At 40.1% G+C, this 72,089-nt stretch overlaps 1 protein-coding gene across 4 annotated transcripts; it reads left to right on the top strand.

Moving 5' to 3' along the window:
- Nucleotides 1–2,559: 2,559 nt before the first annotated feature.
- RFT1 (RFT1 homolog) lies at nucleotides 2,560–35,134 on the top strand. Of its 4 annotated transcripts, XM_042453343.1 has the most exons (13): nucleotides 2,560–2,756; nucleotides 7,431–7,516; nucleotides 8,954–9,070; nucleotides 10,136–10,325; nucleotides 12,080–12,181; nucleotides 13,967–14,101; nucleotides 16,264–16,342; nucleotides 17,987–18,037; nucleotides 25,549–25,679; nucleotides 27,876–28,020; nucleotides 29,343–29,448; nucleotides 31,738–31,987; nucleotides 34,511–35,134. In XM_042453343.1, the coding sequence occupies exons 1-13, from the start codon at nucleotides 2,694–2,696 to the stop codon at nucleotides 34,676–34,678; spliced, it is 1,623 nt and encodes a 540-aa protein (XP_042309277.1). In that variant the 5' UTR covers nucleotides 2,560–2,693; the 3' UTR covers nucleotides 34,679–35,134. The 4 variants fall into 4 exon arrangements, with proteins under 4 accessions (XP_042309277.1, XP_042309278.1, XP_042309280.1 ...); XM_042453344.1 differs by lacking the exon at nucleotides 17,987–18,037; XM_042453346.1 differs by lacking the exon at nucleotides 7,431–7,516 and having other exon boundaries at nucleotides 2,564–2,756.
- Nucleotides 35,135–72,089: the final 36,955 nt, after the last annotated feature.

The following is a 72,089-nucleotide window of genomic DNA, read 5'->3' on the forward strand; positions in this document are numbered from 1 at the left end:
GAGTCACATAATCATAATGTTGGAAGAAGCCTTATGGGACACCAACTCCAGGCCCCTGCTCAATGCAGGCTCTCCAGCTAAAGCATCCCCAGTAGTTAGCTGTCCAGCCTCTTTCTGAAGACATTAAGAGAAGGAGATCCCACCAAGTCTAAAGGCAATCGGTTTCATTGCCAAACCACTCTCATTGTCAAAGACATTCCTTCTAATGCTCATAACCTAGCGACAAAACATTTAAGTAGGTACACTTAGGTAAAACATTTCCAAAGGACCATCCCTGTGTGGAGGTACTGTTTGGAATAATCCAAGGCCTAAATACCCTAAAGACACTAGTGTCTGAATTTAATGAGACACTTGAGACAGAAACTACTGAGGCAGAACAAAGTATGTCTCTCTCTCTTTACGTATTTGTTTTGTGTGCCTTCAAGTCATTTTTGACTTATGGCAACCCCAAGGTGAACCACTCATGGGGTTTTCTTGGCAAGTTTCTTCAGATGGGTTTTTTGCCACTGCAGTCCTCTGAGGCTGAGATAGTACAACTTGTTTGGGTGGAGAATCCTGAACCATGATCTCCAGAGTCATAGTCCAACACTCAAACCAAGTCTACAAAAGCTCATGGTGCCAATTTCTTTCTTTCGGTTAGTCTCAAAAGTGCTACAAGATCTCTCTACATATTTGGCAGGAGTTTGAGTGTTGGACTACGACTCTGCATGGGTGGGTATCGTGGTTTTAATCTTTGTAATTTTATATTGTTTTGATGTGATGTTTTAATTGTTTTATTGCAATACGTTTTTAAAGAGTTTTTTATTTGTAAACCACCTTGGGTACCTTTCTGGGAGAAAGGCAGCATACAAATTAAATGAATAAAAAATAAAATTGTCATGCCAAACACATGCATGACTTTGAGTGTTGGACTACGACTCCAGAGACATCTATCATGCCTGTTAACACACACACTCACACAAGTACACACACACACACACACACACACACACACACATATATATATATAGTAGAGAGATCTTGGCGGGATACACACCGCCATTTAGTATGTATAGGATACGTACTAGGGTTAGGAAGGGGCGGTGCTTCCGCACCCCCCTAACCCTAGTACGTATCCTATACGTACAAGATGGCGGCGCACCTTCTACATGGGCGCCGCCATCTTTACGTACTGGACGCACAGCGTCCAGACGTGTCGCGGCGCCTGACGTCGCGAGTCCGCGCCAGGCTCCTCGCGACGTCATAGAGGCGCCGCAAGAAGAAGCTCCGAAATGGAGCTTCTTTTTTGCTCTGCGTGGGAGTCGCGCGGTTTGGCTGCTGCGGCTCCCGCACGGAGCAAATGGCGGCGGCAGGGGAGCGCCACAAAGCGGCGGTCTGTATCTCGCCCTTGTAACACCTTTGAGCTGCATCTGAGGAAGTAGACTTTAGTTTGTGAAAGCTCATGCTTGACAAGTTCTTACAGTTAGTCTCAAAGGTGCTACAAGATCTATGTACTGATTCCACAGACTAACACAGCTGTATCTTTGAATTCTACGTGTGTGTGTGTGTGTGTGTGTGTGTATCTATATCTATATGTTATGCCTGTTAAAAACACACGAATGACACCAAAAAAGGCATGGGGAAGGTGGACCCTTATTATTTATTTATTTGTATAGGACATTTACATGGTTCTTTACAGAAACCATCAAGTCAAAACGTTAAAAACCTGCCAAAGAAAGGTGTACAATCTAATAAAGATAATAAAATATAAGCATACAGTAATTAGTACAGTTTATTCATGACAACCATATACAGGTTATTACAAAAAATGATTTAAAACCTTTTAACACTTTGACAATTGATGGCTATACGCTGTATATGGTTGTCATGAATAAACTGTAATTATAAACTAATAATAATAACAATAACATTTATTTATAGAGTGCTGTAAAGTTTGCACAGCGCTTTACACAGTAGGGAGGTGGGGGGGGTGAAATGAAATAAATAAATAAATAAATAAAATTATACAGGTAAAAGACACTACTACAAATGTGGCTGACATATAATCAAATATAAAACACTTTGGCAAACAGAAATGCCTTCCTCCCTGACTGAGGGCCACAGCCTCCCCCTTCCAATGCTTCTACGTTTTGTTTTTTTATTTTATTTTCTTTCAGTACGTTTTATCTTATGTATTTATCAGTTTTATTAATTTATATTTATTTATTTTGTTTTGGTACATTTTATTTTATTTTATATTTATATTTATTTTGTTTCAGTATGTTTTATTTTATTTGTATTTATTTATTTGTATTTTTTATTTATTTTGTTTCGGTACATCTTATTTTTAACATTTATTTATTTTCATTTATTTTGTTTTGGTATGTTTTATTTCTATATATTTTTATTTATTTGTATTTATTTTGTTTCGGCACGTTTTATTTTATTTGTATTTATTTATTTATTTATTTATTTATTTCCTGTACGTTTTCTATTCTATTTTATTCTCCCTCCTCCCTCTCTGCCTTTTCTCAGGTGACGAGAACAGGCCGCGACGGCGAAGAGGAGGAGGAGCCGCCATTTTGTCTCCTCCTCTCTCTGTGAGAGGGGCGAGGGGCCTAAGAATGGCCTCCTCCTGCTCCTCGTATGGCTGAGGCTGAGGCAGAGGCTGAGGCCTGGTGGTGGTGGTGGTGGTCCTTTCCTCGGCCCCCGCCATGGGCTCCCAGGAGGCGCTGAGGGAGACGACCCGGCTGGCCTCCTCCAGCGCCCTCTTGCAGGTACCCGCCCGCCCGAGATGGCGGCGGATATTGGGGGCAGCAGAATGGAGAAGGGAGGCCTTGGCTCTCCTTCTCCTCCGCAGCAGCAGCTCAGGGCGAGAGAAGGCGCCCAGGAGGATGCCGCCGTGGGCCCTCCTCCATTCTCCATCCATTCATGCCGGGCTCCTCCTCAGTGGTCCCCAAACTGTGCCCTGCTTTAAGGGATTTTGGACTTCAGCTCCCAGCATTCCAGACCATTGGCCAACGTGGCTGAGGCTTCTAGGAGATGAAGTCCAAAACCTCTTAAAGGGCACAGTTTGGGGACCACAGCTTTAAGGGGTTTTGGGGACATCAGCTCCCAGAATTTCAGATTATTGGCCAATATTGCTGAGGCTTCTGGGAGATGAAGCCCAAAGTCTCTTAATTTGGACTTCAGCTCCAAGGATTCCAGAGTATTGGCCAACGTGGCTGAGGCTTCTGGGAGATGAAGTCCAGAACCTCTTAAAGGACACAGTTTAGGGACCACTGCCTTAAGGGATTTTGCACTCCAGCTCCCAGAATCCCAGACTATTGGCCAACGTGGCTGAGGCTTCTGGGAGACGAAGTCCAAAGGCTCTTAAAGGGCAGAGTTTGGGGCTTTTTACACTGGAGTTAATGCAGTTTGACGCCACTTTAACTGGAGCTCAGGGTGGGCAGACGTCTTCTCCACGAAGGAGGACTAGTTCTCAATGCAAAATGTGAGGCATTCAAGAACAACGGAGGACGTGACCCAATAAAAGCTAAAAAACACTTATGGAAATGTCAACTTGTGCTTCTTTTAGTCATGCTCAAAATGGAGGACTTTTTTTTTTAATGTTCCTCCTGGTTACATGTCCTGGGAAAGGAGGACATTTGGTCACCTTGATGCAGGTGCATCCACATTGTGGAAACAATGCAGTTTGACACCGCTTTAACTGCAGCACAAGGTGGCCAGATGTCCTTGCCATGAAGGAGGACCAATTTTCACTGCAAAATGTGGAGCATTCAAAAACAATGGAGGACGTGACCAAACAAAGAAGCTAAAAACACTCAGAAATGTCAGTTGGTAGTTTGTCGTTGTGGTGCCAGAGCACTCTGACAGAGAAGGCTAAATGTATCACCAAAAACTACCATTCCTTTTAGTCATGCTCAAATCGGAGGACTTTTTTTGGATGTTCCTCCTGGTTGAAATGTAGGGAATGTCCTAGGAAAGGAGGATGTCTGGTCACCCTGATGCAGGTGCATCCACACAGCGCAAATAATCCAGTTTGAGACTGCTTTAATTGCCATGGCTCAGTGCTGTGGAGTTCTGAGAATGATTTTGTGAGACATTAAGCCTTCTCTGTCAGGGAGCTCTGGTGCCATAACACACTACAGTTCCCGAGATTCCATAGCATTGAGCCATAGCAACCAAAGCGGTGTCAAACTGGATTGTTTCTGCAGTGTGGATGCAGCCTGCCGTGGCTCTGTGCTGTGGAATCCATGGAATTGTAATTTGCTTTTGTACCAGAGAAGGCTGAATATCTCACAGAACTACAGAATTACATAGCATTGAGCCATGGCAATTAAAGCGGTGTCAAACTGCATTTGTTCTGCAGTGCAGATGCAGCCCTTGACAACTGCAGATCAGTAGAAAGAGGTCTTGCATTGCAGATTTGAAATTAGGACTTTGCCAGCTTGGACCTGACCTTGCAGGCTGTGTAGGGCCTGCCTGATAGCAAACAACAACAACAACAACAAAATGCCCCATATATTTTCTAAAGAAAGCTGCAGATTTAACAACTGAATCACACACTAATATTTTACATTGTTACAGTCATACAACAGAGTCTTACATCTTGTATGTATCTTTCAGGCTTTCCTTTCTCTTTTTTAACTGATATCTTTTAAATGTGTTGCTTCTTGTTATCTGCCTTCGAGTCAGTTTCACCTTATGGTGACCCTGTGGGTGGGACACCTCCAAGAACCCCTATCTTCTACTTCTCTGCCTAGTTCCTGCAATCTCATGCTCATGTCCCCTTGACTGAGTCCATCCATCTAGCATGTGGTCTTCCTCTTCTTCCAACTTGTGCCTTTCCTAGCATTATTGGTTTTTCCAGTGATCCATGCCTTCTCATTATATGGCCAAAGTACATCAACCTCAATTTAATCATCCTGCCCTCTAAGGAGATCTCTGGCTTGATCCATTTCAAGACCCATCTGTTTGCCTTTGTGAATATCCACAGAATCATCAGCACTCTTCTCCAGCTCCACATCTCAAATGAGTTGATTTTCCTTCTGTCTGCTTCCTTTATTATCCAGCTGTCACATCCGTACGTGGTAATGGGAAATATGATGGCCTGAACAATTCTAACCTTTGTGCTCAGTTGTTTATTTTTACTCTTCAAGCGCTTTTCTAGTTCTTTCATAGCTGACCTTACCATTCCTGATCTTTTTATTTCTTGACTGCAGTCACCATTCCTGCCGATGTTTGATCCTAAGTATGGGAATTCTTTAACTATTTTGATTCTTCATCGTCTAGACTGAATTTATGTATCTCTTCTATGGTCATAATTTTTGTTTTCTTTAAGTTCAGCATTAATCCTGCCTCTGCACTTTCACCTTTGACTTTCCTTAGTAACTGTTCCAAGTCTGTGATGTCTTCCACCATTATTATGGTTTTCGGCATATAAACTGAACAAGTAAGGTAATAGACCCCTTGCCTTTGCCAATTGGGAACCACTCAGTTTTTCCGAATTCAGTTCTGGCAGTGGCCTGTTGTCCTTAGTACTGATTTCTCACCAGGACTATCAAATGTGGTGACACTTCCATGTTTGCTATAGTCTATGAAACACTTGCTGATCTTTTTCTGGAATTCTTTGGTGTTCATGCAGTTGCAAGTGGTTTTCCCATGTTCAGAGTGGGTGTATTCAAGAGGCAAAGTACCTATGGGCCAAAACAGACTGCCGAAATAATCCATCTTGAGACCACTTTAACTGCCCTGGCTCAGTGCTAGGGAATTTTGGGAACTGTAGTTTATTGTGGCACCAGAACTCTAACTGAGAAGGCTCAATGTCTCACAAACCTATAGCTGCCTGAATTCCCTAGCATTGAGCCAAGGCAGTTAAAGTAGCCTCAAAATGGATTATTTCTGCAGTCTGTTTTGGCCCTATGTCTCCCTAAGGCAGCTTCTGTACTCTGCTATACTCTACTGTTCTAACTAAGGGCGTGGGAATTTACTTTATTTTTACACTAGACTCTTGGTATCCACTGGGGTTTGGTTCCAGGATCTCCCATAGATACCTAAATCCATGGATGTTCAAGTCCCTTTATATACAATGGATAGTCAAATCATGTCCCTTATATAAAATGGCAACATCAAGGTTTGCTTATTGGCCTTTATATATATTAAAAAATACTGTCAAGCCCTGGATGGTTGAATCAGTGGATAAAGAATTGGTGGACAGGCAGGGCTGACTGCACTACAAACCTGTGATTCAAAAGTAGAACCTAGTAGAATACATATGCAAATAAGAATTCTGGGAGCAATCTACTAGAAATGACCCAGAGACAGAATAAGAGAATCACAGAGTTGGAAGGAGCCTTATGGGCCCCTTGCTCAGTGCAGGATCTCCAGCTAAAGCATTCCCAGCAGGTAGCTGTCCAGCCTCTTTTTGAGGAAGGAGACCACCACTTGTCTAGGGAATTTGTTCCATTGCTGAACTACTCTTACTGTCAAGAAGTTCCTTCTAATGTTCAAACAAAATCCTATAACTTAAAACTCCTATAACTTCAAACCATTAGACCTTATCATACGCTGGGGCATCAGGGGAGTGCCCCCTGATGTATTTAAAGTGTGATCATGTCATTCTTCAGTCTTCTCTTCCCCAAGCTGAACATGCCTAGTTACTTCAAACTTTCTTCATATGTGTTGTTCTCCTTACCTCTTATCATTCTTGTTGTTCTTCTATGAACCTGCTCCAACTTGTCTATATCCTTCTTGAATCTGCCAGTAGTTGCTGCCCATTGCCTGCTTTCTGCCCATGCAGAGAAATATTTTTTCACTTTGCAGAATAATACAGTAAATTCTAAGTAGCATGAAAAATAATACCTCCCAAAATGACATTCTTTTATACTAGATGCATTATGTAAAGCAGGCATTGCTCTCCATTATTATTGATCTTGGGCGAGTCATTTTTGACTTGATGACCCTAAAGTGAAACTATCATAGGGTTTTCTTGGCAAATTTCTTCAGAGAGTGTTTGCCATTGCCATCCTCTGAGGCTGAGAAATTGTGACTTGCCCAAGGTCAGTAATGATGCTTATGTACCCAGTTGATTTTAAACTGTGAATTGTAGAAGATCAGAAAAGAGAGACTTGCCTGGGCCTTTATAGTCAGGTCTTATGGCCATTCTCTTGTCTTCAGTTTTTCCCTGCCATTGAAGCATGGTTCGTGAATTTGCGAAAGATATTAGATCTTTAGTCAAGGTCTTTAGGGATTTCAGCAGCCTCTCAGGAACTAATAATATAATCCTACATTTGTCTGTTGAGAAGTAGGTCCCATTGAATTGAATATGCCCACTCTCATGTACACCCAAACCTCACTTGGGTATTTACTTTAATTACTTACTCAAGATCTGACTTTGTTTAGGTTTGAACATTTTTTATTTATTTGCTGTTTCACTGTATTTTTTATAGATACTGTTCCGGCTAATTACTTTTGGGTTAAATGCATTTACTTTGCGATATGTATCCAAAGAAATTATTGGCCTTGTGAATGTAAGGTAATAAATTATGATAATTTTCTTTTGAAGTATGAATGATTAATGTTTCCAAATTATGGCAGTTCTGTCTCACTGTGTTCTGTTCTGTCTGATATCTTTGTAAACCAGAGCAATGAAAAAGTAAATTATTCCACTTAACTTTCTGCTTCTTGATATGATGCTAGCAGGTGATGTTTTGAAAGCTTTAGCTGAATTAATATCTGCAGTGTTGTCTAAATGCAAATTTGAGCTTGTGATCTAGTTTCTTGGACAAATGAATTTCCACTCTGGTTTATTTAAATATCTAGTAGGTATTTAGCATGCTGTGTTTACATAGTAGTTTCAGATTCTGATAGGTATTCAGTAAATCTCAGCATTTCCTGAGATGCTGGTTTTAAAGAACACTCATTTTCTGAAATTTTAGAGGTGAATGTTATTAATAAACTAGGCTTATTTATATGCTGTGCCAATATAAATGCCAATATAAAAGTTTATATATCTGTCAACAAGTCTCGTCTCCCTTTTCTATTTTCAAATTAGCAGAACCTCTGAAATTCCAGGCTGTCTAGCACTACCTTTGTTTCCACACTACATCAGTAAAGTTTTACTTTAACTGCCATGGCTCCATCCTGTGCAATCCTGGGATTTGTAGTTTAGCAAGGGGGTATTTACAATTCTCAGCCAGAGATCTCTAGATCCCAGGATTCCATAGGATGCAGCAATGGCGGTTAAACTGAGATCATTGCCTGAAAGCATAGTGTGAAAGAGCAGTACAGCTGTTTTTAGCAGACATCTGTAATTGAACAGATGTAGTGATATGTGTATTTTGGAGTGAACTATAGTTCCCAAAATATACTTTTTCTAGAAGAACAAAAAAGCCACTGTCAAGTATGTGTCTAGGTCCACTGAAAGCAGAGGGACTGTTTCATAGGTTTAAAATTAAGTTGCCTGTTGACTTATGTGATCGCAGATATTGCATAGTGTTTTTAAAGGCAAAAAAGGTGTGTGTGAGTGTGCGTGTGTGTGTCATTGCCTTACTCTGAAAAATAGCTTAGAGTACCTGGTGTTCTTTTGCAGGCCCTTATCTAAGTACTAACCATCTTTCACACTGCTTAGCTTTCAAGATCAGATGGTATCTGGTGTTTTAAGGGCATGTAGGCATCCATTTAGGCTCCTGTCCTTATGCATATATTCAGGTTGACTATCACTTATCCGGAATTCCAAAATCTGAAATGTTCCAAAATTGTCCAAATGGGTGGCTGAGGTAGTGACACCTTTGCTTTCTGGTGGTTCACTGTACACAAACTTTGTTTTGTGCACAAAATTATTAAAACTATGATGTACAAAATTACCTTCATGCTATGTGTATAAGTGGTATATGACACATAAATGAATTTTCTTACTGATATTTACTTTGCACTAAAATTGTTTTATCTTTTCTTTTTTTGGAAAAATTAGGCTGATGCTGCTTTATTCAACAATTGTTTTCTTAGCCAGAGAGGCATTTCGCAGAGCTTGTCTAAGTGGAAGTACACGGAGAAACTGGACCAAAACTTTTAATCTTTTGTGGCTAACGTAAGTTTGAATGATGTACTGGAATGTTTCACTTAAAAAGTCTTTCCCCCCATTTGATTTAAGTAGAGTGATAAAAATGAAATAATTAGTTATTCTTGTTTGGTTTCTGGTGGCCAGGCTAGAAATTATCTTATGCCTTTTTAAAAAAGCTAAAGGTGATGGAGGCACTATAGCTGGTAAGGGTATGATTTCTCTCCTAAGGCTCTTGCTCTTTGCCATTTTTTCTCTCTGAATCTGCTCCACAAAGGTATAGATTTGTTCCATAGCAGGTGTTGGGCTTATAAAATGTAGGAATATGTTGACTGTATTGGCTTATTCTGCTTTGTAGCTTTTAAAGGGCTATTTAGGGTGTCTATACAGAAAGGTGACAATCTTAATTTGAGTTTATGGCACATTTCATGTTCTCAGAAAGACAGCTTCACAGAATTTCAGATGTGTTTAATCTCATGAGTTTTGCTTATATTTTTGAAAGGCTAGAACAGGCAGTTCTTTCAAGTGATGTCTTAAAGGAGCAGGCAGTTTCGTATATAGGTTAGGTATAGGATATGAAACTCAAACACCTCATTTTTTCTTTAAACTGTAAATGAAATATTTGAGCTTATCTGCAGTGTTGCATTTCTAGGGATTTAACTTGGTTTCATGAGAATCTAATGCATATATTAACTACCACATTTCCCTGAAGCACAGCTGGGCATCGCTTTAGTTCCTGTGTTACTGTGCAGAAAGTCATGTGGATGGAGTGTCAGCTTGAAAAGTGTCTATTTTTGAACAACCAAGAATGTATATAGAGATCTTAAGGCTGGCAAATGGCAATACATTTCAGGGAGTAGTGTAGATAAATCATTAGTACCCAGTAAATATGTGTATGTGGGGGGGGGGGGGGAGAAAAACCTGCCAGTTGTTGAATTTTATTTTATTTAAAGTCCTAGTTTTCTGACAGACAGCTAGGAAAGAGGAAAGAAAAGAAGAAATAATTTTGTTTTGTTTTGGTAACCCATTTCTTAAGATTACTGAGGGTTGAAGGGGAGGAAAAAATGAAACCATCTAAAGGCTTTGTCTTTACAGTGTCCCCTTGGGTGTGTGTTGGTCTCTCTTCCTGGGCTGGGTCTGGCTAGATATACTTGAAGTGCCTGATGAAAATGCTGTTCCTCACTATAACTTTGGAGTAGTTGTCTTTGGTCTTTCTGCTGTGATTGAACTCCTTGGTGAACCTTTTTGGGTCTTGGCACAAGTGCATTTATTTGTAAGGCTGAAGGTAAGTACATTGTGCACACAAATAGTTATTCTTGTTCATTTCCTAATTAATGGGAAAAAATAGCAGTAGGATGAAGGAATCAAACCATAAATAATTTATAAAAACAAGCTCATATATGTTTTTAAAATGGGCTATTTTCATTTTAAATGTAGGCCTCTGGTGATCAAGAACAAAAGCATATTTATTCATCGATATAATGTAAAAGGTAGTGTTTTAGAAGTTAACATGAATGTGTTGGATTAGATAGACTATGGGTGCAATCCTGTTGCTGAAACCTGGTTGAGCAGGTCTCCTCCTGAAAGGCTGTGTCAGCCAAATCTTAGTGGTGACAAATGGGGTGTTGTGGTGTGTATGTGGGGGGCACATCTATGTTGTTTCTTCCACAGCTCTAATAGATATGCCCATGATAATAACAAACATCTGTGCTGGGCCAGGACTTGGCATACGTAATGATTACCCTTGGGTACAGCAGAGCTACTAGTGGCCAAGGGTGTAGGATTAGCAACTCATTAGCCATGCCAAGATTGCAACTCCCAGCATTATTCATCATTGGCTATGCAGGTTAGGGCTGCTGGGACTTCTAGTCCAGCAAGATCTGGAGAGCTGCACAGTTCCCACCCCTTTAATGCCATTGAAAGCAGTGAGATTTAAATTAAATATGACTAGGGATTACAGCAATTTTATCCCAGCTGGGGGAGAAAACAAATATTCTTCTGCAGTATTTTCCCAGCATTCAAACATTCTGAAGTATTGTGTAGGGGTGGCTCTATGAAGAAAAACACATGTTTTCTTGTGCAAAATCCTTACATTTTGCACAGAAAACACTGTTTCCTATACTGGAATGGACTGGCAGCCACTGGAGCTGTTGTAACAAGGGTGTTGTGTGCTTCCTGTAGCCAGCTCCAGTAGGAGCACCATCAATTGAAATGTCTTAGATTATCCTGCAGAATCTTGGGATTTGTAGTTTGATGAGGTATTTAGTCTGGTCTGTCAGAGAGCTTTGGTGTCTCACCAAACTACACATCCCAGAATTCTGTAGGACAGAGTCATGGCAGTTAAAGTAGTGTCAAACTGCTTTAATTCTGCGCTATGGCTACAATTACAAACTTTTAAACTTCAACTGACAAGCAGAATTATTTCTGGTTTGTAAACTGAAGGCATTATTCACAGCTTTGTAGTGTTTTAAGCTGTGTAGTGCAGAGTAGTGGTTTAAGTGTTGGGCTGTGACTTTGGAGAACAGTTTGAATCCCCACTTGGTCTTGGAAACCCACTGGGTTACCTTGGGCAAGTCAAACAGTCTCAGGGGAAACCTCCTCTGAACAAATCTTGCCAAGGAAACCCCAGGATAGATTTGCCTTTAGAGTTACCATGTCAGAAGCATCTTGAAGGCACATAACAACAAAAACAACAATAACTAACAGTTAAATGCTGTTAGAAAGATACATAACTTTATACAGTCAGTAGTGCTTTTATAAGATATAATAGAGAGAGGAACTGAGAATGATATAAAAATATAAAATCAACCTTATATAGAATGATGAACTGTTTGGAAGTTTGTAATGAAAGAACTTTCACTGTTATGATTGCAATAGGTATGATTAACTGTATTATATACGGTAATATTTTAAGTTTGTGGTATAAATAAAATTTAAAAAAATGTTGGAAAGATAAGAATTTTGAACTCATCATGTAAGAGTTACTGTTAGAGATATGCAGGATATGTATTTAACATGATTTTTGTTTATTTTTTGCAGGTAATTGCTGAAAGTCTGTCCATCATTTGCAAATGCTTTTTGACGGTTATTCTAGTGGTTCTGTACCCTCACTGGGGGCTTTACATTTTTTCTTTGGCTCAGGTATGACTTCATACGTCTTAAAAATCTGTTTTAACAATTCCAATTGAATAAATTGAGATTGCTGTGCTGCATTTACCAAGATTTGTTCTTTTCTACCTTAAACTGAAGGTGCTAGTTTGTTGTAAAGCATACTGCTCTGCTTTTGTACTAATACTAGCTTTCAGTTTGGGAATTTGGGTGGAAATTATCTGCATATGACAGACAATTATCTGTCATATGTAGATAAATCTGTGTTCAATTAGGCATGCAACATAAATTGTCTGTAACTTAAACTAAATTTACAAGGCACACACATAATTGACTCTTGCTTAAATTCTTTACTGGCAATAAAAGGTACCATGCCAGTTTATTAAATTTTTCTTCCACAATGAAATGTTTTCATGTTTTTATATAGAAAGTTATAAAATAACATATTTGGTTCTTAAGTAGATAGCATTAATGATTGTTATTTCATTTAGGGATGAAAAGGGAATTAAATACGTGAAATAGAAATATCTCTGATTTCTAGACTGTGGCCCCTTATACATGTACTTGGGCATAAAACCTATGAATTCTGTGGGTTTTATTTCAGAGTAATATTAATGAATGCTTTTTCCTAAGAGAGGGAAAACAGGCTTCTTTCTGGTCTAATTAAGGCCTTTACAAAACAGGTCTGAGAGACACTGTGAAGGAATATGTAATAAAAGTCATGAAAGCCCTGTGAATCCTCAAAATTTCTTTTTTAGGAAGCTTTTCATTTTTGAAGACTTTTATAAAGCATGAATTAAGTCAAAGAGATTCATTAATTTGGATTAACCACAAAGATTAAAGTGGAAGGAGGGAACTCAAATAGTAATGCATAAGCTAGTCAGGATCATTATAAATCGTGCATAGACACATCTTTGTGGTGCCAGTAAATAGCATTTCAGCTCCTTAACAGCTACATGTATCTTTGGCCTGAACACACATAGGCCAAATAAAGCGGCTTCGGGCCACGTTGGGGTGTGTGGCATTTAGATGATGCATATCCCGAATGTGGCCTGAAGCTGTTGCAAATTTGGACTGGAGCAAAAAACAGCAGTTTAAAACCATCTTGTGTGACACAAGGCTTGAGACCACAGGCAGCTGCCCACTTTGGAAGAGGGCCATTTGTACGCCATGTTCTTGGGTTGATTGTGGTTGGAGTGGCCTTGACCCACTTCTTTTGGCCCGCTTGTTTCGCCTCTTACTGTCTTGATTTAGGCTTGGTTAAGAGTGTATGACAATTGGTAGAAGTTAGTAACTGTAACAATGATAGTATGTTATTTGTGAGGCAGCTGCTCTATGGCAAGTTCGAACAATTTGGAAAAGCCTTGCACAAATTGCCATTCAGGCACAGAAAAGTGGATCAGGATTGTTTAAAAATGGAAGTGATAAAATGATTGGACTTTGTTCAACCAGGATAGCATGGAGTCCAACCAAAAATGGTTTTTGTGTAGAACAGCTGTGACTTCCAGCCAGTTCAGATGCATAGAACAACTCCTGAGCTAAGAATTCTTCCATTTCATTGCATTAAGCTCTGATTGGTGGATCTTGGGGTTCTGTTTTAAAAGGAAAGAAAAATATAAATCTGTCCAGCACTGATTATGGTGTGGAGTGCTGGTTCTTGCAAACAAAATTGTGCTGCAAGACCCCAAGGTAAGAAGCTGTCATCTGAACTGGCCATGGGTATTTGAATCCAACTTGTAATCTGTTTTGTTATTAAAACAGAGGTTTTACAACAATGCTCTGTATACCTCGTCAGTAATGGGAAATTCTTTTTTGCAGCTTGTCTACACTAGCATTTTGGTTTTATGCTATGTAACATATTTCATGAAGTTTCTGGGTTCTCCTGAAGCAACCAAAAAATCATTTCCTGTTACACGAATGGTATCTATTTTACCTAATTTTGGAGAAGATGAGGTACGTAAAAGAGCTTAATTTATTTATTTCTAAATTTCTTACAACATTTATATTTCCTCTGGTTATCATACAGTCTTAGGGTGATGTACAATAGCATCAGTTTAACCAATTAAAAAATATAAACAAACTAAAAGCACATTAAACAATTTGACAAGCTAAAACAGGACAAATAAAATCAGTTAAAACAGTGTAAAACAATCTGAAAACATTAAGTGTGTGCAGATTTGGATAAAATCAATTAGGCCCCAAGGCCTAATAAAAAGCCATATTTCAGTCATGCACAGTTAAATTGTTCCAACTAGTTCTCAGAGTAAATGTCATAAGTCCTGTTCTGGCATTCAGAATATCTGCTTATGGTGAGAAGAAGAGCATAGCAGCAGATATGTAATTGCATCCAGATGACTATGATAACAGCTCTGTGCCATAATTAATCTGGTAGTGGGCAGCTGCTCCCCCCCCCACCTCCAGAGGCTTCCTCTCCCAAAGGCTGAAAACTGGCTAAAAATGAAATCAGAAGTGATGTGATGTCACTTCTGGTTCAATGAGACAATGATTATGTGGTTGGCTGAGAGATGTGGGGGCGAAATTGGTCACTGCTCCCTGTGGCCCCTTTTAAAGTCACTTTCTTAAATGGTGAACATAAAGAAATTATCAATTTTCTTCAGCTCTGTTTCTCTACTGATTTCTTGCTGCAATTTTGCCATGTAAAGTGTAATTTCTTCTGCCATAGTCCATAATGTTGCATTATTCTGACAAGTTCATGGAAACTTGTTTCTAATTAGCCAATGTTCTAGCTAATTTAAGATTATTTTATGAGACAATTTTTAGTGGCTTGTTTTTTTAAGTCGAAAATATATTCTTATTTACAAAGAAGCTTAACAAGCTTTTATGTTTCTAAGGCCCTTGGTAGATTAGCAGGATAAGCCAAGCCTGTGCTATCCTGCCCCAACTCAGTCCCTAGGCCAACGCAGTGATGAGAGGCTTTTTGCTCGCCATGGACACAGTACCTGCCTCTGCCATCATGGTGCAAAGACCTCCGTTGTGGCCTGAAAGGGTGGAAACCGGGCACCTAGCTACACCCACATGGTCAGGCACCCACATCTGACATCATAGGCCATGATGGGGTCTTCTCAGCAGATGTGACAGTGGAGGCAGCTACAGATGCACAGGGCTGTTAGGTCTGCTGGCTGTTGCTGTGGAGTTTGTGAGAAACAGCCTGTTGTTTTCGACCAGGTTAAGAACCATTTACACCAAGATTGGGGTGGATCCACTGGATCTTCATCCTGTTTGCCTGATCCGGCCCTGTGCTAATGACCTGCATTGTCCAGACAGGATGACATGAGGTTGGGGGGATCATGGGCTTGTTGGCCTGTACATACAGGACCTAAATGATCTTCTGTAAATATACAGATGGATATCTCAAATATTGTTGAAAAGGCAGGACCAAAATAGACGCATGGTATATTTTATAACTGGAATTTTTACTCAAGCATAAATGGAAAATTTCAGTTATAAAAATATACCACATAATTATATTGATTCTGAATTTCTCAAAATATTTGAATTATCCAGTTGCCATGTAAATTTATGACTTAGATGAATAAAAGGTGCTGCCTCCTCTGGTATGTAATACAACCAATACACTATGAAGTAGTGGTAGAGAAATCCATGCATAAAATGAAATGAAGGCCCAGTTTTTCACTCTTGGTGATGTTTAACATATTAAGGCATAACCAATCCTTTTAACGTTAATGAAATGTAACATAGCTTATTTTGCATTAAGTTAATAAAATCACTTTGAAGAAGAAAAGGTTGAGATGGAGTGAACTACTGTACATTAAAGTAATCTTATGGAACAATAATAACAGTTTTTGCCATATATTTGAGTTTTACTTGATAGATTTCTGGTTATAAAGCAAAAACTATTATATACCAAGATAATCATATATTTTAAAAATGTTAGGTAGGGCATTGCCAGTGAAACTAGTTCATTCATTGCTCTCTTAACATGATCCATCTAAAGTGGGTTGAGTAGAATTGTGTCAACACTGTTCACCTGTGAGAATCAGCGTTATAGATCTATTGTATTTATGTCATGCATAAGTTATATTGGAGCTTCAATTCTTTAAATACTTCTGTGTAATTTTCTGTCTAATTTTCAGGAATTTGTTAACTGGAAAGAAGCCAGATTGACTTGGAGTTTTTTTAAGCAGTCATTCCTGAAACAAGTTTTAACAGAAGGTAGGCATGATTCTTTCTTCATATTGTATCTTTTTTGAGCATCTCTCTTTTTCAAACAACATCAGAAAAACATCTTTACTTACCACTTTTGTATTTTCCAGAATGGTTATTAAGGGCTAGGGTAGACAACAGTGAGATGTGTGCTATTCCCTTGTAGTTTTAGTTTTTCAAATGAAAGACACCCACTTTGCTGGTACACTTGGTCCTCAGCTTTTATGGGAGTTAGGGGTGCAGTCACACATATAGGCTGCAAATATAAGCTCACTTATTTTCTTTTCCTGAGAGTACTTTTCTAGGCATCTGTAGGTCTTCTAGCATGACTCAGAGGCAGATGAAAGGTCCTCCCTCCATCTTAACTGCCACCACCCTGACCTTGGAGGGAGAGAAGAAGAGGCAGGCCCAACTCCACCATGCTTAGACCCAGAAGCAAATGGAGAACCCTTCCTCTGTTCCAGCTGTCACCTGGCCTGCCGTGGCCTGGGAGGGAAAGACAAACTGGCTATTATCTGTTAGAATTGATCCCCTTCACCATTGCCATTCCCTTCTTTTGCGTCATGTCATTTTAGAATGTAAGCCTGAGGGAAGGGAGTGGTCAAATTAAAAAAAATGTAAGACACTGTGAGAGCCTCTGTGGCAGAAGAACAGGGTATAAATACTCTAAATAAATAAATGAATAAACAAAGAAACATACTTTTGGAAGACGCTGACCATAGAATCATGCTGGAGGACCTACAGATCCCTAGAGAGAACACTTTTTTTGGGTAGCTGAGGCAAAAACAAAATTCTGTGAATAATCAAATCTGTGAATGCTTAATCTAAAATCTATGAGGGAGCGACTATATATGTATTTGAATGTGAACATTTTTAAATTGGGCATTCTATGAATGGACAGGTTCCTCTTGTTCATGGAAAGCACTAAGATCCACTGGAGGTGCCCTCTTGAAGGAGGTTGATAGAAAATCATCTTTGTTTATTCTTCCTTGCCCCTCCAGCTCACTATATTACCTTTCATGGTTTTCTATCAGGTCTCCCAGCCATCCAGAGTAGCTTTTCATGAGAACAAGGAACTGCTGAGGAAAATAAACTTTGGGAAGATTGCCTCCGAAGTTCTGTTATGGATCAAATGCAAGATGTTTAGACAGAGGTGTCCCTCCTTTTCGAAAGCAGTTATTTATTATTTAGTTCTAAAATGCAGCCTCATTATCAATTTTGGTTTCACTTTTATGTCCTGAATTATCAACTAAATGTACAGAGTGCATGTGTGGAGTGGATCACCATAGGATAATAGTGAAATGATTATGTAATATGTTTTATTGGTATGGGCACAAATTTGTAAGTTTGCATCTTTCTGTCAAATGAAACACAGGAAAATTGCATGTACACATGTTTATTGCAGGACTGTGAAAAGTACAACCTATGGGCTATGTGTGGCCCTGAGGGCCATTTTTTAAATTTTAATTGTTTTGATTTTTTTTTTTAAAAAAAAATGAGTTTACAAATTTAGACATTAGTGGGTGGATTTGTCATTTCAACAACAACTTCAACATTTCAATGTCCTTTCCAATAACAACAATTTGAGGTTCCTTATGCAGTCACCTGCAAGTATAATGGAAAAGGAAATCAATGCCAATATTAATTTTATAGGTGAGAGATACGTGATGACTTTCCTGAATGTGTTAAATTTTGGAGACCAGGGTAAGTAAGACAATATTACAGTGATTACATAGCCATTGTTGTTTTTCAGATTGGAAGAACTTTGCATAGTTAAACCATTTTAAAGATCTAAACACAGCCAAAAAACAAAACAAAAAAAGCTAAACTTTGATATGAATCTTGAGTGCAGCTGAGAAAGATACAAATTCTAAGACTATCATAAGGAAAATGAATGAGAAAAAAGAAAAAAGGAAATCTAAATTACTGTTTTTTAAATTACAGTTTCAGTTATACCATAATTTCTATTTGTAGAGTGTAATATTGTTGTTCATTGCTTTGTAAATGAAATAAGTACAGGAGCTGTTTGAGTTCTGTTTCCTGGGTGATTTAGGTTAAAAATAGTGAACATCTTTCCTTTCCCATAGAAGTCTTTCCATTGATGCAGGAAACCAATCTACCAATTGCGGTTGTGCAATAATAATAATAATAATAATAATAATAATAATAATAATAATAATATCCCGCCTTTCCAATTGCATGATCAAGGCGGCTTACAAGACAAGAAACAATAAAATACAGATAAAGCATCACAATATAAAAAGTTTAAAAACATCATTACTAGGGGTAGGAACGGGAATCTATACAAATCACAATTCACTAGGGGCAAGAAAAAGACAATATATTGCACTAATCCGGGGTCGAAAAACAAGAACAAGGAGCAGAGAAAGAACACTATTACCTAGAGTGAAAAAGCCAGCTGGAATAGATGCGTTTTTAATTGTTTCTTAAAAGAAACTAAAGATGCAGAGGAACGGAGCTCTATAGGGAGCTTATTCCACAATGAGGGGGCGGCGATAGTAAAAGCCCTCTGTGAGGTCCTCACCAAATGGGATTTAGGGACCTCTAACAAATTGGTCCCAGATGTTCTGAGTGTGCGGGACGGATTGTATGGGGAGAGACGGTCCTCCAAGTACCCTGGGCCCAAGCCATTTAGGGCTTTATAGGTCAAAACCAACACCTTGTATTGAGCTCGGAAGCGAATGGGTAGCCAGTGGAGATATTTTAAAATAGGTGTTATGTGGTCTGTCCTGGAACTACCAGCGACCAGTCTGGCTGCCATATTCTGCACCAATTGAAGCTTCCGGGTTTGGTACAAGGGTTGCCCCATGTAGAGCGCATTGCAGAAGTCCAATCGAGAGGTTACCAAAGCATGTACAACAGTTTCAAGGTCCCGACGGCCCAGGTAGGGGCGCAGCTGGCGTATCAGCCGAAGCTGATAACAAGCACTCCTGACCGTCGCGTCCACCTGGGATGTCAGATGAAGCGACGAATCAAGGAGTACTCCCAAGCTGCGCACCGAGTCCCTCAAGGGGAGCGTGACCCCATTCAGGACAGGCTGACAAATCTCACCACCTGGAACCGAGGGACCTATCACCAGTACTTCCGTTTTCCCTGGATTCACACTGAGTTTGTTCTCCCTCATCCAGCCCATTACCGACGCCAAGCAGGCATCTAGAGGAGAGATGCCATCCTTAGTTACTGCATCAGTCGGAGACACAGAGAAAATTATTTGGGTGTCATCAGCATACTGATAACACCGCGCCCCGTGTCTCCGGATGATCTCTCCCAGCGGTTTCATGTAGATGTTAAAAAGCATAGGGGATAAAATCGCTCCCTGAGGGACATCAGATGTAAGTGCCCTCTTATCGGAGCGACAATCCCCCAGCTCCACCATCTGGAATCTACCTGAGAGGTAGGACCGGAACCACTGCAAAGCAGTGCCCCCGATACCCAACTCCCCCAGGCGTTCCAGAAGGATACCATGGTCGATGGTATCGAAAGCCGCCGAGATGTCCAAGAGCACTAACAGGGACACGCTTCCCCTGTCCATGCTCAGACAGAGGTCATCAACTAAGGCGACCATGGCAGTCTCAACTCCATAGCCCGCCCGGAAGCCAGTTTGAAATGGGTCCAGAAAATCGGTGTCATCCAAGATCGATTGAAGCTGGAAGGCGACTGCTCTCTCGATCACCTTCGCCAAAAAAGGTAGCAGCGAGATGGGCCGATAGTTGTTATGAATCAGGGGGTCTAAGGAGGGTTTCTTAAGCAAGGGTTTAACCACTGCCACTTTCAATTTAGATGGAAACTGACCCTCTCTTAGAGAAGTATTAATGATGCGGTGCAACATAGTCAGCACCACATCTCCCTCCTGAGCTGCCAACCATGAGGGACAGGGATCAAGAGAGCACGTCGTCTTCCTAACGCTTCGAAGGATCTTGTCCACTTCATCGGTACTAACAAACTCAAAGCGATCCAGTATAACTGGGGCCACGGATGCTTCGGACGCCTCTCTTACAGGACCTGCATAAATACTGGCGTCAAGATCAGCCCTGATCTGAGAGATTTTATCCGCAAAGAAGTTATTAAAATCATCACAGCAGGCTTTAGATGGTACCAGAATAGGGCTCAGGGAGGGAGGGAGCTGAGTCAGCTCCCTCACAACCCTGAACAGCTCTGCTGGACGCGACTCGGCGGACGCAATATGTGCAGCATAGAACGAATTCTTAGCTGCACCTATTGCCACTCCATAGACCTTCAAATGAGAGCGAAGGAGTGTCCTGTCAGATAAACGCTGATGTCTTCGCCAGTTACGCTCTAGTCGTTGCACAGCCCGCTTCCTTACTCTAAGATCTTCCGTATACCATGGTTGTTTATTAGGAGCAGGCCGGTAAGGACGCTTGGGAGCGACACTGTGTATAGCCCTGGACAGGTTGGTATCCCAGATATTAGCCAGGGCATCAACAGAATCGCCGTCAGAACCAGTCGCATATCCCTCTAGGGCTTCTTGGAACCTTTTGGGTTCCATCAGCCTTCGAGGGTGGACCATCCTAATGGGTCCGCCACCCCCGGGGGAGCTTAAGGTAGAAGCCTTGATTCGAGCCTCAACCAAGAAATGATCCGTCCATGACAAGGGAGAGATGTTTGAGATCTCTACCCACGGAACCTCCATGTCCGTACTAAAGATCACATCAAGGGTATTACCAGCGCAATGCGTAGGCCCTGAGACTAGTTGAGACAGGCCCATGGCTGTCATGGTAGTCATGAACTCCCGAGCAGCACCTGTTGGAACTTCACTGGCCTCGAAAGGGATGTTGAGGTCTCCCAAGACAAGAAGTCTTGGGGACTCCAACACCAGTTCCGAGACCAGCTGTGTGAGCTCGGCCAGGGAGTCTGTTAGCACACGGGGTGGCCTGTAGACCAACAGAATCCCCAGACTGTCTCTAGCCCTCAGGGACAGGTAAATACACTCGATGTGATCTGTTTTCCGGACTGGGATCCTGGTTAAGGAGAAGGTGTTTTTATGGACCAAGGCAACACCGCCCCCCCCGTCCACCTAACCTGATCCGGTCCTTAACTGAGAACCCGGCTGGGAGGGCCTGGGCCCACACTGCCTCACCCTCAGGCCCAAGCCAGGTCTCAGTAATGCACGCCAGGTCGCAGTTTTTGTCCTGCAAAAGATCATAAATGATGTGGGTCTTGTTCTTTATGGACCTGGCGTTGCATAGGAGCAGAGACAGGGTTTGTGGTACGAATGGGCTGAACCCCAGGCCTTTTTGGTTAGGAAAGTGGAAGGAAGGGGAGATAGATATTATGCATCGATCTCTCCTTCCATTTTGACATAAACCCACTTTCCTACCGCCATACCTCCCCTTGCCCTGCACAACCTCAATAGGGGCTCCAATTACACATGCATCCTCCATAGCAGCTGGTATCTCACATCCCACATCCACCCCCATACCTATTACTAACCACAAGACAAAAAGAAAGCAAAAACGTCATCCCTAACAATAGAGCAACAAAATTACAAAAGCCCCTACACACAACCAACAAGATTTTATCAAAACTGAAGATTCCCAATCTTCCCTCCCAAAAGGATCCGGGCGATGTCCACGAAGCAGGGGGCGGACACCACGTCTTCATCAAAAAAAAAAAAAAAAATGCAAGTCCTCCCCACAGCTGGAAGCTCTCCTGCCCAGGTGTCAGGGGGTATACGTCGGCGTCCTTCGGGGCCCGGCAAGCAGGGATTTTATGGAGGAGAAGCTGCTCTCACCAGCTCCTCCCTCCCTCAGAGGCGCCGTTTGGGGGCAAGGCAAAGTCCTCCCCACAGCTGGAAGCTCTCCTGCCCAGGTGTCAGGGGGCATACGTCGGCGTCCTTCGGGGCCCGGCAAGCAGGGATTTTATGGAGGAGAAGCTGCTCTCACCAGCTCCTCCCTCCCTCAGAGGCGCCGTTTGGGGGGCAAGGCAAAGTCCTCCCCACAGCTGGAAGCTCTCCTGCCCAGGTGTCAGGGAGCATACGTCGGCGTCCTTCAGGGCCCGGCAAGCAGGGATTTTATGGAGGAGAAGCTGGATTGATTCTTGCTTTGCTATTTGGCAAGACAACTTGTGGCTGAGGCTTCTATGTCAGTGGTATGGTGAATCTGCTTCAGGGTTTAGTATAGTCTTTAAGTAAGCAATTCAGCACATTGAATAGACTCAGGACCTTAGATAATTGTTCTAAAGTTTGTACTGAAGCTCACAGCAGGTTGTCTACCTGGCTGATATGGTAGCAGACTCATGGTTAATATAGCTCTTGGCTTACCATATGGCCAGAATATTCATATGACTGCATCTTTCTACATGCTTAGACTTGCCACATGGTGTAGTTTTAGCAACAAAAACATGGACAGTGGTGATCTGAGGTTTTGGCCCGAAACAAATGGGCCAAAAGAAGTGGCTTCTGGCTGCTTTGGGGGCATGGCTAGATGATGCAAGCTCCCAAAGTGGCTAGAACCCACTTTGATGCTTCAAAAAGGAGCACAAAGCTGCTGAAAAAAGGAGTTGCTTTAACCTGACTCCTGGTCAGCGCAGCTTGGAATCTGTGGCAGTGGCACACTTTGGGAGTGGGCCATGCCGTCTTCACAGTTTCGGCCTGGTCATGGCCAGAGTGGCCAGAGGCCACTGGTTCCTGGCCATCTGCTTTGCTCCTTTGATAAGAAAATGGTACATATTGCCACTTTGGCTGCATCTGCACTGCATAATTAATTCAGTTTGACACTACTTTAACTGCAATGGTTCAGTATTATGGAATTCTGGGAACTATAGTTTGTTGTGGCACCAGAGCTCTTTGACAGAGAAGGCTAAATGTCTCATATAACTACACATCCTTGAATACCATAGCATTGAGGCAAGACAGTTAAAGTGGTGCCAAACTGGATTATTTCTGCAATGTGGATTTAGCTTTAGTTAGAAAATTTAGGGGCCGAACAGACTGGCTGTAAAAGCCAGCTTCTGGGAGGCTTGGGGGCATGGTATTTTGATGCTGCAAACCCCAAAGTCACACAACCGTTCCCCAGCTGCTCTGGGGATGTGGTGTTTTGACACTGCATGCCCCCGAGCAGTTTGAAGCCGCCCTGGGGTTGCGGTGGGGCGACCTAAGGCAGCTTTTTTACTGGTCCAAATAGAAGTGGATCTTTTCTGCTCCTATTTGGTCCGGCTCCGGACTGGGCCTGTGGCACGTGGTTGCTGTGGTGCTGTGGCGAACGGTGCCAGGGTAGACTCAGTCTGCCCTTTTTGTGCAGTCTGTTTCACCCCTCTATTAGGAAAATAGCACATACTACAATCCACCCTTCCCTTACGCAGGGGATCCATTCCCTTCTCCCCTGCATAAGGGAAAAAATGCGTATGCTCAAGCCCCATTAGAAGCTTCTTCTGACACTGCGCCCGCGTATAATGCGGGTGCAGTATATCATTGGTTATCATATATGCTCATCTCTAAGTCAAAAAATTTATGCCAAAAAACTGACCCCAGGGTCGACTTATATACTAGTCAATACGGTAATATTGCTCTGAAAGGTCCTAAAAGAAGTGCTGCCCAGTACCCCATTCTCCTTACTTTAATAGCTGCTGCTCAGCCAAGAAGAGAGGGTGTGAGTGTCCCCCTGCTTTGCAAGAGAGATTCATAAGACCCACTTCCTTTGCAAGAAGGGTGCATGTGTGTGTGGGTGTATGTGTGTATGTGTTCCTCCTTTGCCAGAGTAATGCAAAAGACCCATTCCCTTTGCAAGGAGGTGTGCACAGGAGTGTGTGTGTGGTGACTGGCACTTCACTGATGCCTTTGCTTTGTTCTTTATGTCCTTCTGGCAGGCCTTCCCGGAATAAAATACTTGGCCACGAAAAAGACTTCCCCATTTATCGAACTCTGCCCATGGTCATTGTTTGGATTTTAAAATGTTAGTTTTAGTCTTATACTGTTTCATCCTGTTTTAAGGTGGGGGGGGATACTATGTATATATGGATATATTTTAGCCTGTTGTATGCCACTTTCATTGCTTGGGAAAAAGCAGGATAAAAATATTTTTTTTATTTTTATTTTATTTGTTACTTGCCTCTAAGTTTTAGAGGTGACTAAAGGAGGGCAACTAAAATGGTGAAGGGTCTGGAAACCATGCCCTATGAGGAATGACTTAGGGAGCTGGGGATATTTAGCCTGGAGAAGAGAAGGTTAAGAGGTGATATGATCATAGAATCATAGAATCATAGAGTTGGAAGAGACCACTAGGGCCATCCAGTCCAACCCCCTGCCATGCAGGAAATCCAAATCAAAGCATCCCTGACAGATGGCCATCCAGCCTCTGTTTAAAGACCTCCAAGGAAGGAGACTCTATCACCCTCCGAGGGAGTGCATTCCATGATAGCCCTATTTAAATACTTGAAGGGATGTCATATTGAGGAGGGAGCTAGCTTGTTTTCTGCTGCTGCAGAGACTAGGACCCAGATCAATGGATGCAAGGATACAAGAAAAGAGAAATCACCTCAACATTAGGAGGAACTTTCTGACAGTAAGGGCTGTTCGACAGCATCCATCTGTCGTGGATGCTTTGATTGAGATTTCCTGCATGGCAGGGGGTTGGACTGGATGGCCCTTGTGGTCTCTTCCAACTCTATGATTCTATGATTTATTCTCAACTTATCCACAGGTCATATCAAAATCCAAAATTTTGGCCCCAAAACTTTCCCTCAACTTATACATGAGGTTGACTTGTACATGAGTATTTACAGCATTTGATAGATGGATAGCTATAAATATAAAAAAGCAGTCTTATTTTGTATCAAATTTGCACAGCGATATTTTATTATATTTGGAATTTTTAAAAAATGGTTCACCATTTTCTGTTGTTTTTTGTTTTGTTTATTGGTGTAAAAGATGTGCTGATCATTGCCTACTCATTGTAAAACACAGCTTTTTAATTAATATTTTTAGTCACCGAATCTTTGATTAATCATGAACACTGTAGAGTTTATACATTTATAGACCTTATAACTGTGTTATGACATTTGCAGTTTTTATTGATATTGTTGATAAAATTGTAACATTGAAAAAGTGTTTTTGAGAAGAGGTAGTATAATTTACTGAATTGTAAGATACACACTATTCTTACTACTGTCAGTAATGAGCATACTTTAATTTGAAAAGCAGTAATGAGAATACTTTATTTTTCTTTTTATTTATAAAGGTGTATATGATATAGTGAATAACCTCGGTTCTCTGACAGCACGATTTATATTTTTGCCAATTGAGGAGAGTTTTTATATTTACTTTGCTAAGGTTCTGGAACGAGGGAAAGATATCAAGCTACAGAAACAGGTAAATATAGTCTTATTAGGCAGTAGACTGAAAATTTACATTTAAAATAAAAATAAAAAACATCTATTTATTTCAGCTATTTATGAGTGACCTTGCATTGGTATTACAATTAAAATTATAGGAATATAACAAGTTGGAAAATATAATTAAGGGGAAAAGTACAGCCTCGTTGTATAGCTATTTTTGTCTGTGAAAAGAAGAAAACTGTATTATGGCTGTTTTATTTTTGATATATTTTTGTAAGAGGTCATGAGTAGAGTTTATGTTACAAAAGGCATACATAAGAAATTTATAAAACTCTGATAACTTTTGTTGTGGTTTCTGATTTCAAGGTGGGTTTTGTTTGCAGTGTTTAGAGCAGGGGTAGGCAACTGAGGAAGGCTAGGTGGGCTTCATTACCCCCCATGGGAACCTTGTTAGGTCACACCTACTCCACTCCAGAATGGTTCTCTAATGCCTCCTGAAGTATGAAATAATTTTCATACCCCCAGTGAACAGTTTGGAGCATTTCAGGGCAATTTTTTAAAATTATTGAAAAAAAATGTTATTGACCCCTAAGAGGTAAATAACCCAGGGAGCCTCCAGGCATTGTGGAAATGTCCCCCAGATGCCCTGAGTGCATTTGGGGAGGCATACTGGAGCAAAAATATTTTTGATTCCTTGAGAACCATAAAAACAGCCCTGGGGGGTAGCATGTGACCCATGGGCTGCACTTTGGGCACCCCTACCTTAGAATATATACTTAACAGTAAATTTCATTGAAATCAATGGGACTTGCTTTTGAGAATATGTTTGAAGGAACAGGAACAGACCACCCCAAAGGGTTGGCTTGAAGCTGCCCCTGAGAAAGCCGGATTGGGACCGCAGCAACCACACGCTATGGCGCCAATCCGCCTTTTTGCCAGCCCAGAAAGAAGCGGCAAATTGCTGCTCATTTTTGTACTGGCAAAAAGCCAATTTTCCCCACTCCGCTGCAGCTTTACAGTGTGCAGAATGTAAATGCCATGCTGCCAGAGTGTTCAGAAGCTGGCCCATGTCTTAGGGGCATGTGGCATCTAAACACCACGCCCCCCAAGCCACTGGCAAGCTGGCATTTAGAGCTGGTCTGTTTTGCTCCATAACATCCAAACAATGATATCCTTATTAGGCCAACCAAAATGCACAATTACATGTTGCAAGCTTTTGAAGTCACACTGGCTTCTTCATCAGGCAAACAGGAGAAAAAAAATTGAAGATGTTAGTCATAGGCCTGCATTTTCTGTTTTTGGTCTTAGTTCAGATGGTAAAGAGGGCTATCTGCAGGCTGGCACCTCTGCCTTTTGCCATGCGGTCACTGGTAGATTTTCAAAGTCAAGGAAATTAAATATCCATTTCATTTGCAATTCAAAGAAGATGTTTCCTTGAAATCCAGCATATCTCCTTCCTTTGTGAAGCCACAGGCTCCTATGTAGGTAGAGAACACTGAATTTCTCAAGAAGTCTTCATGTTTTGCATCAGGAAAACTTTAGGTGGTGTAGAGGTAAAGCATGCAAATCAGTTCCAATTTTAGAAAGAATTGCTTTACTTTTGTTGGAGGCAGAAGCCTCAGATGGCAAGATCCCAGTGCACTGGCTCTCATAGTTAGCTTCTGCACAGGCATTGTGTATATTTTTTTGTGTAGCAGCTAAAGCTGCTTTTCATGACATATCTTTCATGGAGGTAAATAAAATACTAGGTTCAATGTAGAATGAATATAGGGTGACTTTAACTTTTCTCATTAAATATAGCTTTATTCTTTGGATTGTCCTTGTATATTATGTTATGCATTATGATCTTGTACTTCAAGAGCTGTTGGTTTGCTTCAGGCATCAAAAGGAATATAATATTATGCTGTTTTTCTTGATACCCAGTGTTATTGCTTTCCTCTGATGCTGTCGAGGCTAATTCTGTCAACATGGTTAGCAGATTTTCATGGATTTCCTGATGTTTTGGTTCATGAAGGGATTTGTACAAATTAATTGCTTATGTCTAGAAATTTCAGCACAAGCTATAAATGTAGGTGCTGTTTAATTATTATAATTTGCCTGTAACTAGCAAGTTAAAAATAGTGGATTGTAAAATCGAATTAATAACTTTATAAATTTGTTGCTATAATTTAAGGGATACAGTATTGTTTGGTTGCATCTCTAAAATTAATTCACTTCTTTTTTTTTTAAGGATGATATCTCCATGGCAGCAGCTGTATTAGAGTCACTATTAAAACTAGTGCTTCTGATTGGCCTAACCATTACAGTTTTTGGCTATGCATATTCTCAGTTGGCACTGGATTTTTATGGAGGTTCAATGCTCAGTGTAGGATCAGGTAATGATTGATATTGTTCTGAAACTAGATTCATAAATAGAGAATTATTTTCCGAAAGCCTCCTCTGCTTTTCATTGTCTGAAAATACTATCTACACAGAAAAACTGTCACAGAATACTTGACACATTCAAACTGGATGTCCCATCATTTGAGTAGAGTAAAAATGCATTTTTCTTTTGTTCATTGAAAATGTAATGCATTTTGGGTGTTACAGAGTAATAGTGAAAATTGGTTGACTAAATTGTATGAATACATTGCTTTGAGCTACTATAGGGAGAAGTAGTGATTCTCTTTATAATAGTGTTAGTTATTTTTTCTTGGTATTAAATCCTTTTTAAGATAATAATTATTACGGTACTATAATCCTTCAAAGGTCTTTTACAAGAGATAACATTGTTTTTGTGGAGTATGTTTTATTTTGGAATAATAGAGAAACATCCTTGTGTAATGTTAATTTTCTTGTTAATTTCTTAGACTTTCTAGTGTGTAGATTGTTTTGTGGTCTTAAAAATTATCAGTAAAATAGTGCTAATTGGAAATAGATACGCAGCAACTACATCCATTTTATTAAGGTTACGTTCCTATTCTACCCAGTGTGAGGGGGTACTTCTAAGTAAATGTGCATAAGATTGAATTGCATCAGCAAACTTGCAATAATGTTTTTTTAAAAAGAAGTTTTTTTGAATGGTAAAACTGTGTAACAATACAAACTAGTAAGGACTGGTATTGCCCATCTTATTTCTGTGCCATGAACAAGATGTCTTACTGATCTTGTTGACTGAGGTAATATTGGATATATTACATACTTATGAAGGTTGTTTTTAAAGGGCTGACTCAATATTTTCATTTGAAATTAATTTTGGAATAAGTACAATGTGTCAGTCAACTGTACTTTGGCATCTGTCATGTTCATAGAAATGATGTATAAATTTGGTTAATGATATGTAGATTAGTGGCAGCCATCTGCCTCATCGTAGGCGTCTGATGGTCTTCAGTGTTGCACAGTTTTTCTGTTTCTACCATGAAACATTCTCTGGCAATTGCAGAAGCTAAGAAAGTGGCATTACCAATAACTGTGAAATGTAAGGTGTATGTGTGTGTTTGTGTGCCTTGAAGTATAGAAGTGAGTAAACTGTGTGTATCTTATTGTTCACTTAGCAAAGGGAATATTTTTCTCCCCTAATACCATATACTGCAAGTGACAGTGTGCAATAGTGTTATAATTTATTAACATCATTCTTATTTGTATGAGTGATATTACTCAAAGTTCAGTAATGAGAGTTTTCAGTTTTATTAACCTATTTGTCAAAATATTTTTGCAGGTCCAAGCCTCCTGCGTTGTTATAGTTTATATGTCTTGCTGATTGCTGTAAATGGTGTAACAGAATGTTTTACTTTTGCTTCAATGTGCAAAGAAGAAGTAGATAGGTAGGTTAATACAATCAAAGTAAGTGATAATGTAGCTTTCCTCTTATTCTCTTCACATTATTTGCTTTGCATAAGATAGAGTTATTAATACTCATCTGGTTTCTTCACAGTAGTGATACTTTTCTACCCATGAATGGATTAGGCCATTCTCATTATTCTGAAGGTATCATACCAAGTTGGCAAATGCTAAAATGCAAAGTCCTGATGGAATATCAGCAGAATGGATTAAGTCTGTAATGACAGTTTATAAAATAATGCAGAAAATGTATAAAAAGTGATGAAGAACATAGCCACTATTATTTACCCATGGGGGAGAATGTCCCAGAAGGAGCAAAATCTAACCACTATCCTTGATACCCTTTGTGGCTTGACTAGTAAGGATTCCAAAGAGACACACACTGCAGAGGCCTCTCTGGTATACATTATCTTTGTAGAGTATAATGCTAGGTAAAACACAACAGTTTGAGTATGGGGATTAACCTTGAAAAATGTGGTGTCTGCCTTAATGTCCTAAGATCAGCAACCTGTCAGTGGATCAGTATGCACAGCATGACTGGTGTCTTTCTCCCATGTCTATGATCTAACCCCAGTCCTGCAGGTGACACAGTAGTAATTGCCACTGATGCCATCCCATGGTAATTATGCTCTAACACAATTATGTATCATGCAGTGATGGTAACTAGAGAACAGTCAAAAAGCTATAAGCCTTTCAAGTGAGCCCTTGACCCGTTTCTTCAGTGCACCTGTTTTGCATTTTTGCTGTTGAGCAGCTGTAAATGCCAAGTACACTCTAGTTGTCATGGATGTACCCTGAACAAGATCCACTGTTGAGCTTAGGATGTCTTTGTACTACAGTAGCTGAAGCAGATGCAGGTGGCCACACCACTCATCACAATCAAAGTTTATGGAACTCTTTCACTGCTAAAAACAAATGTTAAACTCCGTGCTGCTTTGAGTTAAATATTTGGGATAATACAGTGTGCTGTGCCAGCTGTTGTCACTGTGCCATTGAGAAAGATGCTTAGTTACTACTTTATTTCAGCTATGTTTTTTGCCAAGTATATGATCCCTTTAAGGTGGATTTGTAAGATGTGATTAATTTGAAACCCCAGCATCAGTAAAGATATCCTCTGGTGAAAGACAGCATCCTTGAAGATGCTCATTACAGCCTTCTGCTCTAAGATCAGTATAGTGTTGAATTAATTCTCCTTTTCATGAATTAGTTATTAGCTCACATTTTCTGTATGCATATGCCTCTCTGAACTGAAGACACAGTATGTTGATGATACAAATTCTTTTGAAAGAAAACTTAGGATAATATGTTAAGTTTTTATTTACCATGGTAAACATTTCTGTAAATTAAAGGTATGTAAGGAGGGAGAGTCCATATTTTAATATTTTAAAATATTTTTATTCTTGAAACATAAACAGATATTATTGTAAGCTGATATTCATGAAATGGAAAAATAAATATTGACAATTATTTAAGACTCCAGTTCTGTTTACATACTCCATTATGTTTTAAGACCAGGTGCTCTAATTGGCATATATAATCTCACTGATAAATGATGATCTCAAAAATGTAGCAGCTATTCATCTGAGAACTAGAACTTAGCTATTCCAGACTCCCCTTGCATAAGGCGAAAAATACGTATGCTCAAACCCCATTCAATATAATGGGTCTCGTGCTCGCAGCGTGGTAATGCGTGCACTGCAGGCACATGCACCATTCATTTTTTGTCACGCGGCTTCAGAGTAAGCTGAAAGCAGCATATAATGCACCCGTTTATGACGGTGCACTGTAGTATCATAAGTATGATCCATCTAAATAACTTAAAGGCACCAGATTCCATCTGATCTTAGAAGCTAAGCAGGATCACTTCTGATTATTACTTGGATGGGAGACCACCTATGAATACTAGGCACTGTAGGTTATATTTCAGAGGATCAAACTGGCAAAATCACCTGTGCGTATTCCTTGTCTAAGAAAATCCTAAGAAATTCATCATCCTAAGTTACTAGATGCCTCAAAGACATCCACACAGACACATTCCTCTTAGGTATGGCCATCCATTGAGTTGATGGCTGAGAAGAGATTTTGATTGCTGGATAATAATTAATCTGATAATCACTGACCACAAGGAATTACACATACATAACCAGACTTAGGTTTGCTGTTAATACTGTTGCAAAAGACTTTGCCTTCCTCCCACCACCAATTTAGAAATTTGATTGTAATTTTGATTGTAATATTGAAATAGTTTTCTTGGATTTCTCTTTGCTTTTTAGGTACAACGTTGTCATGCTAGCTTTGTCCTTTATATTTTTGTGCATGTCCTATTTCTTGACCCATTGGCAAGGCAGCATAGGTTTTATTTTTGCAAACTGCTTCAACATGGGGATTCGAATAGCACACAGCATCCATTACATCTACAGATATTTTGAAGAAAGTCCTTACAGACCTCTAAAAGGCCTTCTTATTTCGCCATTACTTACTGTGGTTTATGTCATTAGTGGAATCACCACAGGTGTGTCAGAGGTGAGTGATGCTGCCATTCTTCAAATTTTGCTTTCACTCTATTGGAATAGATTGCTAAAATATTCTTTTCACCAGGAACTTCTTGGGGCAGTCTGCTAGTGTAAGAACAGTTGCATAAGTAGTTATACTTTCTGTGAAATCACACAAAAATGTAAATACAGTTGTGCATATGGTATTATGTTTGTGGCAACTTTTCCTGGTGTAAATGTCATCCCTGCACAACCCAACTTTCTGAATGCACAGACGGCCCTGCTGGTTTATAGTGGTAAGTATGTATTTCAAATAAAAGTTAAATTGTTATTGTTTCATCATTACAAATAGTAACATAATAGTAGGAGCATGCTGTAATGAGAACTATCTTAATAACATTAGTATTGATAATAGGAACAATAATACTACTAATAACAATAAGAAGTCAGAAAGCTGGTGTAGACAGTGCTAGTCCACAAAGCAATAAAATAAAGTCCAAATCCTTTTGTCCCAGCTGTAATGTCAGCTGTGTCCAATGTCACTCCTTTTGACAACATAAAGGTCTGGTTCTCTGTAGCCTCTCTGATACCATGGCCCTGGTAATGACATCTGTGACTTTAGGAACATGTTACACAGTCACTTGGGGTTAATTCAAGTGACTTCATGTCTTCACTTCACTGCATTTCTACCTTGATTTCTAATGTACATCTACTGTTCAGCTTTCCTTTTCTTTAAATGCTTCTTCCTGTTCTATGATCTGTCCCTTTCATTTCCCTCTTCGTTCTTTTACAGACCTTCAGTCCTGCATATAATTACTTGTCTTGGAAGTTATTTTTCATGTATTTATGGGCCTTGCTGTTGTTGTACTTTAGCTTCTTTTCCATTTTCTTTTTCCTTTCCTGTGCTGTTTGTTTGTTTGTTTCACTGTAACTTTTCAAACAGTGCTTTCCTTTCCCCTCTCCCTCCTTCCTTTTTCCCTCTACATGTTCTCCTTTTGACTGGAAAGAGTATTGTGGTGCAATAGCTGAATGCAGGAAAACAATGTCCATTTCAAAGTAAGGTAGTACAAGTAACACAACAGTCTGATTTAGTGTAACTCTGCTGGTGTGTATTTACGTCTCATTATATCTGTATAGGAGAGCCATAGTGGTTTGAGTCTTTGACTAAGACACTGGGAGACCAGGGTTCAAATCCCTGCTTGTCCATGGAAAGCCACTGGGTGACTTTGGGCAAATCACACTCTCTCAGGGTCAGAGGAAGGCAAGGGCAAACACCCTCTGAACAAATTCTGCCAAGAAAACCACATGATAGGGTCACAATAAGTCAGAAATGACTTGGAAGCACAGAACAACAATTAACTGTACAAGTTTCAGACTGCTGTTGCATTAGATTTATCAGGTTTATACAGGGAAAAGCCAAATGTCTTTAGTTCTTATGATTAAATAAAACATTAAGTAGTTTTAATTAGCAAACCTGAAAAATGTAATTTTTGGCGACAACATGTATTCAGATTGTTTACAAATAACTATATAAGATATGCATGTAGCTATAAAATAGTCGTGTGGAAAATTAACTTTGTATATTAACTCTGTAACTTTATTTCCTTATTTGCATAATACATTTTTAAAGAAATAGTAAGAATAACAGAAAACATCCCCAACAATATACAGATTGCTTACATTTAAAACTATCTGAAATGCTCCAAACAAAACTTTTTCCCTACTTTCCTTAAGTGTGAAATTCCTCAGTCTCCAATTTGTTTTCTTCAACTCTTTTAACACTGAAGATATGTAGGACAGTAGGCTGACCAAATTTCACCTCCCAAATGGGAACTGATACTAAAAACACTTTCCATACTAACGTTAGCTTGTATATGAAGCTATGTTCTATGGCAGTATGGCTGCAGGGACATAGTTAAGAACAGGATTAGTGAAAAAAGTTGAGTATTACTGTGGAGAGAAACATCAGGTCCCTTTTATTTATGAAAAATCACCACCTCCCCTTGCAACCTGCCTAGAATTTCAAAACCTACTGTGTGCCCCACTACCCTGACAGGCTAGCAACTCTTCCACACAAAGCAGGATTCCTGAGGAATCCTGAGATTAGTAATTTGGTGAGATGTTCAGCCTGGTCTGTCACAGAGGGCTGGTGCCTTCCCAAACCACAAATCCCAGGATTATGTAGATAGAGTAATGTCAGTTAAAGTGGTGACAAGCTGTAATTTATTTCTGCAATATGGATATGCTCTAAGTTGGTGAGTAGGCAAAGCAAGGCTTTCTTTGTGGCAGCACCTCAGTTGTGACACTCTCTCCCAAGGGCGAGTCAGGCTCCATTCCTAATGAGCTTCTTGAAGCCAATAATTTATTGTTCCAAATATATATTGTTCCCCATATATTTGGGTCTTTGTTCCTTAGAACCAGGTTGGGAACTATTATAACTGTGGGGCTTTGGAATTTTTTAAAAATCTGTGCACCACTTTAGTAATCATGGAAGGTTGAGAGTAATACATAAATACTAGAAATAAATAATAACAGAAGTTTGCTTTATTTGCAGGTGTTCCTGTGCTGTGATAATGGGTGGATAGCAAGGTTAATTCACGTTGGTGTGGGAGCTGTCTGCTTTATAGCCACACTTGCTGCTGTATTTTTTACAGAAACCAAGCTGATCTATTTTGTCAGAACGCACGTTTTATCAAGATATTCCAAAGAAGGACTGAAATAATCATGTGCCCATGGATGTATATGTTTGCTACAGACTATTTATACTTAACATGGAAAATCAGTGTACAGATTAAAGATGTAAGAATGCTAATGTAACTCCTAATGCAGTTAATGAATATATATAGTGATAATGTAGTGAGGTTCTCAGATCAAATAATTTAAACCAACAAGTTCACTTCAAACTCCCTATCTATGCCAGCAAGGGTTATTTTGTACACATGTAAGTAAGGTCTACAGGACTGCTGATTATGCATAACATTTACATTAATGAAGTAACCATAATTTACTTGTGGCAGGGGCTAGTGAATATTAATATGAGACTGAAGGTTCCCATCAACTAATTTTTGAAACTGACACCTATTAAATTGTTTGCTCCCAATTTTATTTCCAGTCAGACAGAACTAGACAGGCAGTTTCTCCAAAAAAGTATTTTATTAAAACAAAATTGTTTGTTGGATTATGGCTTATTTTGGAATCACTGCAGTTTGTAATGTTTCAGCCTTTAGGGGGTTTTCTTCATAGAGGCAGCTTTGAAGTAAAGTAGATAATCTGTCTCCATATATATTATCAGTATTGGACAACATCCAGTATTGTGTGAATAGACATCTTCTTGGGCCTTTCCCCTCATCTCCCGCTGTACCCCGAGTCTTTTCTACAGAATCTCCCTCCAATTTGTAACAGATTTTGACAGCATACTGTAACTATGTTTGTGGGGGAGTGGCAGGAGGGGGCTGAAGAAGGGAATGAAAATTGCCTCTTCACTGTCTAGCTGAGGGAATCTCTTAATTGGGTATCATCCACTGCCTATAATAATTAATAAAACAGCTAGAACAGAATATTTCACAAGACAGGATCAGAATTCAAAATGACTTTAACAGATTGGGAAACTGGGCCAAAACTAACAAAATGAATTATAACAGGAAGAAATGTTGGGTACTACACTTGGGCAGTAAAAATGAAATGCAGAGATATAGGATGGGCAACACTTTGCTTGACAACAGGTCATTCAAAACATATCTAGGAGTTTTATTATTAACCTTTATTTATAAAGCGCTGTAAGTTTACACAGCGCTGTACATAAATGTTTTAGTCAGACGGTTCCCTGCCCTCAGGCTTACAATCTAAGAAGACACGACACAAAAGGAGAGGGGAGTGGTGGTGGGGAATAGGATCAGGTCCAGCAGATCTTCTCCACCTCCGAGGCCTGGACCAAGGCAGATGGACTGGAGGAAGGGCATGGCTTCTTGATGGATAGTTAGAAGGAGGCTTCCTGGGTCAGAGAGGGGCTCACCTCTGGGAATGCTTCTCTAAACAATATAGTCTTTAATTCAGTTTTGAAACTGGGTAGAGAAGTGATGAGGTGTGCATGTGGGGGAAGAAGGTTCCAGGAGTAAGGGGCAGCAAGCGAGAAGGGACGAATTCGGGAGGGGGCAGTGGTAGTCCTACACTGTGACAGGAGACCCTGACTACCAGAGCGGAGGGTGCGAGTAGGAATGTAAGGAGAAAGAAGGTCAGATAAGTAAGGAGGGGCCAAACCATGGAGGGCTTTGAAAGTCAGTAACAAAAGCTTGTACCGGATGCGGAAGGGGAAGGGGAGCCAATGAAGGGAGGATAAAAGAGGAGAAACATGGTCAAAGCGGCGAGCGGATGTGACAATACGGGCAGCTGAATACTGGACAGATATTAAAGGATGGAGGTGTGAAAGAGGAAGCCCTGTTAGAAGGAGGTTACAATAATCTAGTCGCGAAACCACAAGGGCATGGACCAGAGTCTTGGCAGTAGAGATTGAGAGGAATGGACGGATCTTGGCAATGTTGTGGAGAAAGAATCTACAGGTCTTGCGGTGGCCTGGATCTGGGGAATAAATGAGAGAGAAGAGTCAAAAATGAAGCCAAGACTGCGGGCTTGATGAACCGGTTGAATAGAAGTGTCGTCGACAGAAACAGAAAAGGAATAATGAAGGGTGGGTTTAGGTGGAAAGACGAGAAGCTCAGTCTTAGACATGTTGAGCTTCAAGCGCCGAAGCCGCATCCATTGAGAGATGGCAGTCAGACACGAAGAAACTTGCTGTTCAAGCCTCGTCGAAAGGTCAGGAGTGGAGAGATACAGCTGAGTGTCGTCGGCGTACAGATGATAGGAGAAACCAAAAGAACTGATGAGTTTACCTAGAGACAGTGTGTATAGAGAGAACAGAAGGGGACCCAAGACAGAGCCCTGGGGAACTCCAACAGATAGCGGAACAGAGGATGAAGTCTGACCACCCGTGACCACTGCAAAAGATCTATCTGACAAGTAAGATTTAAACCAGTCGAGAGCAGAGTCGGCGAACCCAAGGTCAGAAAGTAAATCAACCAGGAGACAGTGATCAACAGTGTCAAAGGCTGCAGACAAATCGAGAAGAATGAGAATAGAGTAGAGGCCGTTTGCCTTGGCCCGCAAGAGATCATTTGAGATCTTGGTGAGGGCTGTCTCTGTAGAGTGCCGTGGGCGGAAGCCAGATTGGAAGGGGTCTAGGATGGAGTTGGCTTCAAGAAACTTAATACAGCGAGAATAAACGACCCGTTCTAGGACCTTAGAAAGAAAAGGAAGAAGAGAAATTGGACGATAACTAGACAAAGAAGAGGGGTCGAGAGAGGGTTTCTTCAGAATTGGGGAAACGAGAGCATGTTTGAAGTCAGAAGGGAAGGAACCCAAAGAGAGAGAGAGATTAAAGATATAGAGGAGCGAGGGCAGAAGAGAAGGGGCTATAGAGATTAGGAGACCACAAGCTAAACATAAGTGAATAATATGGTGTGGCAACTAAATAAGCCACTGCAATTCTAAACTGCATCAATAGGAATATAGTGTCTTGATCAAGGAAAGTAATAGTGCCACTTTATTCTGCTTTGGTCAGACTTCACCTTGAATACTGTGTCCAGTTCTGGTCACCACAATTAAAGAAGGATGTTGACAAGCTGTATCACGTCCAGAGGAGGGCAACCAACTTGGCGAAAGTTTTGGAAACCATGCCTTAAAATAAAGAGAATCTTAGGGAGCTGGATATGATTAGCCTGGAGAAGAGGCAGCTAAGAGGTGACATGACAGCCATGTTTAAATTTGTCATATGGAAGAAGGAGCAAGCTTGTTTTCTGCTGGTCCAGAAACTAGGACGTGGAGCAGTGGATTCAAACTAAAAGAAAAGAGATTCCACCTAACAATTAGTAAGCATTTCCTGATGGTAAGAGCTGTTTGGCAGTGGAATACATTGCCTTGAAGTGTGGTGGATTCATCTTCATTTAAGGTTTTTAAATGGATGGCCATCTGTTGGGGGTGCTTTGAATGTGTCTTCCTGCATGGCAAGGGGTTGATTGCATGGCCCTTGGGGTCTCTTCCAATTCTGTGATACTATGATTCTATTAATAAACTCCAAACTATGATTCTATGAAGTAAGCAAGCACAGGGAAGTTTTCCTTGTTTAAAATTTACATTTTGGTATGTGGCTGCAATGAGGGATATTACTTTAAAATGTATATTATATTTTAAGCGCTAAAATGGAGACATATCTGCACATAGCAATTTTCAAATTAAAAAAGCCAAGCATTCTCTGAAGATGCCAGCTACAGATGCTGGTGAAATGTCAGGAAGAAACTCTTCTCGAACATGGCCACATAGCCCGAAAAACCCACAAAAAACTATGAATGCCAGCCATGAAAGCCTTGACTTCACATTAAAAAAAAAAAAAGCTTTTTGGATTACAGTGTAGTAATAAACTAACGGAGAGAATATCTGGAGAACTGGAACAAACAAAAGCCAAAACATTTTTATCAGAATAAACAGACAAACCTGAAACATGAGATGCATTACAAATAGAATTATTTAACATAAATATAGGCATACCTCAGTTAGCAATGCATTTGATAGAGAAACCCTTTTTCTCCACTTTTTGCAGCCCTAGCCCCCCCTTCCTCATCCTCTGTGTAGTTGGAAGGTTTTTTTTAGTGACTTGGCATTGGGAGGATGGTGAAGGAGGGATAGAGAAATACATCTTGACATCAGTTTGCAGCAGCATATTTGCAGTAAACAATAAAGCTTGAGTTGGGAAAGAATAGGATTCTGCTGTATCAGATCCTCCTACAGCTATCTATGCTTGTCTACAACAGGCAGATATATTCAAGTCTCCAATAGAACATGCATACAGAGAGAAAAGAGGAAATCAGATAAACTTGCCTCAGTAGCCCTCCCCTTCTATAAATTAAACTGTAATTTTTTTAAAAAAAATAAGGAAAGCAGAAACTGGTGAAAGAAAAAGTTATCCCTGGATGCATTTTGGAAGCATCCTTCAAATGGTTTCTAGAAGGTCCAAAATATTTTTGTTTACTTGTGCAAGACTTAACAGACATGGTTGTTTCATTTTACAAATTGATACTGTTAGTTTTGAATAAAACAGTCAATGAAATATGTTGAACTGCTCTTCTTTTTCATGATGTAGGAACCTATCTCTGTTCTTTCTTTAACTTAACCACAGTTTCAGTTAAAGAAGTAAAACACATTGATTGATTGATTGAAATTTTATTTATATACCGCCGTTCCTATGATCACGGCAGTTTACAAAACAAAATGAAAATCCGATTACAGATATAATACAATACAGATCACAGATTAAAAATCAAAATCCCACCTTCCCTTACGATACAACTCCACTCTCCTACCGCTATATCTCCCCTTGCCCTACACTACTCCAATGGGAGCCCCTCTTAACACAGCCGCACCTCCCTCTCCCTCACCAAGCCAATTACAAACCATGTCCAACAAACTCCTGACAATACTAGCTACACCCCTCTCCTCAATCTCCCTCCCTCCAGAAAGTCCACAACGGTGGCACCAGGCAATTGTCCTTGGCACTCCTCCCTGATGGTATAGGGGCGTGAGCGGAGAGCTCTGCAGGGGAGCCGGTGAGCCGGCTTAAAGAGGCCGCTCCCACAGACCCTCCCCCTTGAGCAACGCCGCTCCAGCGGCAAAACAGAGTCCTCTGGGCCGCTCCTGCCCAGGTGGAAAACGGGCAGGCGGTGTCCTCTTCAGGGGAGCCGGCGAGAACACATTGACAGCATTGACTGAGCTGTACCTGTACCTATGCAATTAATTGAGTATGTGTGCTTCTATATAATGTTTTTATGTAGAAAAATGTGTGCCACCCCCAAATTGGAAGCATTATATATGTGTCAGCAAACATTAGGGAAATGCTGCTTTGTGAAAGTCATTAAGAGATATGCCATTAATTTTAGTGTATGGGAAAAGATCTTAATAACTCTGAAACTAGCTATGGAAACTCTAGCCTTGTTTTGTTGGGTAACAGTTGAGAAGAAGTTTTAAAAGCTGTTTGAATAGCTGACCCTGTCTCCCCGCATTATGATATATTGTCCCCACCCTCAATATCAGAAATAATTTTTCCTGTGTATCCTTCCCCATACTGTTCCAGAGCTTCTACCAGCCCTCTGAAAAAGATTTTCAGGAGTCCAAAGGCTTCATCAGGAAGTATCATGAAAACTGCTTCCTTACCAAATCTGATGGCAGTGTCTCTTAAATTGAACTCTGCGGAGGGAATAATCCTGCTAACAGAGTGTTAGTTAGGATCCACTGCTATGAGCTTGATATTTAAAACCTTAATCCTGGCGATCTGAACTCATAACTGATGCATACCTTTAATTAACTAAAACCTAGCCTTTTCTAACACGCATACATAAAAAGTTGTGTGTGAACCTATTTCCTATAATTTGTAGGTGGAGAGAACCCACAATTGCCTGGTGTTCTCTTCCACACTTGCAGCACTTTCACTGGTTTGAAGACAACAGCAGCAACAACAACAACAACAAAGATTTATTTCAAGCCCGCCCAATCACGAAGAATCCGGGCGGGTTACAACAATAAAATACATCAAATTGCAATAGAGTTTTTTAAAAAAATTAAACCCTAGACCTACCCCCACCCATTCCCAGTACTAAAACAGAATTAAACAGTACAGTAATAGTATAAAAACATTAAAGACATTAAACACACACACACACACAAATAGGCAGAAAGATAGGCGGGGAAGAATAGACAGATGAGGGGACAAATATCTCTATACCTGGGGAGGGTATCTAAGTTGGAAAGGCCTGCTGGAAGAGATCCATCTTGAGTGCTTTCTTAAAAGCTGTCAGAGTGGGAATGTGACAGATCTCCGGCAGGTCTTTCCATAGTTTTGGAGCAGTAATAGAAAAGGCCCTCTGGGAGAATGATGTTAGCCTAGATTTTTTTGGCTGTAGTAGATTTCTTCCAGAGGACCTTCATGTGCGGGACAGACAATAGGGAAGAAGGCGTTCCCTCAAGTACTCTGGGCCCAAGCCATGTAGGGCTTTAAAGGTAATCACCAACACCTTGTACTTTGCCCAGAAACTAATAGGCAGCCAGTGCAGGGACTTCAAGACCGGTGTTATAGACAATCAGTTCAAAAGATGTGTGTAGAGCATTAACAAATGGGTACTGAATTCATGGCCGTTCTGTAGAATTTGGAACTATAGACTTGTGTGGTCATATTATCCATTAAAAGATACAGAAAATTAAGAGTGATAGTCTAGGATCCAAAACATTCCTCCAGTTCTTCTTTCTGTGAAAGATGAATGATGCTGGCTCAGTTCTGTTGGTTAAAACACCCTGTGGATTTTATTAGCTTAATTAACTAGTTTAATTAACTAACTCCAAACAGCCAAAGGCCACTAGATCCCATCTGATTCTGGAAGCAAAGTAGTCAACCCTGATTAGTACTTGGATGGGAGACAACCAATGAATATCAAGTGCTGTAGGCTATGTTTCAGAGGAAGAAACTGGCAAAACCACCTCTTGAGTATTCCTAGACTATGAAAACCGTATGAAATTCATAGAGTTGCCATAAATTGATTGGCGACTTGAAGGCACATACTCTCTCATTCTATACTGCATATCCTTTTCTAAACATTCACTAGAGAGTAAGCGCCACTGAACACAGTAGGTGTTATTTCTGAAAACAACATGATGAGATTGCTGTCCAGGCAAATATTTTAATTTTACATTCAAAAGAGCAAGCTGTTTCTTAAAACGGTAATATATTAAACCCATTTTAAACTGGAACTTTCTTGGTGATGAGTAAACATACTGGTTTAGATTGTTAACACTAGTGTGTGTAGGTTTTGATGTGCTACTGAAATGTCCTGAGCAAATGTCTTGTGAACCAGTTGTCAAGTATCTAGTTAGCTGACTGGCAGCAGGGTCAAGGGGCATCCCTTCAAAAGGCTAGTCACTGAGCAGAGAGGGTTGAAGAATTGAACCCAGGACAGAGATGAAAAGCAGCAGAAATCTTAAGGAGCACCAAAGCAGATAGCCACTTTGAAGGAGGAGCGGCTGCAATGACAGTGCTTCCCCTAGATTCTTGAATGTTGGTCCTCCAAGTGTTTTGGACTTCACCTCCCAGAATTCATGACTTTTGGCCAAGCTAGCCGGGTCTTTTGGAAGTCCAACTCACCTGGAGGACCAAAGTTTGGGAATCCGTGCCCTAGACAAACACTCTTTAAACTTTTCCTGCCACCAGATTGAGTGCACTTTCCAACCTCTGAACTGAGCTGAAAGAGGGAGTCCCCTTGTTGCCTTGCCTGGAGTCTCCTTGGTGTATTGAGAAGCAGACTCTGGAGAGAAAAAGACTCTGAAGAGGGGCATGACATGCTGGGAAAGCTCAAAGATCTTCATTCAAACATGAATATGGAAGACTTAAGTGCTGGGTTAAGATTTGATTTCCAGTCCAGAGCAGAACAGAAAACAACAGAACAGAGCAGAAGAGAAGATGAGTCAACTATCTGGCTCATATCTCAGAATCAACTACAGCCCCCATCCCTTTGACTTCATCTGATCCAGAGGCTACTCGTGACTTCTACCATACAGATTCTGTAACTACTCACTGGTGCTAAGATCATGCTCTCTTGGCTCCTTGGAAGTGATAAGATCTTGCTCCTGGGACTATTAACCAGTGACAAAATCCTAATCTGGGAGCTACCCACAATAAACAGAATCCCTTGGGTCCTGACTTCTCAGATACTACAAGTTTATTCATATGTATACCCTAGTAAAGAGCAAAATCACGAATCACTTGTTGCAGTGGGACTGGATGAGTCAGACGCTGTCAATTTGGGTTAAAATAGGCCACAACTTGTTTTTTTTGTCTCTGTGATGACCATTCAAGCTGGGGATTTTTGTCGTATAGCTCCTCATAGAGGTTGTCCCCCCTCAGGTACTCCTATCTTTGATCCATCTGCTCATATGCACCTGCATGCTTTAGAGAGGGTAGACTCATTGTGTTAATTGCTCAGAATAGAGATTTAAATATGTTTGACAATAAATTGCACTTCTGGTGTTTCTCACAAAAATGCATACCATAATATTGTTATAGGGCTTCTAACTTTTGCTGGAGGAGATTCCTGTATTTAAGCATTTCTCCATTTTACAAATCTGAATACGGAAGCTTTACCGTTAAAGAAGTTGGAAAATTCTATGTTCTTAAATCTGTTAATCTGTTACTACTTGTCTGAATTTTATTATAATGAATAAAACAAATCTGGGGTTTTGAGCCCATTTCCCCCCTGTACTGCTGCTGTGAAAATGTTCAACTATTTATTTATTTAATTTATATACTGCTTTTCTCCCATATGGGACTAGCCCATAAAACAAGGAATCACAGTGCTTTTGTTTCTTAAATAGGTTTTGATGTAAGTGTGAGGTGGTCAAGTCTTGAATTGTATGTGTGAAATGGGCCAAGTCACATAGAGGTTTATGAGTCATAACCAATACTATGAATTCTGCCTGAAAAACAAAGAAAAAAACAGTGAAGCAGTTGTGCAAAGGAAGTATGCATTCCCTGTAACTTGGGGCACACTCAAACTACACAATATTCTACTTTAACTGGCATGGCAACATCTAAAAGAATGTTGGGATTTGCAGTTCATTAATGAGTATTTCTAATTCTCAGCCAGAGAATTCCATTACTTCACCAAACTACAAACTCCAGGATCCCATCGGATGCAGTTAAAGCAGAATATAGCACTTTGATTATGTTGTGTGAATGGGACCCAGTTTTTGCTATAATAACCCCTTTGTTACTGTAGCTGTCGTAACACAACTCAGAGGAATCTGGAGTGCTGAGAAAAAATGATCTGATGCCTTCCATATGTTTTCAACTGCAGTTCCCATTAGTCCCAAGCAGCACGCCCAATTGTAAGGGAGTTGTCCCAAAAATCCAGCAGGCCCAGGTTTGTCTTTTCCAGGGTGTATTTTGTGGGCTTTGTGGATTTCTGGAGCTGGAAGGAACTTGGAGATACAAAAGGCTTTGTGTTGTTTGTGGGCTGTTCAGAGAGGAATGTTGTGCAGGTCAAAAGGCTCAGGAGACTTGGGTTGCATCCACACTGCAGAAATAATCTAGTTTTTGCCACAACAAACTACGGTTTCCAGAATTCTATAGCATTGAACCATGGCAGTTAAAGTGGTGTCAAACCAGATTATTTCTGCAATGTGGAGTACCTCATCCAGACAGAGATGGGAAGGCTTTGGGATAATTGCACTGAGCTGGTATGGGGGCCTTAGGGACTGCAGAGCTGCAGGCCAAAGAGAGATGAGTGAGGGGCACTGGATATTTTTATGTAACCAGCAACATATTTTAGTTCCGAGTTGTGAAATGGATGACTTGTCAAACTTATGTTTCTGCCTTATGTACCCAAAGAAAATTGGGCTTAATAATAATAAATGTGGGCATTGCTAATAGAATATGAAGGATAGAAGGAAATAAGATGTTTTTGTAAAATCAAGAAGGGAGAGAGTTCCTAATATTAATTTGTATCCTCTGTCACTGTTTAGTTACTTAATGGTAATCCGTTCCACTATTTTGTTTTAGTTTTCACTTGAAAAGCTATAGAATATCTGGGGAATGCAGCAATAATGGACCAAATGAATTAATTAATGAAGCACTAATTTAATAGCCATATTTAAAAAAAACCTACATTAAAGCCCTTAATAATCTTCAAAATGAAGGAAACTGGCTCAAATGCTGCCTGTTGTTTATAGTCTTTCTTTACATGGATAATTCATAAAGATGTTTGCATTCTGTTGACTTTTGCCCTTGGCAAATGTAGCTCCTGGAGTAGTGAGCTGATCTGCAAATAGAAACCATCTGGCTATGCTTGCATGGCTGAATGGGTGCTAAGGAACAACCTTCCACACACCCTGCCAGTTTTTAAAAGGACTTTCAGATTCTAGTAACTGCCATTTTAAAAAACATACTTGCATTCCAAAGCAAGCAAATGGTTACAGAACTGCCTGAACTGTGTAGTGGTGCTAAACAGATTTCAGAGTACGTTTTTTTGGCTGGATGTTGGTTTTGTGGTTAGCCCTGTGCCATTCCAGTTGAGTGCAATAGAGGAGATTATCACATTGCTTTTAAAGTGCCATATTCCTTACCAGATAAAGGCACATTTAATTTTAACACTGGGTGTTATCACACTCTCTGGTGGCTGGATGAATACAACCCATATGCAGCTCAGATCCCAGCTCAGCTTATTCAGTGGTTTTTCAAAAACAGCAAAATCTCATTTTTGAAAAACTGTTGGGTAAGTATGGTTTGGCTGGGACCTGGGCTGCATACAGGTTGCACTCAACTGACCACGGGTGAGTACGATAACAGTTGATTTTAAAAGTAAATGTACCCTTATCCTGTTGGGGATAAGGTGCTTTAAAAGCAATGCAATAATCTCCAGAGTCAGTGTCAGGTGTACCAACAAAAGGAGGAAGTACTGATCAGACTTGGTCCTTCCTACAGGTAGTTTTGATAAGTGCAAGCATCACTATTATGCAGCTGACCACAATGTGATGTTTTCGGAGTTAGAAGTCACGAGAGCCTGGCACAGCTCAGTAGATTTTATTATGGTCTACAAATGTCAGACCCAGAGAAGTTTAAAGGCAAATACTATAGGCAAGAGTAAGTACAGGCCAAGGCTAAAAACATCACCTAGAATCTAAAGAGCTAAAGAGAGGCAAGATGGTAGAAGAGGAGTTACTGCCAGGTTCTATCGTGTCTGGTGCATCCATTAGGTAGAGCCCAAAAGCTACCCCAGATAGTACCCTCTGATCCCTCTTCTCTGGGAAAACATGTTCCTGGACAGACACCAAATGTTTTAAGGGTCCTCAGAGCCAGGCATTGTTGTTAAGGTGCCCTAGGTGGTTGTCTGTGCTACTGTAACCTCTATGAATGACTGGCTTGACTTATCAGTAGGCAAAGGAATCTTTTAGCATCCTTGAGACTAACTGATTGAAAGATGTTCTAGCATAAGCTTTTGTCTTTTGTTCAGTTAGTCTCAAATGTGCCACAAGATTCCTTTGCATGCTGATATTCCATTATTATTATTATTGTTATTATTATTATTATTAATCTTTATTTATAATCCGCTGTAAATTTACACAGTGCTGTACATACAATCTTTTTAATTGGACGGTTCCCTGCCCTCAGGCTTACAATCTAAAAAGACACGACACAAAGGGAGTGGTGGTGGGGAAGGGGCCTCTCTAGTAGGATAATACATATAAAATACATAGCAATACAGGAAATGATTCAATAAAACAGGCAACAAAAGAACATCAAATAGCAAGTGACAATTATGCAATGCCTGGGAACGCTGCCCTGAACAGGATGGTCTTCAACTCCGTTTTGAAGCTGGTTAAAGAAGTGATGGCTCTTGCTCGCGGGGGAAGAAGGTTCCAGGAGTGAGGGGCAGCGAGTGAAAAGACTAAGGACGGCTATGTCTCTGGGTTGGTGGTGGTAAAACCCTAAGAAAAGGGATGTATTTGCAAGTTGAATACATCAAGACATGGATTGCTGGAGCTGGAGAAGAGCTACAGTTGCCAGGGCTTAGACCCTTTCCACCTTAAATAAGGTATTGCCATTTTCAGTTATTTATTTAGGAGGGAACAAAGGGGTAAATGTCTGTAGTGTAATTTCTATATTTCATTTTCAATTATACTGTATTTTTTCATTTAGGGCTTTCGAATTGTATCCAAATGTTGCAATACTACTGAGCAGCATAGGCAGAAGAGTCCACAATTAAGTCCTTCACTGGCACCTCATTAGATGCATGGAACTTTTCTGGCAGTGCATAAATGTTAAATTTAATGCATAATTTGTTGTACTGCTGTTGAAATAATATATACTGGGGGTTAAATTGTAATTGTGTTTCCAGTATTCAATAATAGTTGGCTCCACAGAACCCAGAAAGAGTTACACTACTAACATGGATTACCTCCAAGAGAAGTTCACTCTCACTGCCAGGTTCTGATGATTCCTTAGAGCTAGACATTTAAGAACATAGCCAGCTCTGAGAGCCGAAGCAGGCAGGCAAGGCAAGAAGGGAGGGAAGAGAAAGGGGGAGGTGAATTAGGACATTACCACACATCGGTTTAAAAAGAAAAAGGAAACATACTGATTTCAAAGCAGCCATTATTGCATGTCTTGTCATTTGTGCAACGAGCTGCTGCCACCACTGTGCTCTTTTCTTGACTCCTCTTTAATACCACCTCCCTGCCCTATGCCCTATTCAATTTCATTTTTAAAATTATAAACACACACACACACTGGAGCTTCACTACTGTGATTTAAAAACAAAACAATAAGAATAAAAGAAATAGAAATAAATAAAGGAAATCAGCCTGCTTGGGAATAGTAAGGGGGAGGAGGGATAGGGACAGAGGAGGAGACCATGACTGCCAATATTGAAGCTGCCCTGGCAGTGACATTTCACACCTGTGAACTAGCATGATTGTGAGCTCATTAATGGGTTTCCCCTGTTAATGAAAAGGGTTGCCCTAACTGTGCTTGGGGAACACAGCAGCTGTGGGTTGGGGACAGCAGCTTGCAGTAAGTATTGCCAGTGCCATTTTTCTCTGGGTCTAATCACAGTTTAAAAGGTGTGTGTAGTAATCATTTTAATGAGGCAGATAGGGAACAGGAGGGAAGTGACCATGTGGAAGATATGTGTGGCCCAAGGAGGCAAGAGTGGAGGGCCAGTGATGCAGGAGGCAATGGCATGTTTCCCACCAAGGGTGGTGAGAAAATCAGCCATTACTGGATTCCAGGGTAGGCAGGCAAAGATGAGAGGGGCCAGACTTCAGTAAAATTGATTTTCATGCCTGTGTTTTTTCTGCAACCTTGAGAGCTGAAAATAAAGAGCAATTAAGCTTTGTTTCCCAGGGTTGAGCTCAGGTATTTCATTTCCATGAATAATAACTTGGGTTATGGTCTTGCTACTTTTCCAGTCCTTCTGTGAGACTTAAATTTAATAACCTGAATCTTAGTTCAGGCCACACAAAAATATCTTGCAATCAACTGTAAAGGACATCAAGCCCATTAGAAATGTCCTTTACAAATGTTCCCTGAATATTTTCCTGTGCAAATTTTGGCAGACTATGGAAAGCAAAGAAAGATAAATGTATCTCAGGATTTTAATCAACTTTGTGCCGACAGTTCATGTGTACTGAGTTTTGATGCCAATTCTGAAATATCTCTATATTCAAAATCTCTTTAATTATTCTCTTGTATGTGGTGAATTCACAAATCCTTCAGCGTACTAAAACTGTTCACTAGGCGAACATTCGTTACGAATGCAGCCTTTTGTTCTCTCAAACTGTCAAGCTGAGTAGGGCTAGAAACAGAACATGTGCTTGAGAGCTAATTACTAATGAGCAGAATGAGAAGCATTTATATAGAAACAATAATGAACTGTGTGCTACCTGGAAGTGTTAACATGAGTAACAATGAAGTAATTAGTTACAAGGTGAGTGCATTTGGCTTAATTTGTGGGCAATGAGGTCTCTTCCAATGCCACTTTTTTAATTACTAGGTGGAGATACACAGTGTGCTAAATTGCTGGAGAATATATGCAATGCTTGAATTTTAAGAGTATTTTTTTCTGGGTGCTCTCACAACATGGCTGTTAATGAAGAGGGAATGCCTAGTCACAAAACAGCTGCCATGGTAGATGTTGCCTGCCCAAAAGTACAAATTTCCCATAAGACAAACATGTTTATGGAGAAATTACTTCTCTTTGAGCCTTACCAAAGTACATGGCAGAAGTAAGGTCTGAAATCTAATGAATCCACTACATTCTCCTTCAATAAGCAGTTATCTGAAGGCAAACTGATGGTTGTTGTTCTGTGCCTTTATTTCCAATCTGAGAAAATGGGATGAGAGAAGATTAATCATGGTTATCCTAGCCAAACTGGATCAGTTGTGGGGTATAGTGAGTCTCCCTGTGTATGGGATCACAAAGTGAAACTTCAGTGAGAACAGAACTGTATACTGATCCAGCTTGCAGTAATAATTTCTGTTATTTATTCATTTTCAGGTTTAAACCCTGCATTTCTACTGTTGCAGCAGTTGACCAACTGACCATTGTGTTTTAATTAGTAGTAAGTAGTCCTTGCTTCAGGGTGCTGCTTTTCCACATTTGCTTGTTCTGAAGATAGAAATAAAATCTAAACAAGGCACACCTGCTTTCTGTAAATGTTTATCTAATTCTAATGTGAATTTGATGGCGTGATTTTTACTTGACATGGTAAAGTTTATGTAATGACTGAAATGTAGGCTTAGAAAATGATGTACTGGGAAGTCACAGGATGTTAAGCAAACATACTGTTCCAGTAACAAATTGTTTCAGTAACCAGCATTGGAAGTGAAATGCTTGGGAATGTTTGCCTAATCATTTTCATCAATTTCCTAAATTGCTTTAGCAGGTTTGTTTAGGTTCTCCTGCAGCTGTGAATTAGGTATGTGGGTGTGTGGATGGGGAGGGGGATCAGCATGTAATGTTGCTTTGTCATTAAAGTACTTCCTGCTGCCAATGAATTCAACATGGAAAAAAAAGTGGGGGGGGGGGGGGGGGGGGCTGTGACACCACATCTGTTTTGAGGAAACTATAGCTGTTATCCCATGTAATAAAGGAATATGAGCATGGAAAAATGGCTCCCAGCCTGAGTTGTTGATAATGGTATGTTTTTAAAGGCATAGCTCCATTGATTGTATTGGGTTTGCTTTGCTATAGGCCATGGGGGAGGAGGAGGGCATCTCACTGTTTCGAGGAATGCTTGCAAACTGTGGGTTACGCACAGAGCTTAGAAAAGCTTGTTTTCTGGATAGTGATTTCCAGAACTCCCTGCTGTAGTTTCCTCTGTGTGAACTATAGTGTATATGAAAATAAATTTTAATAAATTATTCCTAAATTTGTTTCCCCCCCCCCAAGCAATTAGCATTTGTTTTTTAGGATGCAGCGCAACTACTGGTAGAACAATGCATGCTATTTTAAAGAATGGGAGTCTCCCATTCTTTTAACAGAAAGGTCTTTCTCTTATTTTCACCTGCCATGCTTGTGTTCACCGCTGTTAAGATGAACAGTTCTTCTCCATCTCCAATTCTGTTTTTGGCAGCAGTGTAAATATGTATTGATTAAAGTCATGGCTTTCTCTTTAAAGTCAATAACCTTTGAATAACATTAGCTGGAAACTTTAACAACTGTGTCTGATGATGATGGATTGGATATTGAAGTGAAGTATTTCTCTGGTGGTAGAAGTACCTTTTATTAAAAAAAACCTTTGTGTGTGATTTTGAATAGCTTTATAGTTAGGGCTTCCAGGGCTATTGAGACAAGAGCCCACAGAGCCTTTCCACCCCACTGGGGTAGTGTGTCCTTTCACTGGACTACATGCGTCAGCCGGCTGGTGGCCTGATAAGAGCAAAGAGAGAAAGGCTTCATCCATGTTACTTCTGTACCCATGTGGCTGGATTTACTTGTGCAATAGTTGTTTTGGTTTTCCACAGTGCAATGCACATTACATTAAAAGAAAAAATAATCCCACCCATTGCATTGTGGGCTTGTGGCACACCCTCCAACATTTCAGAGATGAAAATCAGAGCTTCTATGGTGAAGCAACATCCAACTTTGGTCAAGATAGCAAAAGTTATTAATGACGAAGAACACCCAAGCTAGAAAAGGCTGCAACAGTTTGCTTTAGTCTGAAGTAACTGGCAAGGGTAAGACTTCCTTTCCTCTCCTTCCCTGTTATGTTACTTGAGTGCAAATTACTTTTGCACTTTGAACTTAGTTTGTAGCAATGGAAGTAAGGTGAAGACAAATGGGGAAAGTGGGAGGAGGAGAGAGAAACAGGGACATAGTAAAAGCAGCTGAAAAACTGAGGGGTTTATTACACAAGGCCCGTTCTTCCTGTGATTGTGTTAGTAAATGGAACTGGACACATAAAGGTTAGGGATCATTTCATATTACACATTTTCAGAATAGTGTGACTGGTCCCTTGCACTTTCTTCTACACTCCTTAAACTGTTTTCCTGCCCTATGCCCTACCTAGCATGCCTTTTGGGTTTTTTAGTTTAGTTTTTTAATTTTTAATGTAATTTTGGAGGTATACTAATATGATTTTTTAATAATTTTTTTAAAAAGGGAAAACACCCAGCCTGGTCTGAAAGAGGGAGGGGGAACACACACACAACATGACTGCCCTGTACTGGAACTGACATGGGAAGAGCTTATCACACCTGAGGAGTAGTGCTACAGCAGTGCATTCAGGAGCTTATTAATGAGTTCTCTCCATCAATGACAAGATGCACTCTAATGCTTTAAGTGCAAGACAGCAACAAGACTGAGACAGTGTCATGTGATAAGTATTACCAAAGGTGCTATTTTTCAACTTCAATAGCAGTTTAGAAGTCACATGTGATAAAGTCTTGATACAACAGATTTTTAATTGGCATTGTCTGTGCCAAACTGGGGCAGTTGGAGGGTCTGTTATGGGGAAATTTAAAAAGCATGCAGGCCAATGAATCTAGTTGCATAGGCTCAGTGTTTCTTCAGTATTGCTGACAGGCAGGTTCTCTGGAGGGCAGCACCCTGCCAGCAATAGCAGCATAACAGTGGCCTTCTGGACCTCCTGACACAAGCACTGGCGACTTGTGTCCATACGCATTGGCTCATCCATCCTTACATACCTTAATGCACCATGTGGTATTTCTGGAGAGTTATTTAAACAAACAATTAAATTCAGTGGATTGACACTGTTGCTTAGTCCCAACTAGAGTAGACCCATTCAATCAGTTGTTGAATGGTGAGTTAACGTGTAGTTAAATTCAATGGATTCACTATGTCTACTGTAGTAGACCTAAATCCTGTACTATAATAGGATTTAGGCAGTCTCCTACCACCCAACTATTTGTGGTACTGTGTAACTTCCATGAATGTCAATGGATGGTTTGGTTTCCCATGTTGTGAAGACATTTCCTTAACATGATGCTAATGCAGGGCTTTATATGATTTTGCAGACGTAAAAAATATTTTGAATTTTCATTTTAGCCTTCCATTCCCTTTGAAGTTTACGGTTTGATACAAATATCTTGGTCTGTCTGAATCTTGCTGAGAGCTGGCTGGGTAGAGTAAAAACTGGAGACAACTCCCATACCATTAATGATTGTGTAGAAGAGGGAATTTCAGCAGTTGTTGCTTCTTACCTGGTTGCTTGACAAGCAATGCCTGCTAAAATTTCCTCTTCCACACAAACATTAAAGACATAGGAGCCACCTCTGGTTTTCAGTATGGCAGATACCAAATATCCTTTTGCTTCCCGCAGAATTCTTCAGCTTTCACTGAAAAGATAGCAACAAATCTGCCTTGAATTTGATTGTAGGCTAAATGTGTTTCTGGTTTGCTGGCATAGTAGACTATTTGGAATATTGTATTTAAACTGAGAAGACTTGGCTTCAGATCCATGCTTAGTGATATTGTTTACATGATGACTTGGACCAGTCACAGTCTAACATACCTTACATGGATGAATGCTCTGGCTGCTTTCTTGAAGTTCTTGACAAAAAAATCCAGTTTTGTGTCTTGTGAACCACTTTAAACAATCACTTCATCCTCCCTTGTAAGTTTCATTGTGTTTCTCAGTTCTTCTGGATCATATACACAGGGCTGAAAGTCTGTCTGACAAAAAAATGGAGCATTCATCATATTCCTCCTGTTCCAGCTCCATCCTTTATTAGTCAGTCAAAGATCATTTATTCCATTAGTTTACTCCATAAAGCAACTATGTAAGTTACCACAATAGAAGTGGAATAAAGTATATTTACTGAAAATAACTATGCAATTAATTTTCAAATGATTTGCCTGCAGAATTCTCCTACATATAATAGAATTATTCAAATGCCTGCAAACATTTTACACGCAGTAGTGGAGTGAATTAGATCAATCAAAAATTAATTGCTTCCAAGGCATCAGCACAGTCTTCTGGGATTCTCTGAATTCCAATAAGTCACAATAAAGTCATAATAATTGATGTAGCATGGAATTCTACAATTGCCATTTGCTCATAATGGAAGTTTTATTAGGCAAGCACACTGGATAGAAAAATGAAATAAAAAGGAAAACAAAAATAAGTAGAAACACAAGGTAGCAGCCATTAATATTAATTTGCTTGTGTGGTAACATAGTTTATCATTTTGATGTTATGCTTATTGGTAAGATAGCCTGCCCTCAAGGCTATTTCAGACAGGTCCCTGTGAATGAATTGCCTCATGGACAGAAGCCTCCTGGTGACTGTAGAATTTATTGCTTTTGACAACAATCTGTGGAGACCTCTCTAAGCTTTCCCAGCACACCTGGTGCTAGTTCTTTCCTGGAGGATGCCTGCCCTTCCTCACTAACATGTAGACAGGGAAAACTTGTTGGGCTTGGCCACTGCAGGGATGTAGGGCACCTTTTTCATCCCTATAGGAGACCTGGTTGCAAAGGTCACACATAATGCTTCAGCTTCTTCCCATGATAGCATATGGAAAGGTCTTTGCTGCTCCTCACAAAAAGGCCATGCTACTGAGTAATGCTTTGCATTTTTGGGTCCTCAACATAAGCATAACCCATAGCCAAGAGGTGTTTAGTTCTGTGGATGTCCTAAATCTGTCAGGAAATAGCTGCAAGTCTGTGCCCATCTGTCATTTGGATACTCCATGAAGCTCAGTGGCTGCCTGTTACATGGGGTGGTGTTATGTATTTTGGGACTTGATATTACAATGCTCATTTGGGAATTTTTAAAAACGATAGCAGAGAAATTACATGTATGTCTGCGCATTTCCATATTATTTTTGTGACATATATAGGCTGTTCGCCACCATATGACTCTTGATATTACAACAGTGCTGATGCTTGGCCCCCAAAACAAGGAAAAATACAGAAGAAGAGAACAGTGGCTGGTTGCACTGCAGACACACCCTCCCTCCGGATTAGAAGCTACTGAGGGATCAGTTTAGCTCTACTGAGAGATTTCCTTGTAATTCTTGATTAAGAAAGAGAGTACTAGTAGGGCAGTTGAGACCAATCAATCTGTCCAAGAGGACTTCTTTCCTTGCCCAAAGCAAGCTATCCTGGAGAAGAAGCTTATGACAGTCTTCCTGTGGTGTTGTCATTGTGTGCCTTCAAATTGTTTTTGACTCATGGTGATCTTAAGGTGACCCTATCACAGGGGTTTCTTGGCAAGTTTCTTCAAAGGGGGTTTCCCATTGCCATCCTCTGAGGCTGAGAAACTGTGACTTGCCCAAGGTCACTCCATGGGTTTTTCTGGCCCATGGTAAAATCTGCTCTTTGAAATAGTAAACCAGGGCTATCATGGTATTTAAGCTATTTGCTGCTAATAAAGCCATAAAAAGCTTTCAGAATCCATAATCTAGTATATACATTTGTTGATACCTAAATGCCCTTAAATACTTGTCATTTGATTTTACTTCCAAAGCATGTAACCATGTGCTTTTGTTCTTAATTAGACTTGTGGTGATACTTTGGGGGTGGCAGGTCACACTACTAAAAATATGTATCCAGCAGCTTCTCTCTAGAACCAGACACATCCATTGATGGGGCATGTCTTGTTTTCCTTCTAAGTTAAAGTTTATAAAAAAGGGTAACAACTCTTCCCTTCTTTGCTTCCTTTCCCCTTTCTTTATTTCTATAAAACAGTTATATGGTGCCTCATCCAATGTTACTGAAAACGTTTCAGTCATTCTTAAAATCCTGAGCCCTATGGTGATGAAGACATGGCAATTTATTGTTGATGTTCTTGTTGTGTGGCTTCAAGTCATTTTGGTCTTATGGCGACCCTAAGGTGGACTTATCACGGGGTTTGCTTGGCAAGATTTGCTTTTGCATCCCTCTGAGACTGAAAGAGTGTGACATGTCTAAGGTCATCCAGTGGGTTTCTGTGGTGGAATGGGCATTTGAACCCTAGTCACCAGAGTCATAGGAGATTATCAGATGGGGGAAAATTGGAGAAGAAAAAGGCATACTCTTGGCAAAGTTGCATGGCCCCCCTGAAGATTTTTAGACAATGTCGCATTTATCCAGGACTTAATCCATGAAAATCCAAGAATGCTCCAGCAACAAACCATTCCTGGGACTTTCCCTGAATGGTTTGTTGCTGAAGCATTCCTGGATCTTCATGGGTTAAGTCCTGGATAAGTGTGATGTGTCTAAAAATCTTCAGTGCACTCGCTCAACTTTGCTGGGAGTATGCCTTTACTCCTGGTTCCCCCCCCCATCTGATAATCTTCATATTCAAACCATTACACTCAAACCATTATACCATGCTGGCTCTCATGTTGGTGACAGTTACCAACAAAGAAAACATTTCAAAGAACATCGATTGAACAATAAGTTTCAGCTGCTAAATCTCTTTGTACAGCAAGTTAGGTGGTGAAAAGAAGAGAATCCCTAGACAGAATCCAGTACCCAGAATCAAGAATACATAGTTGAAAATAAGAGTTGGTTGTACTGCATACTTTCTATAAGGAAAAAAAAAAGAGGATTAAAGGAAGGATATGGTCATTACACTTGCCATCTTCTTCCAAGCCTTGTTATATTCGGAATATCTTGTGAGAGTCAACTGGACCAAACTAGGGCAATTACTTTCTCTAGCTAAGTTTCAGTTATATATGGATTGGCAGTATGTATGAGGTGGCATCAGTCTTCCAACCCCAAACTGCATGTACAGTTGGTCCTTGTATCCATGAATTCTGCATCCATAGATTCAACCAAAATATATTATATTAAATCATTTATCAACACTAATGCAGACGAATTAATAAATCAGTGGCACTCATTTGAAAGCTCTGGTAGTCTTTGGTATCTGCTGGGGATTTGTTCCAGGATCTCCCATTGATACCAAAATCTCTTGATTCTCAAATCCCATTAAATACAATGGTCTAGTAAAATGACATCCCTTATATAAAATGGTGACCAACTCAAAGATTTGCTTTTTAGATTTTGTTTTGTTTTGTATACACACTCACACACACACACACAAAAAAAAACACCCCATTTTATATAAGGAATGTCATTTTACTAGACCATTGTATTTAATGGGATTTGAGAATCAAGAGATTTTGGTATCCATGGGAGATCCTGGAACAAAACCCCAGCAGATACCAAAGACTACCAGAGCTTTCAAATGAGTGTCACTGATTTATTAGTTTGTCTGCATTAGTGTTGATAAATGATTTAATATAATATATTTTGGTCTTTTAAAATCATTATTAATATTAATTGTTTTAAACTGATTTTATTCTAAGCCACCCTGGGATCTTTGCATACAGAGCATTATTATTATTATTATTATTATTATTATTATTATTATTATTAAACTTTATTTCTAAAGCGCTGTAATTATACACAGCGTTGTACAAAGTCGGTAAAATTAAAGAGTATATAAAAGCCTGCTCAAGGCGTACACTCTAAGATAGTGTACGGCAGAATATTTTAAATAAATAAATAAATACTAATGGCTCCTTGATTTTCTAGCAGACTGAAGGGCACACCGGTGTATCATGTTAATGATATTCCTTTCACAGGTCATCATCATGCTTTTTAAGTGTTTTAAATAATGCTTGAAGACATTGGTTTTCTTCTAAAATGCTGGTATCAAAAGACCTCAGGCTTTTCATACTGGTTCCTTGTTCTATACTACAAGAGTGAATTTTCTGTATTTGAAATGATAACATGAATATAATGGTACAGCTTGCAGTAGTCTTAAATATTGTTTATTTGCTTTTTAAATAGCATGCACACTTGGCATTTAATCATTTGTAAGCCATACTGGGTCTCATTACTGAGGAAAAGGTGAGATATACTGTAGATGAATAAAATAAAATGAATAAAATGAAAGCACCACCAATGAAATGGTGTCAGGCCTCAGCAGTTGTTAACAGATTTGTAGACAAAGAGCAACAAATTTATAATTGCTGTTTAGGACAATGGAATATATTCCAGAAATGCCCTGTTGAGGCAGAACAGTAGAACTGGATTTTCCTCCAAGAAATGACCAGAAAGGTTGCCAGAGTGAAAACTGAACAGGGCTCCTGCATCTTTAGTAGTTGTGCAGTAGAGGAAATTTCAGGACATGTGCTTGTCACACGACCAGGTAAAATGCAACACTTGATGAAATTCCCTCTCCTACACCACCACTAAAGCAACAGGAGCCATATCTAGTTTTTACTCTGGCAATCTTAAGCAGAACTGTCTCTCATCTTCCAGCTCCCTGGTCATACCCAAGATGAAATGGTGGGAAAAAAATACATCAGGAGAATCATTGTTCCTTGTTCCCTGTGCAGACATTCTGACAAAACTGAACACCATCTTTCTTTCAGTATCTCTTGGTATCTGCTGAGGTTTGGTTCCAGGACCCCCCCCCCCCATGGATAGCAAAATCCATGGATGCTCAAGTCCTGTTATACAGTGACATAGTAAAACAGGGTCCCTTATATAAAATGGGCACAATTAAGGTTTGTGTTTTGGAATTTATTTATTTTTGGAATGTTTTCAAGCCATGGATAACTGAGTCCATTGATATGGAAGAATGGCTGTATTCATATTATAAATAAAGAAACTGTCAAAAATTTATTTAGGAGATTATCAGATGGGGGATGGAAGCAAAACCTGTTCTCATCCCGTCTGTGACAGAGATTACGCAAAGGACATTCATACATCCATGCTGATCCTGTCATTAAACTGCCAGTGAAGTGGAATTGCATTAACATGTTCTTCTGTTAATACAAAATGAAAGGCAAGGTTGGGACAAAAAAAAAAGGTGAATTTAAAGCATAGCTGGTGAAGCTATAGACCAGGGGTAGGCAACCTGCAGCCCGCGGGCCGGATGCGGCCCGGCAAGGCCTTGGGACCGGCCCCAGCCCGGTCCTGCCGCCGATTGCCGCCAGGGCCTTTGGTGTCTCACGCGAGGGGCATGGTGGGGCAATTGTCTATAGAAGCCTCAGAAACATGCATTTATCTTAACATTTTTTAAAAAATCAGCAAATTCTTTCACGTGTCCGCCATTTTTTATTTTAAAAGTGCCCTCCATTTGAAAATTTTGTCCTACATTTGTCCTGGTTTATTTATTGATTTGATTTTTAAAAAAATTATTTAATTATTTATTTTTTGGCTTCGGCCCCCCAGTTGTCTGAGGGACAGCAACCCGGCCCCCGGCTCAAAAGGGTTGCCTACCCCTGCTATAGACAGACAAGGGTTGTGAAAGTCTTGTGAGGAACACTCCTCACCACTGGCCCTGGTTACTACTGAGTAGTTCACCCCTCCAAATGGAAGTAACCTGGTACCCACTGTACAGGGGGCAAAAGCTATACCCACCCCAAACCATCTCACCACTGAAACGTAAGATTATTCCAGCATGTTTCATTTGAACCTGCTCTGATGCAAAACTGTCCATGATCCGATTATGTGTGTGTGTATGCACACTCATCTATGTATGTATGTGTAATTTTGGAAACAAGAACTAGATAACAGTAGGAGACAGGTGGAAGAAGCATGATGCCATCATTCAGCAATATTGTAGTTCAAGTGAATTGTATGAAAAAAAAAGCCACTCATTATTATACAGTTGGTCAGTAAATGTGTGAGAGTGAATGAAGTAAAATGATCAATGCCACAATTCTTCTCACAGAACCAGATATGCCTCAGATTTGTTTATTTATTTTCCTTTATTTGAAGCATTTGTGTATCATTTCCCAGCTCGCCAGGGCTCCCGAGGCAATAAACAAATAAAAACAGATTAGATCAATTAAAATAAAAAAGTTTTAAAAATACATTAAAATATCCTCTAAAAACTTCTAAAAGCAGTTTGGAAACAATCCTAGAATCCAGTTTTGGAACAGTTGAACAGCAATTCCAAACATTAAATAACATGCAGAATAGCACTGTTTTGGCTGCTTGCTGGAAGTTTAAAAGAGATGAGGCCAGCCAAACTTCCTTGGGTAGGGAATTCCACAGTTAGATTTGAATTAATTTGGACATGAAAAGCTTTAGTTCAAATGTACACTTCAGTTTTGCTCCAGTTTCCCTATTCTACCTTCTAAGGTGCATACTTGGGATGTTACTTTTTAAAGTCTAATGTTAGTGTTAGGAAGTGACAAGTTAATTCTTATTCATTATGCATTCCTTTCTGAGTTATGTGTTACTAACAGATATTAATGTGTAACATTAATGTATAACATATTAATATTTACCCAGCCTTAAAAAGGAACAGATGAACTGAACATGGCCCCCTAAAACAACATAGTGAGTTATTTGTTGTACCAAAAAATATGACGTTACCAGTTGCTTTTTGTATTCCATTAAAAAGGACATTGTAATGCCTTCATTACAGTGTACAGGCAATGGTATATGTTTCAAATTTTGGGCTACAAATGTTACAAATGATAGTAGAGAATTTAATAAGCCTTTATGTATACTCAGAAAAGACACTGTATTCAGCAGCTTAAATTTTGCTGTAATGAATATTTTGTTGTTGTAGTATGCCTTCAAGTTGTTTCTCACTAATGACAACCCTAAGGCAAACCTATCTCAGATTTTTTTGGCAATATTTTTCAAAGGGGGTTTGCCATTTTCATCCTCTGAAGCTGAGAGGATGTGACTTGCCCAAGGTCACCCATGGGTTTACATTGCTAAGCCAGGATTCAAACCCTGGTCTCCATAGTCACAGTCCAACACTCAAACTACCACACCATGCTGGCTCACAATGAATATATTAAGGACATATTAGAACAGTGGTTCCCAACCTATTTTTGGCTGCCATCCTCTTTGTCTTTGGCAATGACTCCAGCGTCCCTCTCCATGTATATTTCTTGATATTAGTTCTAGTGGTCTGTTGCAAATTCAGCTGCTATGCATGAAGCGCAAGAATTTGTTACTGAAATCTGCAAAGTTGATCAGGACTATCAATTGTAATTTGGAGCTATTTATACAGCCACAATTACAGAATTGAGAGATATTGGGGTAATGGTGAAATTGTATCCAAACATGACTCCTGTTCTACTTCACAATTCACAACTGGGTCAGAGAAAGATTAAGCATCCTAGCGCTCTTGGATTAGAGGTTGGCCAAGAAATCCAGGTGAAATATTTTGGATGTGATCCAACTGATGGCAGAATGAGGCTCTCACGGAAAGTACTTCAGTCTCCAGCGTCATCTGTTGTTGAAACATTAAGTGACAAAAACAATGTAGTAATGGAGGTGCTGTTCCAGAGTCTGCTACTTCATCATCCTAGCAGCTTTCAAAAGCATAGGAGTACTACTGGATTTAGTCAAAACTGTGGACTTCTGAAAGAGACTGAGTAATTGTTGCAAAACCCATGTAAATTATCATGTAGGTTCTTATCATGCAGAGTTGTATATACACACACATTTCAAATTTTGTATAAACATATTTGGATGCAAAAAAGAAGGAGCCCTGGTGGCGCAGTGATTAAATGCCTGTACTGAAGCCACTCACTCAAAACCACAAGGTTGCGAGTTCAAGACCAGCAAAAGGGCTCAAGCTTGACTCAGGCTTGCATCCTTCTGAGGAGGTCGCTAAAATGAGTACCCAGATTGTTGGGGGCAAATTAGCTTACAGTTGTAAACTGCTTAGACGGTATGAAGCAATATATAAATGAAGCTTGTTTGTTTGTTTTTGCTGCACAGCCAATTGCTCAGTTGTTGCTACCAAGGTGGCCAGGTGCAAAGGGAGATGTTTCTCCCTGGCAAGGAAGGGCTCTCAATCCTTTGTTGAGGGGGGGGGGGCTACATTTGGTGTGTGGGAAAGGGTTTAACAGAGGCCACATGCCCTGAACTGGAGACTCACACAGACAGGGAAACTACAGGAGCTGCTCCAAGGTGAAGAATTCTTTCCACGAATCAAACCCAGATACTCCTTGTCCTTCACCAGAGACATGTCTTCTCCACAAAGCTTCATGTGTCCCCGCTCCCACATACACACAAACATTACTACTTCTGTTACCTTCCTTCAGCCTGTCTGATGAAAGAAAACAGGAGCAGCAGAGTAGCCCCAGCCTGCCAGCTAATAATAATATAATAATAATAATAATTTATTTATAGCCCGCCCAATCACAAGGAATCCAGGCGGGTTACAACAGTAAAAATAAAGATAATAAAATAAAATACAATAAATAAATAAAATACAATAAAATTAAAGAGAGCGAAGTGAGTACATTCACAGTTAGGCCTGATGGAAGTTGGGCCTCTCTTTTTCACTCCCTCCCAGGTCTGATGATGATGTCATGGAGGGAGAGCTCTTCTTCTTGAGGCAAGGATTTTATTTTAATTAATTTTAATTTAATTCTTCTCATTAAATTTAAGAGAAGAATTGGTGGACAGAGTGACATAAGTCACAGTAAATGGGGAGTAGAACTAGGTAGGGAAGGCCTGCCGGAAGAGATCCGTTTTAAGAGCCTTCTTAAAGGCTGTAAGAGTAGAAATGTCACGCATCTCCTTCGGCAGGTCATTCCATAGCTTCGGAGCTGTGATGGAAAAGGCCCTCTGGGTGACTGAACTTAGCCTAGATTTTATTGGCTGAAGTAGATTCTTCCCCGAGGACCTTAGAGTGCGGGACGGACAGTATGGAAGTAGGCGATCTCTTAAGTATTCTGGACCCAAGCCATGTAGGGCTTTGAAGGTAATCACCAACACCTTGTACCTTGCCCGGAAACTAATTGGCAGCCAGTGAAGGGATTTCAAAACCGGTGTTATGTGATCGGTACGAGGAGTACCTGTAATTAACCTGGCTGCCATATTTTGTACAAATTGAAGTTTCTGAACTTGGGACAAGGGTAGCCCCATGTACAGCGCATTACAGAAGTCCAATCGAGAGGTGACCAGCGCATGTACAACTGTTTCAAGGTCTCCCTGCTCCAGGAAGGGGCGCAGCTGGCGTATCAGCCGAAGCTGATAACAAGCTAAGTCCCAGCAAAGCTCACAAACTCTTCTAGAACATGGCCACATAGCCCAAAAAAAACCCACAAAAAACTATGCATGCCGGCCATGAAAGCCTTCGACTTCACAAAGCTCACAAAGCTTAAGCAGGGTCCCAAATGCAAAAGATCCTTTTGTTGCCTCTTCTCTCCTGCTGCCACATGCTCCTTGCTTCAGTCAGTCAGTCTGTCCCCAAATGTTGCCATTCCGAGCCGTAGAAGCAATGTCCTGCATCTACGTTTTGCATGAGTTTGCCAGCCACCACCACCACCAGTGAAAGCTGTGGCTAAGAGAGTGAGTTTGCATGGGCAGACAAAGAATGGGAGACACCACCACATGAAATGATTGGTGAGGCTGTGTTGTGGCTTTAAGGGACCCTGGAAAGAAGTTTCATGCAACCCTCATCTCCACCATGGTCCTAAAGGCTGCTGGTTCTCCTTGTCTTTCTTGCGTACTAATACTTTGAAGGCCCTCCTGAAATCCTTTCCCCCTCACTGCCCCCCTGGATCTTTCCACCAACTCTTGGAGGGGGGGATAACATCTCCTTTAGGAATCACTGTGTTAGAACATGGATTCATTTAAACAAGATGAAATATTTTTCTCATACATACAAAAATCAAATTGTGGTTTTGTGTTTCTTTTGTAATGTGCTTTTAATAATTCTTTCTACTGCTTTAGGTATTTATTACTTGAAATAATCCATCTTCACACTGCTAAGCCTCGTTATCCAGTTTATAGTGCATATGATTAATATCTTCAGTGCAGACACTTGTGTTTAATGTAACCACATGACTAGGCCCTTGCCATCATCAAGTCAGCAATAAATTCCAGAAGAAACCAAATCCTACTTTAATATTTCTAAGACAACAATCTGTTTTCTTCCTTTATGTCTTATATGTAGGATAGCAGTTTGTTTTACTTAAGTTTGACAGGGTGAGGGTGCTATCCTCAGTGTCTACTCATCTTCCCCCGACACTTATAACAATCTGTTCATTTATAGAAAGGGCCATCTATTCTAGGTATAGAAATTATATACTCTTCTAGATGTTGGTGGACTGGAAGACTCATTATCCATGACCAACATAGCCAGTGCTGAGGGATGCTGTGAGTTGCAGTCAACAACAGCTGGAAGGCTGCATGTTTCTCACTTTTGGTCTAGTCTTCTTTTTAAAAAGTATGTCAAAACAATCAATGTGAGCTTGGGATTTCCTTTCATTTTTTGGTTCCTGGTTTCCCTTTCTTTGTTTTTTTTATTGCCTGAACTTTCATGGGGACAATGCATACAAAGATTTGCTTTCTGGTCACATATTTTCCTGTCCCTTTGTTTAACACACCAGTGATTCCATCATATTTTGAAAACTTTTCAATAGCTGTTCTTAGCCAACATTAGCATCTGCAGACCTGCACCCTCCCCAGCGCTAATTGTATTGGGTGAATGTACAGAGATCTTTATGTGCAGCTGAGTAAAGCATGCTTGTGCCCATAAAAAAGCAAGGAACACATTACAATATAACTGGTAAGCAAGGAATGCTAATAGGATGCTTTTTGTCCTGTTTCCAATTGCACTGACTCATATCCATCTACTACTGAGATATGTACTGGACAGGCAGTCATCAAATCCTTTACTAATGGTTTGTATGCCAGAAGGGGCATCACAATGCTTATGATGCATTCACATCATATAAGCCAGTAGGTGCTAACAGGACTCAAAATACCTTCCAGAGTTCACTTGCTCCAGAAATGGCTGCTCTCTTTGTGGGAATGATGGGATTTCTTGAAGAGATTGGGTTCAGAAAGCACAGGAAAGCTGATTTATTGCAGAATGTGGTAGTAGGGCATCTGGTATTTGGGTGGCACTAGTATCTGGTGCAGGGCCATCCTTACTATCAGACTGTAATCACAGTATGAGTGGGGTAGAGAATCCAGGTTTTACCCCATATTTTAAAGGAGCTACCCCCTACCGCTATAACAGTTTTTTGCATCCTGGATTGCTCCTTTTCAGTTTCGACTGAAACATGGAGTGGATTCACTGTCCCAAATCTTTTACTAATGGTAAAAGGAGTCTGGTGGCGCAGTACTGGAAGCCACAAGACTGTAAGTTCAATTCCAGGCAGGGCTCCAAGGCCCACTCAGCCTTGATCCTTCCGTAGGCCATTAAAATGAGCACCTAGCTTGTTGGGGGTCATTAGCTTACACATTGTAAACCACTTAGGGAATGTTTAGTTCACTAATAGCGATATAGAAATATATTTGCTATTGCCGCACTGACATGGGATTCATTGGCTGGCTATTAAACAGAGTCAAGGGGCAACTTCAAGCACCAGGTTTTGGGGTGACATGAAAGGCCATCAAAGTGTTATGCAGCTTAATTTATTCTTACTGTATATTTGCCAATATGTACAGGGGAAAGTGCTTGGGGAATTTTCCACCTCATCAAAAATGGTGTGTTCTTTGCTACTGCTTCTCAGCCAGAAAAATGGGGGTGGAGGGTGGGGTGGGGTTAAACCCTGACTATGTATAAAGAATAGCTCCTCTTTCTGTTTATAAGTTCATAAAATGATCTGAAGTGGATGATACAGCTCACATAAGAGGCTTGGAAGGGAAACCACCTGGGCATCATATGCCGATCTTGTTCCTTGAAGGAGCAGAAAAAGATCCATATCATACGTAAATGTAATGAATATCCTCTTAACATCAATTTAACTTCAATGTAACAGAGGGTGCTTACAAAACAAACAAGACAAGTTATTCACTCACATTATTCTTAAATTTAAAATTTAAATTAAATTATAAATATACATTTAGCAGTTTAGTATTTCCTTCTTTTATAAAGAAATGTATTTTCCAAAGCAAAGTGCCATGTGAACTTATATGTACTCTTAATGGAAGCTTGCCAGTTTAGTTGTGTTGGCAAATTCTTCAGTCTCATAGATGTATATGTTCTCATTTAGGTATGTACAGAGTGTCAACAGAATACTAGCAGCTTGCATATTCCAAAGAATTTACAATACAAGCCCAGGACTTGCTGTGCTAGCAGATAAGTGCTGAGGCTGAGGCATCCTAATTGCACCTTTGTGCAGCAAGCAACAAGCTGCAATCATGATATTGCAGAGATGTTTTACTGACATTTCAGGCAAATAATTTTGATGCAGTTGCATAAGATTAGGATGCTAGTCTAAATGAATACAATTGTTGATTTTCACCAGTTAGAGGTTTGTGACTGATCCCCTCAAGGTATGAAGTGATAGAATTTTAAAGATTTTATTTAAGTCACAATGGTTTGAAAATTTGAAATTAATTTCCTTATGGGTACCTCCATAGCAGAACATTTTAGGTGGTGGTATCTGTGAGGCACCATTGTGTACAAAAGAAAGACTGGATACAAGCATATCAAACTGCATTAGGTGTGGTACAAGTGGAGCCAACTGTATTTGGTATAGGCAAATCAATCGGCTTTGCTTTTTCTCATGTTTCAGTTTTTAAAACTTCATTTATTCATTTTTGCTAAATTCTTCATTAATTAATAAAAAGGAAATTCTCCCCAGCATGGGTCAACAGATACAGCTATTCCCAGTGTGGAGAAGACCATATCATGCCTGCCGGCCATGTGGGTGTTAAAGAAGAAGAGCCTCTCAGGAAGAAAATGTGGCACTCCACTTCATACTATTAGGGTTGAATACACAGCAATTTAAACTCACAGTTACAATAACTAAGCCCCCAAAGCCCTGGGCCTTGACAGACAAATACTGTATATCAGTTTTTGTGTTTCCTACGTTTGATTTTTTTAAACTCCTAAATTATTTCTGCCCTGAATATAAAGAAATCTGAGGATTTTGGTAAATTCTGGTAAAAAATGAAATGAAACTCTCACCAGTCTATACATTAAGCCCCTGTTTCTGTGAGAGACTGTTGATCATCACAGGTAGCTTAATAAAGCAAGGGTCCCAGCTACAAATGAAATAATGTAGTTGTACCTCAGATGTAGAACCATGATACAAAGATCTGCTGAAGCCACTGAATATCTGCGCAATGGTAGGATGATGTTCTGGGATAGCTTAGTTCATTGTGTCTTTGTATTTATTCTTAGAAACTTTCCAAGCTCAGGCCCGATGCTTATTAGGGTGTGAGAATGGGGCAAGGGGCATTAGCCATTTGTAGATAGTGTTTGAGTTGAAATGGCCACACTTTATTGGCTATCGCTTGCCTGGCTTTGGTGTGATCCTTGGGCAGCCCAATTGCTAGACAGCTTTTCACTGTAACCTGGCAGGGTGTATATGTGATGGGGCTGATGGAGCCAACATGGTATGGACCAATGACTGGGTCCTCCCATCACTAGAGCATGGAAGTCATGTCAGCCCCTGAGCTTCTCATTCTTCTCATTCCCACATAGGGTACAAATAGAGCATTGGAAGACACCAGGGACCAGAGCTTGTCTTTGGGAAGAGCTCCACTGGCTTCAAGGAGGTTTCTCCTGAGAACCTTTCATTTGTGTCTGTAGAACTCCTTGTGAAAGTGGTTCTCTTTTCGATTACTATTGCTTTAAATTTTTAAAATTCAGTCTCAGCCACAAATTTCTGCATCTTGATGAATTCTGTTTCTTTCTTCTTCTTCTTTAAAATGTGCAAATTATCATTCAAGCTGTCAATGCAGATGCCTTTCTAATGGGCATGCAAGACCTTTGAACAACATTTAACTGCAGCCATTAAAATGCTAAAAATAGTTTGGCATCTTTGCTTTTACTGTGGGTTTTTACAATATGGGCTTTAACATGTTACACTGCTGTTCTTTTACAGCTAATGAATTAATTGCAAGCAGAAAATGAAAGCGTGTAAAGGACTAATATGGCAAATCATTTACAAGATGGTTCCCTTTTTGTTTTGCTTTTTTTCCTGTACATTTTGCTTTTCTCTAATCCTTATCCTACTGGAAAGCACATTTTAACACCCCAGATGTAAGTTTTCTTGCCAGTTTCACACAGAACCAGCCCTACCAAGTAGGCATTTTACAGGATTGTCATTTCAAGTCTTTCAAACAATGTCTCCATATTTTAGTCACCTCCCATGCATAGTTTTTACATGATTGTCCCAAAATACTTGTTACACTTTTCCATTGTGGTAATTTTTTTGATGCAGAGGAACCAATGTGAGCAACCAGATGAGCCAAAAATCCCTCCACATCTACTTGAAAATGGGAGGGCAGCAAATGCATGCTTACATAATCCTGTCGAGGAAGGACCAAGCAGCAATAGGACAATGGATGCACCCTACCAAAGTCAAAGAGGTGACACTGAGCTGAAAACATGTATTATGTTATTGCTCCTGACAGGAATATCATGGTCAACAGGAAGCCTTGTAGACATCTAGTCTGAAGGGATTTCTTCTTCAGAGTTTTGTGAACTCACTAGATACTTGAGCTTGATAGATGGGCAACAAGAGCACAGAGTCATCGATAAGCAGGTTGATTTTTTAAAAAGCAATTGTGGACTATGTTTATTGAACAGTTTTGAACATGATACACACCAGGGATGAACAAACAGGTGGTTGAGTTCAGAGGTAAATGCCAAGTGCAGAAGCATGCGCCAAGTAAATCAGAAAAGTCTGGCATAAATGTGTGATGGTGCTGCAAAGCTTAGATATTAGATCCTCTGAAAGGAGATATTTATCTGGATAGGCAGTCTGGCACACTAGATTATTGGAAACCCAACTTTGCTAAAATGACCCTTGTGGACTAGGTAGTAGCTCTGCATTTATTTGCAGGTCAGGAACTTTGGTTGCTTAATAGCAGAGTAAATTTAGTCCAACTTCAGAACCTCAGGGCATACAGGACAGGAATGATTTTTAGGAGGAAATAGCTATTAACAAGATGACTGTCTCCCCTATCCAGTCTTAATTCTTGTGACTGAAAGCCTTCTGTGAAGTATTTTAGAAGTGACTTGAATAGCACAGATTAATAAAACTAATAATAGCATAGACTAATTAACAGGCATTGCTCTTGAAAGCTGGGACTGAAGTCTAACAGCTAGATTCTGTGAACATCTTGTAGAATTTTGGACATCTTTCAAAATAAATGTCTTTTTTAGTATTTTACTTCCTATCTACATGGATTTGTGTAAATCTGTTATTTCTTGAATTTATAGTGTGCTGGGAAGCTGGCCTGTATTTCCCTGTAGACTGCAATTGCTGTGGTTTCAGCAAGAAGTGGAGTTGCCCAGTTTTTAGCAAATGTTGCCATATTGTGCCCTCCTTATTTGAGTGGGTAATATTTTCCCACTGCTATGAGAGAACATTTCTCATTCAAACCAGAACTGGCAAATTCCTCCTATCTACCAGGCCTGCAGCATGACTGTTGATACACTTAGATGTATTTCTATCATGTTAATAGAATTCCTTTTGTTCACAATAAATAAATTTCTCCTTTGTATGACTATATATATATATATATATATATATATATATATATATATATATATAACTAAGATCCTGCTGTGGTGACTGAGGCTGCATCTGCACTGCAGAAGTATTGCAGTTTGACACTGCTTTAACTGCCATGGCTCAATGCTATGAAAATAAAAGCAGGTTTTTAATATATAATCACTTCAGGGAGGCTTTTATATGAGGTGTGTGCTTTAGATATTTTTAAAAATTGTATATTTTTAAATATAATTTTACACTGTTTGAAGGTAGTTTTTAAATTTGTTTTTAATTGTTTTATTGTAAAATGTTTTAAACAATTTTATCTGTGAGATGCCTTGGGTCCCTTACTCAGAGAAAGGTAGCATAGAAAGGAAATGAATAAATAAAATAAAATAAAACAAATCCTGGGATTGTAGTTTGTTGTGGCACCAGAGTGCCCTGACAGAGAAGGCTGAATAACTCACAAAACTACAAATCCCAGAATTCTGTAGTATTTGAGCCATGGCAATTAAAATGTTGTCAAAATACAATATTTCTGCAATGCAGATGCAGCCTGAGGTAACTTTTGTACAGCGAGGAACCTAAAAGAGTAATCTAGTGATTACTGGAATTTGTTCTTCATAATATACAAAACAGAGATTGCATGTCTTTTAGTATTTACAAACCCAGGTAAATTAGGGGCTGTGCAGACTGGCCATGAAGGCCAGCCTGGGGGAGGAGTCAACACATGCCCTGACTCTGCCCCCATGGCGGTGTGCAGCAACACACAGCACATGGCATCACAGCACTCCTCTGGTGCTGCATTTAGATGATGCAGTGCCAAGGAGCACCATAAAGCCACAGCATGGTGGTTACGGTGCTCTTTCCAGGGTGCAAAAAGGAGTAATTTTATGTGGCTCCTTTTTGTGCTCTGGAAAGGCCAGATCGGGACCCTAGCATGTGGTTGCCGTAGCCCTGATCTGGCGAAATCCCATTTTAATCTGTATGGCCAGCACTTAATTTTTTCCCTCTTTCTCCATGTGAACATCCTTGACTCTGACTCCAAATTGCATTGATGGTTCTCAAGTGAAGGTTCAAGAAGACATGAATACAAGTATGGTGGGGTTATATTCCCTGTTAACCTAGGAGCTGCTCATGTCCTTTGCCTATCTGAATTCTTTTCAATGCTTTGTTTTCCAAATTCTCACTTTTGGGTTAATGCTCAGTTTTAGTTAAGGCTCAACAGGATGTGGTTACTGCTCTAGGGGGATTCACTGGAATATTTTGTGATTTTCTATTTGTCTAGATATATTACATTTCTGTCCCATTTTTTGTTTCAAAAATACTCTCACGACAGCTAAGAACAGGAATCACAGTGGATGAAACAATGAAACCATTACATATGTCACTAAAACAATTTAATCAATAAAACCATTAAAATTAGTAATCAATAATCAATAAAATGTAAAATAACATAATAAATAATAAATCTATATAATGTGTGAGACAATATCATAATATCTTTTATTCCATTCATGTCTTTGATTTGGTGCTAGCTCGCTCTTCTGGATTACAAAATCTCTGTATCTCCCAAGTACTGGTCAGCATGTTATTTCATTTTAATAGGCAATGGCAAACAATTTGGTGGCAGGCAGTAAAATACTATATTGACCACTTATCTTCAAGGATCCATATTAGATGAGTTTTTAATGGAAAGTTTAGAAAACAAGCATAAGAGAATTGCACTCTTCCTTAAAACCAGTAGGTGGAGCAAATGATCTGTAAAAAGATACTCTGGGTAGTTCAAGAGGAAGCCTTTTGTTGTGACTTACAAAATTGTGGTTTTCTCTTCTCTTATGTTGCCCTTAATATAATGAGACAAGTCTTCTTAATGAAGTGGCTAAATTGATTGCTGACAAATGGGATCAGGAGAAGGCGCATGTAATCTATAGCTTCATTTGAAGTTGTTTTGGAGGAGGTATGGAAAAAGTACCTTGAAGAAAAGCTACCTCCCTTTTGGAGGGTGGGGGAACCAAGCCTACACTTGTTGCTGATAAAATAATACAATAAAATGGCTTTCCCTGTGTGCCTGGTGGATTTGGTGTTCTCCTTTTCTCTCTTTCTCAAACAGTCTGCCACAAATGGACCAAACCATTCCAGCTTATTATGGCAGCATATGCTTTATGTTGGTGTGAGGCTTTTGTCCTGAAAAAGCTAGCAATTGTACCTCTCCCCCTCCCTGTCCCAACAGCTGTATAAATCCAAAGCTTGTTGTAAATGTTCAAAAGTGCTGCAGGATTTAAGACTAGCAATCAAGAACGGTGTGTTTTCACCAGTAAGGGAATCTGTATGCAACCAGTGTAGTGGAGAAAAGAGAACACAGATTTCCACTGCAATTTTTCATTTATTTGCAGCGCTGTCCATGTGACTGTGGCAGACAAGATTTTATGCAGCAGGCTTCAATGAAGACATAAGCTCCCCTCCGTCTCGCACCTGTTGACATCAGGTTCTGGATAGTCCTCTTTCCCCAAGAAGGATGATCTAATTACTGTGCCCAGCTGTGTCAAGAGCCATGGCATAATTATTGAGCTTTTTCTAAGGGCACACATGTGCCACCTTTTCAGACTCAAGCACAACAAAGCAAATAAAGGCTCTTTGGTCCATGGGGGGGGGGGTGTTTCTCACTAAAAACAGGATATAACCAAAACATGAGATAGAAAGAGAGAGAGAGAGAGAGAGAGAGAGAGAGAGAGAGAAAGTGAAAGTCATAAGCTTCTGTATTGCAAACAGATGCATCTGAGGAAATAGACCAAGCCTACAAAAGCTTAAGCTACAACTTCAAAGGTGCTACAAGATCCCTTTGCATACTACTATTCCAGACTAACACAGCTGTGTCTCTGAATTCTGTATTGCAATTATGGATTCATAACCTGCAATTATGCTCCATATGCTCCATATTCAGTAACACTATGCAGTCTTGATGGTGGCACTTTTGCTACAGTTGTAAACGTCTCCTCCATAACGCCACACTGAGTAAAGGAAGCCTGTTCAGCTGCATGGAGGATGGCGTTTCCAGCCCACTCCTGTCAGTGAGCAGGGCTGCAACAATCAGAAGTAGGACCCCTGTTACAATTCCTCATCCCAGCCTTCCTGGTGTGTGTGTGTGTGTGTGTGTGTGTGTAAACATCATCCTCATTGTGCCCTGATTGGCAACTGAACAAACAAAACATCCTTTGCTTGATGCAGCTGCTGGCTATTAAGATGGGATTGGTGGGTTGGGTCTGGAAATGTACTTACCATATATACTCAACTATAAGTTGAAAAAGTTATGCCAAAAATTGACCCTAAAATCCTGGGTTGACTTATATATGGGTCAGTACAGTAATACTGCTTAGAAAGGTCCTAATGGAAGTTCCACCTGGATGCCCTATTCTCCCTGCTTTGGTAGTGATTTCTGAAAGAGCTGCCAAGGCAGGAAGTGTGTGTCTGTGTGTGAAAATGGTGGTTCTCCTCTCAATCGGATGTTAAAGGGAGGAGGAAAGAGAGAGAGAAACTCACCCCCAAAAAGACTTGAGGTCTTCAAGATTGCATGAATTCTTGCGTTATATCTCCTTGGATTTTACTGGTCCATCTTGTTATCACCTGAATG

This window comes from Sceloporus undulatus, chromosome 2 (assembly GCF_019175285.1).
Source record: "Sceloporus undulatus isolate JIND9_A2432 ecotype Alabama chromosome 2, SceUnd_v1.1, whole genome shotgun sequence".
NCBI lineage: Eukaryota > Metazoa > Chordata > Lepidosauria > Squamata > Phrynosomatidae > Sceloporus > Sceloporus undulatus.

Coding starts and splice junctions, on each gene's coding strand:
- RFT1 (XM_042453343.1), top strand. CDS start 2,694: ATGGGCTCCCAGGAGGCGCTGAGGGAGACGACCCGGCTGGCCTCCTCC. Junction 9,071..10,135: donor TTTAATCTTTTGTGGCTAAC/GTAAGTTTGAAT, acceptor TTGTCTTTACAG/TGTCCCCTTGGGTGTGTGTT. Junction 14,102..16,263: donor CTAATTTTGGAGAAGATGAG/GTACGTAAAAGA, acceptor TCTAATTTTCAG/GAATTTGTTAACTGGAAAGA.